The sequence below is a fragment of the Lygodium microphyllum genome, chromosome 1, assembly GCF_053477565.2.
Source record: "Lygodium microphyllum isolate KBCC chromosome 1, Lygodium_microphyllum_v1.1.10, whole genome shotgun sequence".
Classification (NCBI taxonomy): Eukaryota; Viridiplantae; Streptophyta; class Polypodiopsida; order Schizaeales; family Lygodiaceae; genus Lygodium; species Lygodium microphyllum.
Window position 1 is genome coordinate 176955163 of NC_141135.1, and position 72089 is coordinate 177027251.

At 41.3% G+C, this 72089-nt stretch overlaps 2 protein-coding genes across 3 annotated transcripts; one reads left to right on the plus strand and one right to left on the minus strand.

Annotated features, from left to right (window-relative positions):
* The first annotated feature begins 27050 nt into the window (after positions 1 to 27050).
* Positions 27051 to 29234, plus strand: LOC148042009 (uncharacterized). 2 transcript variants are annotated; one of them, XR_015692564.1, is made up of 2 exons: positions 27051 to 28145; positions 28403 to 29234. XR_015692564.1 is itself a non-coding variant. In XM_087689000.1 (2 exons), the coding sequence occupies exons 1-2, from the start codon at positions 27227 to 27229 to the stop codon at positions 28679 to 28681; spliced, it is 453 nt and encodes a 150-aa protein (XP_087545126.1). In that variant the 5' UTR covers positions 27053 to 27226; the 3' UTR covers positions 28682 to 29234. The 2 variants fall into 2 exon arrangements, 1 of the variants encoding a protein (XP_087545126.1); XM_087689000.1 differs by having other exon boundaries at positions 27053 to 27400.
* A 4043-nt stretch (positions 29235 to 33277) lies between these two features.
* LOC148042010 (ABC transporter I family member 21-like) lies at positions 33278 to 54026 on the minus strand. The gene is made up of 6 exons (XM_087684967.1): positions 53697 to 54026; positions 39209 to 39369; positions 34737 to 34788; positions 34501 to 34637; positions 34304 to 34390; positions 33278 to 34060 (listed from the first exon to the last, which is right to left on the minus strand). Exons 1-6 carry the CDS (start codon positions 53854 to 53856, stop codon positions 33773 to 33775), a joined length of 885 nt encoding a protein of 294 aa, XP_087541093.1. The 5' UTR covers positions 53857 to 54026; the 3' UTR covers positions 33278 to 33772.
* Positions 54027 to 72089: the final 18063 nt, after the last annotated feature.

Below are 72089 nucleotides of genomic sequence, written 5' to 3' on the forward strand. Positions count from 1 at the left end.
TTTGCGGAAGAATCATACAGAGGACATTTGCTCCCTGAAGGAGATGCATGATAGGAGAAGAAAGGAAGAAGACGCAAGATTTAACTTGCTGGAATCCAAAATGACAACACAAGATATTGGACCCAAGCCTAGAGAGTTTGGTCCTAATTTCGGACCCAGAAGATTTCCTTCTCAAAGTTACAGAGGAAGACAGTCTGGCGGTGGTCAGAGATCAGAAGTGGAGTGTTACAGATGCGGAGAAAATGGACACATTTCACCAAATTGTCCAAATCCTCGAAGGTCAGTGGATTACAAGCCCTTATGCAGTCGATGCAAAGGAGAAGGCCACACTGCAAAAGACTGTCCAAGCCCAGCCCCAGTGAAAAACAGTGCTACTGATAGTCCGTCCAAGGCCCAAGAGCCTACCTCCAATTTGGTAGAATTGGAAGTTGCTGCCATCACGCGTGCAAAGCAGAAGGACCCACCTATCCAGAAAGAGAATAACCCCCCTGCCAGAACAGTGAAGTTCAATCTTCCACCAGAAGAACAGAACAGAACAGAGCCTAACAGTGCCGTACAGAGCACTACAGTGCCACAGAGAGTTACAGAGACAGTTACAGAGACAGGACCAGAGGTCCAGGATACAGAAGAGGAGGAAGTGCCACAAGTGGCAGAAGAAGCTCCTGTAATGCCTCTGTTGGAAGAAAGAGGGAAAATGAAAATGGGTGTTGCCCCATTCCCTAATCGGTTAGAGAAGCCAGTGGATCCGATTAAGGAATACGATCTGGTCAGAGATCTAGATACCTTTAAACCAAACCTCACATTCCGACAATTATTGTTGTTGTCTCCCAGTTGCCGGAAAAGGTTCAAAAGTATACTGACAAAAAGACGTGGTTTAAGGATTGCTCCCTCAATAGTGACAAAGTCCAACAAGGCTCCAGAGCCTGTAAAAGAAGTGGATGTGGCTAATGCTTTTTTAGATCCGGGTACCCCAGAGACTGGCGTGTGGATAGAAGGCTGCTTCATTGCAAATGCACTAATTGATGGTGGTTCATCAGTGAACATTATGATGGATGTGACAATGAAGGATCTAGGCTTACAAGGTGTGCAACCAACCCAATGGCTCATCAGACTGGCGGATCAGAGCAGAATCAAGCCTTTGGGCATTCTCCCATATGTGAAGACTACTGTGGCTGGAAAAGATTATTGGCTGACCTATTTGGTGGTGAAGCCAAACTCTTATGGTACATCCTATCCTCTGTTACTAGGTAGACCATGGCTTTTTGAAGCCCGAGCAAGGACGGATTGGTTCAAAGGAACCTTGACCTTGGGCAGAGGACCCAACAAAGTGGTGCTGAAACTGTATGGTTCTCAAAAAGGACATGGATCCACCTCCTTGGAATTATCTTCTGATTCCCCTAAAGAGGCTACGGATGGAACATCAGCAGACGAAGATGCTGTCAAACAAATCCTTCCTAAGAAAACAGTGGCACATTCCTTAACAGTGGATACAGTAAGCCGACTTCCAAAGGATGCAAAGCCATTATCAATGGGTGAATACTTCCTGCCTGAACCGGGAATGACTTCTGAAGTCACTTCTGATAGTGAGATAGAAGCATGGATGTACTGCTCTCCCTGTTACATGGTCACAGCAGAAGCAGAAGCAGACGCAGAGGCAGAGGCAGGAGAGGAACCAGAGAATCTGTTCTTCTGTTATAGAGCTCCTACAGAGACAGAAGCAGAAGCAGAGACAGAAGCAGAAGCAGAAGCAGCAACAGAGACAGAAGCAGAAGCAGAGACAGAGACAGAAGAGGATGGATATGATATGGACGAAGAAGATTATGAAAGTGAGCCAGAAGAGTCTATCCCACTTGAAGAGGATACAATTGAAGAAGAAGTTCCAGAAGCATCAGAAGCCGACGAGCTCATGCTATGGGACAGTATGGTGATGGTACCATTTGGTCTGGTAAATGGATCTTCTCATATGCAAAACCTTTATAAGAAATGGATTAAGAAGAGCAAGCTGTCTTTTAAGTATGGCTCCTGCCGTCCTAACCTATCCTTGCCAAAGAAAGATGATGATGATGCACCGTGCCAACAAGCACCAGTCCGACAAACCCAACAGAAATTAGAGGGTCCCTGCTATGTGACGTTCCTGGATGTGTCATCATCAGAAGATGAGTCTTCAAGCCAAGAGGTAATTAATTTTGACACCAAACCCGAAACAGCTCTTACCCCATTTCAACATCTCAAGGAGCAACCTAAGTCTCCACCAAAAGAAGAAATTGGTTCTAGTGGGACATCAGAAGAGGACACCACTCCCTTGAAGGAGTCGGATCTGTATCCAGAAGCAGTCCGCGGGACCTTCATCCGTGAAGTAGAAGGTGAAAGGCAGTTAACCTTTGTGGATGCAGAAGGCACTGAACGCCACTTGAAGGTGGGTAGCAGTCTCCCAGAAGAGGAGTTGTCAACCTTGTACAACTTGTTGAAAGAAAATTTGGACGTGTTTGCGTGGTCTTACAAAGACCTAAAGGGGATTGATCCCACAATATGTCAACATCATATTGACTTGGAGCCTGATGCCAAGCCAGTACGGCAACGACAGAGGCGAATGAACCCGAATTATTCCACATTGGTGAAAGCGGAGCTGCTGAAGCTTCTGGAAGCCGAGTTCATTTATCCAGTGGCAAATAGTGAATGGGTTTCACCCATCGTGGTTGTACCCAAGAAGAATGGCAAATTGCGAATATGTGTGGATTTCCGAAAACTTAATTCCAAGACAAAGAAGGATCACTTTCCAATCCCTTTCACAGACCAACTGTTGGACACAATGGCAGGACATGAGCTTTATTCCCTTCTGGATGGATTCAGTGGATACAACCAAGTCCAAATCGCAGAAGAAGACCAGTCCAAAACAACCTTCACCACAGAATGGGGGACCTACGCTTACCGAGTGATGCCATTTGGGCTCTGCAATGCCCCTGCTACTTTCCAACGAGTCATGATGGCCGCATTTCAAAATCATCTGCACGACTTTATTGAAGTATATTTGGATGACTTCTGTGTCTATAGTTTGATCAGTGAACACTGGGGACATTTGGAACAATGCTTTGACCGATGCCGGGATTATGGGATTTCCCTCAACCCCGACAAATGCATCTTTGGGGTCTCTTCTGGAGTCCTGTTGGGCCACATTGTCTCTACACAAGGGATATCAACAGACCCTGCAAAGATCGAAAAGATTGCAGCTCTGACAACACCCACCAACCTCAAACAGTTGAGGGGATTCCTAGGCCATGTGGGTTACTACAGAAGGTTCATAGCCCATTTTGCGACAAAGGCAACTTCCTTGCACAAGCTTCTGAGGAAAGATGCAGAGTTTACTTGGACAGAAGAATGTGACAAAGCCTTCCACACTCTGAAGCAGTGTCTGATAGAGGCACCCATTCTGCAACCTCCTGATTGGACGAAAGAGGTGCTGTCCTCTGCCAAAAGGGCTCCTCGAAGTTGGATCAACCGATCTATTATGCAAGCCGAAAAGTCACTCATAGGGAACGGAACTATACATTGACAGAGCTGGAGTGCTTGGCAATGGTGTTTGCCCTGGAGAAGTTTCGCCATTACCTCCTATCTACCCACTTTAAATTTTATGTGGATCATGAGGCCCTGTCCTTCTTGATGAACAAAGCAGATGTGAAAGGACGATTGATGAGATGGCTCCTTTTATTCCAGGAGTTCGACTTTGAGGTGATTACTAAGCCTGGTCGTTCCCATGTTCTGGCTGATCATCTGTCGCGTATCCCACAAACTGCAGACGAGGAGTAGGATGATCCAGACCTCCCTGATGCTTCCCTATTCTTGGTAGAAACTGTAACTCCGTGGTATGCAGACATTGCTAATCTGCTGGCAACCCAACAGTACGCTCCTGGTATTTCTAGTCGGGAAAGGAAGAAGCTCATGCTAGAATCAGCCCCATACACCCTGCTAGGTGGTGCACTGTACAAGAAGGGCAAAGATGAAGTACTCAGAAGATGTGTTGCAGGAGATGAGATTGGGATCGTTCTGAAGGCTTGCCACGACGAGCCATGTGGAGGTCACTTTGCAGGAGAAGCTACAGCCAGGAAGGCTCTGCTAGCAGGATATTGGTGGCCTACCATTCACAAAGATTCCTATGATTACTGTAAAAGATGTGATGCTTGTCAAAGAATGGGGAAACCCACCAAGACAAGTGCCATGCCACTGCACCCTATCCTTCCTTTAAAGCCGTTTGAGAAGTGGGGCATCGACTTCGTAGGTCCGATCGACCCTCCTACCAGAAGGAAACAGAACAGATACATCCTCGTATGTACGGATTATGTTACAAAGGGGTGTGAAGCTAAAGCCCTAAAGCGGGACGATGGTAACAGCGTGGCCCTGTTCATGTACGAGAATATCATCACCCGTTTTGGCAGTCCCTTAGAGCTGGTAAGTGACAGAGGCACTCATTTCCTCAACAAAGTCATGGAGGAGTTGACAGAATTGTATAAGATCCGCCATCGCAAGTCCACTCCCTATTACCCCAGAGCCAACGGCCAAGTCGAAGTCACGAATCGCATCCTCTGCTCGATTCTGACAAGAACAATTGCCGCACATCGTCGTGATTGGGATGATCGACTTACAGAGGCCCTCTGGGTGTACAGAACCTCCCATAAAGCAGCAACGGGACAGACACCCTTCCAGTTGGTGTATGGAACAGAAACTGTTTTTCCTGTTGAACTGGAACTACCCTCTTTGAGAGTAGCTATCAAAGAGCGTTTGGGGGATGACGATTCACTGCAACGTCGTCTCCTGCACTTGGAATGTTTGGATGAAATTCGTCGGATGGCTCTACAGTGCATGGAAGCCACGCAAGCTCGACGCAAGGCTTACCATGATAGCTTCATCAAGCACAAGGAGTTCAAAGAAGGTGATTTGGTCCTAGCCTATGATTCATGCTTTGGCAAGTTTCCTGGCAAGCTCCAACAGCGGTGGATGGGCCCCTATAAGGTACTTGCAGTCAACCCTAATGGCTCTGTCCTTACCCTCCAAAGGAGAACCTTTTGTGACCACTCGTCAGCTCTTCTCTAATGAAGAGATTCTCAAGCTGTTGCAGAAGCAGACAAGGGAAGTCCTTGATGTTAAGAAAGTGATAAACTCTTCAGGAGTTTCGTTTTCTATGATCACTGATCCCGTCTGGAAAACGATGTGCAAGTTCCTTCAGGACAGGTTCATGCCTGCCAAAACGCCATCCCACTATTTGTCCAAAGAGCTTTTCATAGCTTCCAGGATGGTGCTAAAAGGAGTTGCCATTGATTGGAGCACATACCTCCTTACTAAGATGGATCAGCATTTTGTTAAAGTCACGCGGGGTAATGTTACCAATGTTACCTACGGATCATATTTGTCTGCCTTCTTGACCTATTCAGGTTTACAGAAGACTGTACCTCCACCTCCTCCATCAGATCCAGTACCTCCTCCTCCACCTTCAGAAGAGTCCGCACCTATTGACATTGAGGATGATGATTCTCCGCCTCCCCTGGTGATCCAACGCAAACGCTTGAAGAGGGTAGTGGATAAAGCCCCTGCTGTACTTCCCTCAGTGCCTATCCCTGCTACTTCTGGCAGTGAACTCCCTGGGTATCTCACTTGCAATAATCTGTTCCGAGCACATAGAGAAGGATCCTTGGAGATCTCAGTTCCTTCCCTAAACAGTCTCGTCTCAGGAGATGCCATTCCTTTCCTCTGCAAGGATATTCAAAGTTCCATTGAGTTGTCAGTGACAGCCTGTGTTCAACAGCTGTACGCATCTTTCTATGAGGAGCTCATGCAGTCCAAAGACCAGTTGCATAAGGCAACATCTGAGTTAGCTTCTGCTAAGGATACCCTAGCAGATCTATTTAAGCAAATGGAACAGCAAACCCAACTGGTTGCCATTCAAAGCGATGAGATTTCTTCATTAAAGACCCAGTTATTCGAGGCTCAGTCACAGGTTACTAGCCTTTCAACAGAGAAGGAGAGGATGTCCAGTGAAGCGAAAGAATTCCAAGTTCTTTTAGAAGACAAGCTTTTAGCTTTACAGATGGCTAATGACACAGTGGCCAACCAAGCCTCCCAAATCCAGCAGTTGCAAGATCAGCTTGCAAAGTCCCGCTCTGTTCCTCCAAGCCCTCCTGTTCCATTAATTCCCTCTCTTTCACAGCAGGACTTGGCTGCCCTACAGAGACAAGCTACTTTGTGCCCTCTATTCCAAGACAAAGTGGAAAGATTGCAGTCCAGAATGGACTTGTTATGGTCTACCTTTGAACAGTTTCAGGACTATGTCTTACCAGACCATTCTTTCTTTGTCCACTACCATTTGCAGAAGCTGGTTTTCTATATGAAGCTTTCCACGATGGATTTACCTTTTCCAGAGGATGGCTGGAGTGGGGCTTGGTCTGCTGAGTTGTTGACAGAGGTAGTTAGAATGCTCTTTGAAGATTCTGTCACGCCAGACACCATGCTGATGTCATACATGTATCTCCGAGGAGATTTGTTAATTCCAGATGAGGTGGATATGGCATGGTATGTGGGGGATGTGATCTTACAGGCTGTTCTCTATGTCAATCATTTGGAGTTGCGCATAGCTGATATGTTTCAGAGTTATTCCTCCAAAGTAGCTAATTGTCAGGATAGTTCGTGGCATCCCATGATTGATTCGGTGGTCCTCAATCAAAGACAAAACACAGCTCCTACCTTTGTACAGAGTACTAACCAACTGAGGATGGATCTCTTAACCTATCTTTCCAAACATAATCCATTTGATGCTACTTTCTTTGATGCCTATCAGAGACGATCTCTTTTAGGACCTTCTGTTCCTACTCTCCTTTATTACCAACAATTGGCTCACCGCTAGGCTATATATATTTCCCTTTGTCAAACCAATTCCACAGTATTTTTACCACTTCTTTTCCAACCTTCCAATTTCCCTCAAATTCCTATTTTCACTTACTGTTCCTTTATTGAGGATAGGGTATTTTCCCCTTCTCCACCTTGTCCTTCACCCCTCATTAATGTACCCTCCACATTTCCTATTTATCAATTAACACCTTTCCTTAGTGATTCCTTACAAATTTCTGCCACTCCTTCTTTAACCTTTTCTTCCTTTTATGATTTTTCCTATCCTTCCCTACATCCACTTTCCCTTATTCCATTACCCTCTCCTAACACTTTCATATCTCAACCACCTCAGTTGGTTAGTGACTGTGCCGGTTTTGATACTCAGATTTCCAGAAGAAGGGGATGGAGTTCGGATGATTGCCTTACAGGACCGCAGATTAATTGGCCAGTTATTCCAGGGGAATGGACAGTTTCAAGTCAAGCTTATCAAAACTATGTTCATTTTGCCCAACAATATTCACAGTCTGCAGATCCCTCAGTGAGATTAACTGCTCACTTTGCTTGGTACCTGGCGTATATGCATAGGCACTCTCATACTGATTCAAAGCCTATCCCAAAGTTGTGCATGAATGTCAATGTTAGCATTGATTCCCAACAGCTGGAGATACTGTATTTTCATGCCCTCTGTTTGCCTAGCAGATACCTGGTCCTGTTGGAAAGGATGTGTTGTCTCCAATTTTTTCAAAATCCTCCTAAAAACTTTGTAGATGAATCCTTATCTATGGATCGATTCCGACAACATCAATCTTTTAAGAGGGATCATCTTCATTGATACCTTTCCAATGTATGGTGCAAGCTTTTGAATGCCAAAACTCTCTTTTTGAAGAAGTCATTCAGATGGTTGTGTTGTGTATTAGTGTTTGTGTTGTGAGTTCATTTATGTCAAACGAACGTGGTGGTTTCCTATTGGATTTTGTGTACGAGCTATGTTTTGGAGATTTGTAGAGATGGGGTCGTGGATGGAGTATTGAAGATGAAGATGAAGAAGAAGAAGCAAACTCTTATATCCTTTACAAATTTGTGGTGATTTTTAGTTTGATAAGAGGTGTTAATGTATAAAGAGTTTTCCTTTCTTTGTATTTTTATATCAGAAACAGATTATAAGTTGGGGTCGTGGTGGATGGATTCTTTGTAAGAAGCTATTGAAGATCAAAGTTGAGCTTTTCAATGAACTTGTATTACCTTTTTCCTGGGTCGCGAGGACGCTTCCTTATTAAGTGTGGGGATATCTTGAGTGTTGAAATGACTTGTTTTTTGGCTGATTTTTGTTGTTTTTGAGAGCTGAATGGTTGATTTTATGGGATGATTGATTGATTTGGAAGTGGATTGAGAATGTTTTGGATGATATTGATTGTGTTTTGGAAGATCATGATGTTTGTTGATGGTTTTGTGATGTTCTGATAGGTTCTGAATGGTTCTGTATACCTTCTGTTTTGCTCTGTTTTGGTCTGTTTTTGTTCTGATGGTCTTCTGTAAGGAGGGATGGAGTATTAATTGATGAAGAATGAGATATTGTGAAAGCTTAGTGAATGTTTTGTGAGAGTTTGAAATGGTTTGAGAGTGAGTTATGAGGTTTTGATGACCTTCTGTAACCTTCTGTAGGTCTTCTGTAGAGCTTCTGCTTCTGTTCTGTTTCTGTTCTGCTTCTGTACTGTAGCTGTTCTGGTACTGTTCTGTAGACTGTTCTGTAAGTGTTCTATGGAATGTATGTGTGACTTTGGGGAAAGTTTTCTAGCCTTGGAAAGAGGTGAATACAAGTGTAAAAGAGCTGAAAGAAGTGGAAGAAGTAGCTGCTGAAGACTCAAGAGAAGACTAGAGTGAAGTGATAGTAGTGAGCTGTGAAGAGACACTGTAGTGGCTCTGGTGACCCTTCATATCAGACATACCTCTTGGGAGGGGTATCCACGACCTAAGAGTGATTATTGAGAGTAATTTTTGAGAGATTGTAGTGAGGATATGATGTATTATTGATGGAGTGAGAGAGAGAGAGTCAGAGATAGCCAATTCTACTAAAACAGAGTGATTGTATATGAGAGATTGAGAGAGAAGACTATGAAGATATTGAAGATGAATACTATGTGATGTATTTCCATTCAAAGATGGTGTACTTCTTTGTTTTCTTTGTGATATTGATGGATTTTGTGAAGATGTTGAAGAATATGGTTGATTCTATTAAAAACCGTGGGAGATTTACATGATGCTGCATGAAGATTTGTTGTGCCTGGTGTTCTTTTCTTCATTGTGATCATATGAAACATGATAAACAAGCTTGTTGATGTTACAAGATAGATTTTCTTGCAAGAGAATTCCCTTTTCCTTGGTGTTCCTCTCGGGGCTCCATATCCCTGCTATGATGGCGATGCAAGATGATATAAACCAAATAACTCCTTGTGAGTATGACATCTCTCATGGCTATCGATACACTCCTAGACAACTATTACAACAACATGGCATGCTCTCCTCATATCTATCATGTACAATTGAAGGGGCTAGAATCGAGGAGGATGATGTTTCTCCATGTCATATCATAGAAGTCCCTATATGGGATGGAGGTGAGGGTGTGCGAAAGGACGGATCTAAATCTACATATCCACCGTAGAAACAAAGATTGTAAGCTTACAAATTGTGTTTTAATCAGAAAAATCATTTTTTTCTAGACACAAAGAGATAAAGAGATAGAGTACTGACTAAGAAACCTATTTCATAAGATCAACTTAACTCATTTCAAACATGAGCATTTCAAAAATCTATGAAATACCGATTTCAAATTTTCAAAAAATCCATACCCAAAAAATGTGTTTGAACTTTTGTAATCAAAACTTGGCATAGATTGATTTGATGCTTAGACATGAATATTGACACTTGTCATGGATTCACTTAATAGTTGACATGGATATTGACACTTTTGTAATCAATATTTATCATGGATTCATTTCATGGATATTGGCATTATACACAATAGTTTTTCCTAAGTTGTTGTCTATTTTGCGTTTATGTATTGATGGCATATTCTATAATTAAAGCCAATATATGTTGATAGTATATTGAATCTTTGGTCTTTTATTCACCTTGATCATTGTATATTTTCTATATGAATTAGTAAAAGAGAGCATATGCAATGATTAAGGAGAATAAGATACCACCAGCCCTTTCTAAGGAGTTGTGGAGCCGCTTTCGATGGGAGATATGTTTACATTTGATATTTCCTCAACAAAAGGTATGGTTGAATTTTTTTCATTTAAAGGGTTCCTAACTAGAAAAATCATTTGTTGTTGAAATATGATAGGAGGTAGCACATGCCAAGCTACAAGGAAGCCACATATTCCATCGAGGATGAATGGGCAAAAAGTGGTTTACTACCACTTTTGTGGGCATTGTGACTACACATATTTGAATGTTTAATCTTATGTGTATATAGTTTTCTTAAATTAGTTTCTTATTTGTAACTAGACAAAAGACTATGACCATCTATCCACTTGTGCAGAGAAAGAGTGGCCACATATCAAGGCTATCAAGCTTTATAAGCTATGCTTCCTTCAACACAACCTTTTGTAAGTGCCCAACTATGTTTATATCTAATGTAATTTCTCCATAACTTTATTACTAATAGAAATCTCATATTGTACAAGAGATTCATGAAACATGCAATATGAAGGCCATTATTCAAGAGGAGGTCAAGATGCAACGAGCTGGTGGAGGCCACCCTAGGTGAGGGTGTAGATATGTAGGTGAGTGGGTAGACCTACAATGAGTCGGCCATTCTTCTAAGCATCTTGATCCAAATACAAACGCTAGTAGTAATGACTTAGATGACAATGATACTTGAATCGCACTTTGATGTATTAGCCAACCGCATTGCTTGAGCTATGCTTTGGTTTATTATAATTAACCAGCTGCATAGTCATGTATGTTTAGTTTTTTTGGATTGCTACTCTAATATTTACAAACATATATTAATGTTATCAATACGATATTATTCTATTGCAAAAGGCTTCTTGATTTATTTAAACTTACAAATTGTAGTTAGAAAAATATAACTATTTCATTAACATATCATGCTTATGTTTTTGAAGTAGCCATATGTATGGTGCATCTATCAAGCATACTCATTTGCAGATGAATTTGGATGTGGGGGGGGTGTGGGGGCGTGTTCCAAAATTTCTAAGAGTTCAAGATATCACTTGAAGAATCTATTTAATGGATATTAGAATAGTTGTTGCAATTGCAAGAAGACTGTATCATCTCTACTTACATCTTAGGTGTGGTACAATAGAGGAGGTAAGCATGGATGCATAGGCATATTGTCATATTTTTCATATATCACACGATATAGTGAGTCATAGAACATCTCAAGTATTAATCAACAATGTCAATTTGGATTTCCAAACAATTTAGCTATATCCTTGTAACTAGTATTTTGTATTAACCATGTATTCACCCAATTCATTCAATCAAAATAATCTTTGTTCAGTATAATGAATTTTTTAGGATAGAAGGGGTACAGAGAGAAGGGAGAGAAAGAGAGTCAAGAAATTCTATGAATGAGATTAAAGAAAACTCTAACAAGTTCTCTTAACAAGAATTCCACACAAGACACTACAACTCTTAATAAATTTTCTCTCTATACAATTGAACAAACTCATTCAGGCCAAGAAACTTTGCATCCAAGTCGATGGCCTAGACAAAACTCTTCCTAAGAAAGTAGCTCAAACTCTTATCTCAACCCAAAAGGAGCTTGTATCAGGTAATACAAAGTACTTTATTCAAAAATGATGCATATAGACTCTCAAATACTTTTTTTTTTAAATCTTGAATTCCTTGCTAAATAACATTTCTTTTCACTGTCAAGACTAACCTACAGTAAAAGGCATTCAGGAATAAAAATATGTCCTAAAATTGTATTTGCCTAGGCAATCCCTTTGGGAAGAAAGCACTCATATCAAGCCACAAACACTTGAATTCTTAGCTTATAGCACTTCAACCCTATATTCCCTGTGTATTATAGCAACAAAATAAGTCCTTTATGCAATCCCAAAAGCACTCTAAAAAGGGTTCTTCATATACTCTAAGCATACACTCACTATAGTCAAGGATATGCATCTGGTATATAGACGATATTTGAGGAAGGTGACTATGTGGTGGTTTATAACTCCAAATTGGGTAAACACTATGAGGAAACTATAGTTGTGATATGCATGCCTATGTATAATTTTGCATGTTGTTAAGGGTATGTTTCTAGTAGAAGATTTATGCAAGTGTCCCCTAAAGAACATGGTGAATGGATTTCGTATGAAAAGGTGACTTTTCCATTAGCATAAATGCATGTAGTGGGAGTTCCTTTTCTAGAAAAACTACCCTCCAATTTATTCAAATACTTTGCTAAAAGCTTTCCAATGATTTTTCATGCAGGTCATCTTCTCCGCTAAGAAAGAAGGCTCTTTCTTTATCTACCTTTGATTCAACTTCTACCATTGTGTGCTTGAAATATTTGTGTGACCATGCAACAATCGTGGCCATTGGTACAAGAAGAACTAAGCATAAGTCTTAGCCGGTAAGAGAGGTTACCATGCATAGTGAGCTTTCATATGTTTGCGAGGTTAAGAAGGAGAATGCTACAAAGACATGTCATGTTCATTTGACCACTAAAGATGAAGACTTTCAAAGCCAAGGTGCCCTTCAGTGTCAAGGTGAGGGCTGAGAGGTGAGAGAAAGAAGAGAAAAAGATACAAAAAAGAGGAGAGACAATGAGTGATGAGGAGAGGAAGACTAGAAAGATAGAAAATAAGAGAGAGAAGCCATGAAAGCTAAGTACAAGCAGGTGAGATGAGAGAGTTATTGTATTATGGTAAAAGATGTCAAAAATTACAAATTCATACAGTTTATATCTATGTCAGTGTGATAAGGTATTATTAATAACTCTCGCACTAAAACATGTCTTCCTAGCTTCTTACAAGATCTATCCCTGCCCAAAGGATTTTTCCCACAAAAACAAATTTACAATGGCAAAGAAGGATGGATGAAACAAAGTATTACTTTGATTTCAAAAGATAAGAAGTAAATCAAGTAATGAAGAGTTATTTGCTAAAATGAAGACATAAAGGAAAGCCTCCTCCATATACATAATCCGAATGTCTTGAAAAGAAATTGGAGCCTTCAAATCTTCAAGAAATAGACTCTATAAAGAATAGACAACTTGTTGTAAAAAATAGACCATGCTAAACAAAACTACCATATCTTTTTATAGAAGTACTTTGACTCTATGTAGATGGAATATTTCTAAAAAGTAGGTAGAGTAAAATCTATTCTAAAACAAACTATTGTCTACACCCTATTTGTAGCACAAATGGCTCCCATGTTAACTATGTCTCAACCACTAATGTATCCGGAGATAGGAAAACTCGTTAAAAATAGAATCTGGTCTCCAAGAAGCTTCCTGAAGTGGTAAACCCTTCCACTCGATCAAATATTCAATGATAGAGCGAGAGCGAAGCTTCTTTTCATGTTGACCTATGATCTCCTCATGAATGTACTGAATAAGTCCTTCATCCATAGGAGCCATCTCATCAACTATTTCCACCTAGGTTCTATAAAAGGGTTTGAGCTAACTAATAGGAAATACATTATGAATTTTAGTGGAAGAGGGAAGTTCCAATATATATGCCAAGTCTTCAATACACTTCAAGATCCTGTAGGTTCCGTAGAACCTATGAGCAAGTTTGTTGTTGGATCCATCCTTTAAAGTAGAATAGCGAGGCTTGGATACTTTTAATAAAACTAACTCACCCTCTTGGAACTCCAAGGTTTGCCTCTTCACATCATTGTATACCCTCATTTGATCTTGATCTTTTCTAATATTCATCCTACATTGATGAAGAAGGGTCTACATTCTTTCCAATTCTTCCTTTCCATGAGGGTTAATCTTCTCACTAAAAGTAACTATGGATAAGAGCACCTTGTAGCCATACATAGCCTCAAAGGGTTAAATTCCAATGTAGCATGAGTGGAGTTATTATAGGGAAACTCAGCCAAATGCAACCATGAATTCCATGTGTGCTATACATCATGACAAAAATGAAGAAGATAAGTTTCCAACCATTTATTTACCCTTTTTATCTGACCATTAATCTGTGAATATGAGGCTGTAGAAGCAGCCAATGTAGTATCCATGGAGCTAAATATCACCTGCCAAAAGTTACTCATGAACTTGGTATCCCTATCATGCACAATCACCTACAGTAATCCATGTAATCTAAATATTTACTCTATGAACTGACTAGCCAGCTGTGTAGTGAACTGGGTCTTGGTAGGAATAAAATGGGCCCCCTAGTGAATTTATCCACTACTACATAGATGTTTTTCCAACCCTTTTTGGTAGTAGAAAAGCCAGTAATGAATTTCATGGTAATATGTATCCATTTTCCTTTAGGGATAGACAATGGCTGCAATAAACCACTTGGCTTATGGGTGCTATCCTTGTTCTGCTAACAAGGCATATACTTCATGACATAGTCCTTAACATCTCCCCACAATCCTTTCCAGTGGAAGCTTTTTTTGATCTTATCATAGGTCTTAAACACTCCAAAATGTCCAGCTATAGGCGAATAATGCAACTCCTAAATAATTTTTAGCCTAAAAGAAAAAGTAGAGGGAATGATAATCTTGCCATTAAGCCAAATTGGGCCATTTTTAAGCTAACAATGTGAGTTTTTCTCCATAAAACCTTGCTATAATTTTTTAAATACATGACTGATCTCACCATCCAAAAGATAGGCTTCCTATAACTGCTCAATCCAATCACCATGTAGCTCAATCATTATTGAAACCCGACATGTCCACATTCTAGAAATAGAATCAGTTATCACATTATCTTTGCTCCTTGTATAAGTGATGTCAAAATCATAATTTTGCAAAGTGAAAATACTTTAGGACCTTGTGATCACTTTGAACTCTAAACTGACCGCCATATAAATAATGGTGCTATTTCTTTATCGCATGTAGAATAGCCAACATATCTTGGTAATAGTCATTCAAAGCCATCTCTTTATCTATAAGCTTGCGGATTTCAAAGGCAATAACTCCATGCTTCTGTAGCAAAACAGCCCTTGTGCCACAACACTGCCATCACATTGTATGGCAAACTCTCTAAAGAAATCAAAGCACACTAAAATAGGAGCAAAAGTAAGTAGTTCCTTTAACTTATTGAAGCTACTATCTGTAAGTGCATCCCAAAAGAAAGCTTCGTTCTTCCACCTATCAATAAAAGGAGCTACTACAATTGCATAATAATGCTTAATGAATATGCGATAGAATGATGATAGACCAAGAAACCCTCTAAGTAAAGTAGTGGTGGTAGGTGTTGGCCAATCTCCAACACACTGCACCTTCTTAGGATCGGCCTATATTTCTTCTTCGTTGACAATATGACCCAAGTACTCCACCTTAGTTTGCATGAAAGAGCACTTCTTCTCCTTAGCAAAGAGTCTGTGATACCTCAATACATCAAAAACCTTATGCATATATAATAAATAGTCCTATAGAGTCTTACTGTAAATCAATATATCATCAAAGAAGACAAGGACAAACTAGAAGAGGAAAGGCTATAAAATCTTATTCATCAAACTCTGGAAGATAATTGAAGCATTAGTAAGCCCAAATGGCATCACTTGAAAATGGTATAACCCATGATTGTCATTTGTACTCCTTTTTGAGTTGCTTAATGGTGATAAGCTAAAAATCAGATTTACTAGGGATCCCCTATAGATGGATAAGCTCCCCGTCAATGGCAAACTCCATGTACAATTGCGACAAATCCATAGTAATTTTTTCTAAAGTCGTCAGCCAATCACACTCAAGCATAATATCTATGGGTCCCATTTCCAAGGCAATTAGGTTCACATGTACCTCATAATTTTTAGCTAGTTTTATGGGAACTTGTGGGCACATTTGAGTGATGATTTCCTTTTCACAATTAGCTACTTGTACTCTTATGGGTTGCTGTAAATCAGTGGAAAAATAGTGTAACCCATCCACAATTGACTTATTCACAAAACTATGTGTACTATCACTGTCTATCAAGATAAACACATCCTTTTCATGAATGGTACCCTTCATGCAAAGTGTATTAGGGCTCTTTGAACATGCCCAAGCATCCATGGAAATAGAACAAAGGGTAGTGGCAACAAGAGGTAAATCTATCCCACCAAGATCATAAGGAATATGCCCACCAGGGTCAAATGGAAATCCATCCGCAACCTCATAAGACTGATCAGGATCAAGTTCCTCATCATGCCCTTCAAATTCAGCTTATACACTCACTATTGGTTCTTCAATAACCTCATCATCCACATCCTCAAGTGCTACCATATCGTAATTCTTGGCCTTGGCATTCTTGTAAGTGCACTTGGATACATGATCAACCCTATAGTTTTCACCATATTTGAAACATAGGCCCTTTTCTTTTCTTTCCTTGAAAAGATCCACAGGTATAAACTTGTCATTGTTTACTGAATTATTTAAGGGTTTATTATCACCTTGCTTAGGCTCCACTTTATGGCTAACTTTGAAGCACTTTGATATCTTAAAGCATTGAAAGTAGGGTATGTAGGGACTTTAGGACTGCTAAATGAAGTATTTGATCCTCCATAATTGCCACCAAAGTTGCCCTGGTTAAAATGGCCCTTTGCTATCCAAAAGAAGCATGCAAATGAATATCCTTCCTATACTTACGAGCATACCTCTCTATTAACTCAATGGCTTGGAATAGTGTGGCAAGTTTCTAGATAACATCAATTGACAAATTAGGTTCCAAACCATAGATATACTTATGCAACTTTGCATCATCACTCACACTCTCTAAATACATGGTAAGATTCAAAAACTAATTTGTATACTTTCTAACTAATAGGCTTCTTTGGTCCAACTGATACCATCTTCTAACTAGCTTTTCTTTCTCAATGGGAGAGACGAACACTTGAGACATCTTAGCTTTGAATTACTCCCAACTATCTACTTGCTGATTTTCCCTCTTTATGTACCTCCACCATGCATGAGCAAAGCCCTCAAGGTGAAGTGTAGCAAACCGAATCTTTTGGTCATCTGACCTAGGAAAAATGTTAAAATAGGACTCTAATTTTGAAGTCCACTCCTCCAAATTAGCCAGTGATGATAAATGGCCACTATATTTGGTTAACACAATCTTATCACATAGTTCCCTCTCAACACAGCCTTGATGTCCATTAGTTACTTGGGGCTGCATATCCATGTAACTTCCATTGGGGTTTGAAAAATTAGAAGCATTCCAATGATAATTGGTTTGAAACTTGCCTAGAGGAACAGGTGACTGGCTTCTATTTATTTGAGGAGGATTTGACCCACGAATGCTCAAAATAGTCTCAATAGCCCTAAAAGAAATCTCCCCAATCTCATAAGTGTTATATGGTGTCCCCTTCTTCCCAATGATACCTAGCTGAGGGCTATTATTTGATGGCTGAAAGGATTGTTTATCTCTATTCTCTTTGTTTGCCATTTATACTGCCACAAGCATGAGATTTGAGCACTAAGTTAGTCCAAAGAATCTCTAGTGGAAGAAGTGAACTTCTCCAAGGAATCCTTAGTAGATTGGACCATTTGATCCATGACTTCCTTGGTTTGCATACTAGATTGAACCAACTGTTCAACCACCTGATCCAATTTAGAAACTAATTACATGCATCTGATAGAATGCCTAGTCTCGTGGTTACAAATAGTGGCATTAAGAGTACTATATGCACCATATTCTTGAGAATGTTTATCATCAAGAGGTACCTCAAGTATTGCCTCACATACTTCCTTAATTTGTTGCTAACATCATCATTAGGCTTGTTATTTCCTTTATTTCTAGCCATTTCTGCTCACTAATATAGTGCAATCCTAGTAGATACCCTGTTACAAAAATGGCTATAGCTTTTCCTCCAATATCTAAATCAAGGACTTTTGATGGAAAACAAAAACAATGAGTAGTTCTTCAAGATTATCTATAATACTTAATTATAAAATCAAAACTGAATATCTTGAAAATATACTTTTACTAATGTATAGAACAGTCCTACATCCTATAAAAGCACTGTTTTAGTGTATCCACCTCCCCTAAGTTCAAGATAAGGTCTCCCAACCCTATGGTGCCCTGTATATGACCTGTAGGAGCTGAATACAACCTGCAATACCATGTATAGGGCCTAGAAATTCTCTGAATTACTCTATAACACTTGTAACCAGGTAAAAAGTTTCCCAAAAGTGGTCCTAATTCACTGTTTGAGTGAAATACTCTATGTAAGACTTGTAACCAATCTAGAGTAACCTATAACACCTGTAGATGACTGAAAACTAACCCAAATCAAGATCCAAATGCCCTATTACACATGAACACACGTGTTCCCTACTATAAGAAGTGTAATGGCTGAAATTTTTCCCGTAGTAAACATGTGATAACCTGTGTAATCCTTGTAACTAATCAAGGGAGTCCCAATCAATGCTATCTAGCTGAAATCTTTGAATCTTCAATGACTCCACTCGTGGTACCTACTGTGGTGAGGGATATAATGGTATGACAGGGCCCCTACACATAGGCTCTCCAAATCACCGGGAGCTAGGCAAAGTTACCCCCGGGTTGGTCAAGATCTTTAATGGTGGGGGAGAGTCACCTCACTATTGACCCATTATCTCCCCCCGGCACCCACATTTTTTCTCGGTGGGAATATCAACATGGCAGGAGCATTCTAATTAAGCAAACAAGGATGAAATGCATAACTAAAAATTTATTTCAGCCTTCAATGATATGCAAGATTTGATTGATGAAATTTGAAATCAAGAAATAGAGGTTGGTTGAGGGTCTTACCAATGTAATTCAGAGACTCACTTGCAAGTACTTACCCTTCACAATATTTCTTTCTTGGGTAAAGAGAATCAAATCAAGGTTATGCATCAAGACAATGTAAATGATATTCATGATGAAATAGGACTAAAATGAATGTTGAATTTCAATTGAAAGGCTTTGAACAATGAGAAAATCACTAACATGTGATCTATTGATCAATTTCAAAGAACTAATTGATCAAGAATCTCCCATCAATAAGTGGACAAGCTTTAAACAAGTGGATATTGAGAGATTTCAAAGATTAAGCAAGTAAAATACCTTGATTAGACTTGAAGAAGATGATGGATTCACTTGGAATCAAGCTTTAGTCCAATGGTTGAAGAAATTTCCATAATCCATCATAAAGCTTCAATAATCCATAGAATTCAACCCATACATGCTCAACGAAGATAAAATTTTTGAAGAATCAATGCTTCGAGCCTATTGGAACACTCGAATGTCAAAGATTCAATCTCTTTGAACAAAAGCCCCAAAATATAACTCCATTATGAACTTCAAGAGGCTCAATGTGCTGAAATCTTTGAAATGTCTTCAATATTGAAGCCAATCTTGCTCCCAAATGGTAGTAGAGAAGCCTTGGAGGTTAGGAAGAACCAAATATTGAAGAAATTAAAGCTTTCTGATCTATGGCTATGGCTACTCTATTGTATTTTAGGGTTCCCAATCAAGAGGATGAAGATCAAGACTCAAATCTTGCAAAAGCTTGATGTAGAAGTTCCCTACTAAGTGTGACAAGGTTGCTTGACAAGCCTGTAAGAGATTGGGAGTAGTAGGAGCATGAAATCAAAGCAATAAGGGGCAGCAAAATTTATGCCGAAATTTGCGAGCCTAATCCTGGAGTGATTATTTAGTCATTGCTCACACTGTGGTGCTCTATCTGATGCTTAGATGCTGAAGATTCATTGCCCCAAGGTTAGAGGATGAGAAGAGATCACTAAAGAGCAAGAGATTGAGTTTCTTGGCAGCCACCATGAAAGCTTTAACCAAAAGCTTGAAAGAGAGAGGAAAGAGAAAGCCTACCTTAAAAAGTAACTAGACTTTTAACCAAAACTAACTCTATTCTCACTGTCTTTAATCATTTTACCTCAAAAATGGCATGTTATGGATGCACAACCTTCCATTTTATCCAAGATGCCTCCAACTTTATCTTCAAGTACTCTAGTTAACTCCTCTAACTAGTTATCCTTAGTCTCTTTGATCACCGCACTTGTCCATTTTTCAAACTAATACCCTGTCCTTGAGTAACTAGGAAGTAACTAGCCTATGTAAGAAATCCAAGAAAAGATTGAACCAAATGAATTAAAGACTAATGCTCTAATATCACTTGTTAAGGAGAGGGCTAAGAGGTGAGTGAAAGAAGAGTAAAAGAAAGAGAAGAGGAGAGAGAATGAGTGATGAGGAGAGAAAAAGACTAGAAAGATAGGAAAGAAGAGAGAGAAGCCATGAAAGCTAAGTGCAAGCAAGTAAGATGAGAGACAGTAATTGTATTATGGTAAAAGATGTCAAAAATTACATATCTCACATCTTTTATACATATATCAGTGTGACAAGGTATTATTAATAACTCTCTCACTAAAACATGACTTCCCATCTTCTTACATTCAGCATTTGATAGGGTGGTTTCCAAGACTCCTAAAATTTCCTAGATTTTTATATTTTCAAAATGGCGCAATGGCTAAAAGAGATTAGACTCTGGAAGTATATCAATCTCCCATGTCTTAAGTGGCAATAGAATTTGTATGCACCTCTTTGAATGGAGTGTTAGATATGCTCAATGCCCCACCCTCATAAGGTGCCACCAATGATCCATGGTACTCAAAGTTGTAAGGCGCTATTATAAGGAGAAGCTATGTGTGAGCTAGGTGCTAACTTGTATGTCAAATTAGGTATATGTGACTAGATGCAAAAAGGTGACCTTTGTGGGTCTAGCCTTTGGATTAAATAGAGTAGTTAAGCTAATAGCTGTTAGATATGATCAATGCCCCACCCTCATTAGGTGCTACCAATGATCCATGGTGCTCAAAGTTGTAAGGCCCCCATTATGAGGAGAAGCCAAATGTGAGCCCGGACATTGGTTGAGTCCTGACTTGTATATCAGATGAGGTCTATGTGACCGGATGGCAAAAAGGTGACTGTTGTGGGTCTAATCTTTGGGTTAGACAGAGTGGTTAAGCTGGTAGCAACTCGAGGCACATTGCATTGAGTTGCGTGGTAAGGGAGTTAAAAGGGGCCCCTATTGTGGGGTCCGGGGGCCGCGGAAGCGGCCCCTGGCTGGGGGGTCCCAGGGGGGCCAGCGGCCCCCCTGGCGGGGGTCCGGGGGCAGCGCCCCCGGCCCGATGGTAAAGGGAATATTCCCTGGAATATTCCCTGGAATATTCCCTGGCCGACTAGTGGAGGCTCATATGGTAGGTCGGTCAGCAGGCCGACCTAACGACCTTCGCGGGCTATAAAAGCTAAACCCCTTCGCAGCCATCTCACACTCATCTTTCACCCAGTCAGAGTTGTTGTTCCAGCTAGCCTTAAGCTCTTCACCTATCTTCTGTCTAGATCGCCATCTAAGCTTCACTCAGTGGAAGCGCACGGGTGGACAGAGCCATCTTTGTATCAGTTGTTTGGAGTTAAAGAATTTACTGATTCTCCTCTTATCTGTTGTGTACTCTCTATCTCTTTCTCAGATTCTGTTCGCTGCGCCGTGTAATATTTTACATGGTATCAGAGCCCAGGGGGCTCTAGAGATCGGAGAGAGTGCAAGAGGCAAAGGCTTCAACAGCAAAGAGAAACGATGTCGACTCCGGGAAGCAGTTCTGGTGCATCAGGAAGCGGTGCAGGAGGTGGTGCTGCTGTACCGGCTATTCAAACACTAAGGATTCGTCCACCAACCTTCAGCGAAGGCAAGTTAGATGGTACAAACTACACCTTGTGGAAGTTCAAAATTACAACTATCCTTGATTCTTATGAGCTTCTGGAGACTGTGCTGGGGACTAACGCAGAACCACAGCCTATCCCCGACCCATCAAATCCTAGTGTGATGATTCCTCCGAATGCAGATCTTCTACGAGCTTGGAAACGAAGGAATGCAGATGCATTGTGTGCCTTAGTTACAAGCTGTTCTGACAGTGTTTTGACTCTGATTCAGCATACAACCAAAGCGTCAGAGGCTTGGAATGTACTAAGGAGTCAGTATGAAACACGAAACCAAACAAGGATTCAAAACTTGGAGAATCAACTAGCAGCGGAGAAGTTTGCTGAAGGAGAGACGGTTGAAGCATTCATCACTCGGATTAAGAATCTGCGCGACCAGATGGCTGGCGCTGGGATACAAAAGACTAGCGAAGAGCTAGCTCGGAGGTGTCTTCGGATTTGTCCACAAAAGTTTGATGGACTAGTAACTGCCCTTAATACTCAGGTGAGACCTCAAGCTTTGACTTTTGAGGAGTTTTGTGCATTATTAATGGAGGAGGAGTTGAGGCTGAAAGCCCGAGAAGGAAGCAACAATGGAGATGCTGCATTCTCTGCCAATGCAAAAGGCAAAGGTGTTTCCTCCACCAAAAATGATGGTGACAAAAAGAAAAAGGGCGGCAAGAAGAAGTTTCAAGGAGAGTGCTTCTACTGTAAGAAGAAAGGACATGCAATTGCAGATTGTCGTGTCAAGAAGGCAGATGAAAAGAATGGTACCCTTAAAACTAAAGGGAAAGAGACAGCCAATACGGCTGAAGCAGAGTTGGAATTATTCATGGCGACCATTGAGGAAGTGTGCTCCTCGGCGCAAGAAGAATCTACCACTGACTCTTGGGTGTTGGATAGTGGGGCCTCCCGTCACATGACCAACAAGAAAGGTCTATACAGTTCTATGCAGCCTCTACAAGAATCCATCACTGTGACGGTTGGAAATGATGCTAAATGCCCTGCTGCGGGCACAGGTACTATTTCTTTTGTTGCTGCAAATGGTGAAGTCAAAAAGCTTTCAAATGTGTTGTATGTTCCCGAAATCAGGAGAAATCTCTTATCAATTGCTGCCATAACTGATCTTGGTCATGAAGTGAGGTTCAAGAAGACAGGTGCAGAAATTATTGATAGTGCTGGCACAATTGTTGGCAAAGGAGAAAGAAGGAACAACCTGTATGAGCTAAGTGCTCTTACAGCCACCGCTGGAGTGGGCACAAGTAAGCTTTGGCATGAAAGGTTTGGACACATCGGATTTGCAGTATTGAAGGAGATGCAAAAGCAAGGTATGGTTGCTCACCTACCTACAATAACTGAATTGAAGGAACCATGTGAAGCTTGTATGATGGGCAAGCAACAGAGAAAGGCATTTCCACAAGAAAGCAAGAATAGAGCACATGCTCCTCTAGAGTTGGTGCATGCTGACTTGTGTGGTAAGATGCCTACACAGGCCTTGGGGGGATCTTCTTATTTTATGTTGATTGTCGATGACTACAGTAGGAAGATGTGGGTGTACTTCCTTCGTGATAAGGCTCAAGCTTTTGGTAAGTTTAAAGAATGGCTAATACTTGTTGAGAATGAAACAGGGAAAAGTGTGAAGAAATTTAGAACAGATGGTGGTGGTGAGTTCAACTCAAAGGAGTTTGAAGGCTTTTGCAAGAGCAAAGGGATCAAGCGTCAATTGACGACGCCTCACACACCTCAGCAGAATGGTGTTGTGGAACGCAGGAATCGTACCATTGTGGAGATGGCAAGATGCATGCTAAAGGGCAAGGGATTGCCTAACCATTTTTGGGCTGAAGCTGTTAATACTGCAGTCTACATTCTAAATCGGAGCTACACAAAGGCTCTCAAGGGAAAAACACCTCATGAGGCTTACACTGGTAAGAAACCATCTGTTTCACATTTCAGAATTTTTGGATGTGAATGTTATGCACATGTTCCAGATGAGAAGAGAAACAAGTTACAACCAAAAAGCAGAAAATGTATCTTCTTGGGTTATAGTGATGAGCAGAAGGCTTACAAGTTATATGACCAAGAGGCAAAGAAGATCATCGCGAGCCGTGATGTGGTGTTCAAGGAGGAGCCGCATACAGTGGAGGAGGAGAAGGCAAGGTCTTCCACTTTATCATCAAGCGAAGAAGTAGTCCACTATGAACCTGTCCCGAGAGCTATCCCTATCCTTAAGGAGGAGGAAGCATCATCTTCAGATGATGAGGAAAAAGTTCACCAACCTGACATCACCCCACCGGAAAAGCCATTGCCGCGCTGGGTGAAGCAGCTCTATGACCACAATAATCCTAGGCCTGCATCTGTTGAGGAGAAGGCAGACGGACCAAGGAGGTCTCAGAGAATAGAGGAGCAAAGGAGGGCTTCTGCTCACATAGTCAACATGGCCTTGATGGTTGAGATTATGAGAGAAGTAAAGGAGCCAACTGACTTAGAAGAAGCACTTGCAGATCCATCATGGAAGGCTGCTATGCAGGCGGAGTATGACAGCATAATGAAGAATGACACTTGGGAGCTAGTGGATCGGCGAGCAAAGCGGAAGATTATTGGCACCAAGTGGATCTGGAAGGTAAAGTACAAGGCTGATGGTACCTTAGAAAAGTACAAAGCTAGACTGGTTGCCCAAGGATTTTCACAAGTTGAAGGGTTTGATTTTCAAGAGTCATTTGCCCCAACTGCCAGAATGACCACTATTCGCACGGTACTTGCAGTGGCTGCCCACAAGAAGTGGCCAGTGTACCAAATGGATGTTAAGTCAGCGTTCTTAAATGGTGACCTCAAGGAGGAGGTGTACGTGGCTCAGCCACCAGGGTTTGAGGCCCCCCATTCTGAGAACAAAGTGTGTAAACTGAAGAAGGCATTGTATGGGCTGAAACAAGCCCCCAGAGCATGGTACCAGCGGATAGATAGGTTCTTTTTAAACCTAAACTTCAAAAGATGTGCCTCAGATGCTAACTTGTATGTTTACAGGGATGGTAAAAAGTCTGTAGTGATTGTCCTATATGTGGACGACCTTCTTATTACAGGTGACTATGAAGATATGATCAACCAAACTCGAAAGGCTTTGAGTTTTGAGTTTGAAATGACAGACTTGGGCTTGCTGCACTATTGTTTGGGGATTGAAGTCTGGCAAGAGCCAGGAAAGATCTTCATCTCTCAGAAGAAGTATGCATGGGAGATCTTGAAGGCATTTGGCATGACCGAGTGCAAGGAGATAGCTACACCTATGGAGGTGAATGTAAAGTTATCCGTTGAGGATACATCAGCACTAGCAGACATTGGGAGGTATAGGAGGTTGGTCGGCAGTCTAATCTACTTGTGTAACACCAGACCAGATATCAGTTTTGCTGTTGGTGTTTTGAGCAGGTTCTCAAACAAACCTCATGAGAGTCATTGGAAGGCTGGGATGCGGGTGCTCAGATACTTGAAGAAAACTCTTGACTATGGTATCACATACAGTTTCGGAACTTCTCTTGTGGGGAACTGTGACTCAGATTGGGCAGGAGACATTGATTCCAGGAAGTCAGTTTCTGGTTATTGTTTCTCTTTGGGTTCAGGAATTTTCTCTTGGATTAGTAAGAAGCAACCAACAGTGGCATTGTCTTCTACCGAAGCAGAGTACAAGGCAGCTTGTTTTGCTGCATGTGAGGCCGTATGGTTGAGAAGGATTCTATGGCATATGGGAGTGCAGGATGAAGAACCAACTGTGCTGAGATGTGACAATCAGAGTTGCATCGCCATTGCCAAAAATCCAGTGTTTCATGCACGCACCAAACATATAGAGATCCAGTATCACTATGTGCGTGATTTGATGGAGGATGGGATAGTGGAATTGGTCTACTGTCCAACAGAGGAGAATGGAGCAAATATCTTCACCAAAGCACTTACGAAGGATCTGCTTCAAGTTCATCTTCAGAGACTCGGCATTGGGCCGAGGAGATAGTTCACCTATGGGTGGACATTGAGGGGGGGTGTTAGATATGATCAATGCCCCACCCTCATTAGGTGCTACCAATGATCCATGGTGCTCAAAGTTGTAAGGCCCCCATTATGAGGAGAAGCCAAATGTGAGCCCGGACATTGGTTGAGTCCTGACTTGTATATCAGATGAGGTCTATGTGACCGGATGGCAAAAAGGTGACTGTTGTGGGTCTAATCTTTGGGTTAGACAGAGTGGTTAAGCTGGTAGCAACTCGAGGCACATTGCATTGAGTTGCGTGGTAAGGGAGTTAAAAGGGGCCCCTATTGTGGGGTCCGGGGGCCGCGGAAGCGGCCCCTGGCTGGGGGGTCCCAGGGGGGCCAGCGGCCCCCCTGGCGGGGGTCCGGGGGCAGCGCCCCCGGCCCGATGGTAAAGGGAATATTCCCTGGAATATTCCCTGGCCGACTAGTGGAGGCTCATATGGTAGGTCGGTCAGCAGGCCGACCTAACGACCTTCGCGGGCTATAAAAGCTAAACCCCTTCGCAGCCATCTCACACTCATCTTTCACCCAGTCAGAGTTGTTGTTCCAGCTAGCCTTAAGCTCTTCACCTATCTTCTGTCTAGATCGCCATCTAAGCTTCACTCAGTGGAAGCGCACGGGTGGACAGAGCCATCTTTGTATCAGTTGTTTGGAGTTAAAGAATTTACTGATTCTCCTCTTATCTGTTGTGTACTCTCTATCTCTTTCTCAGATTCTGTTCGCTGCGCCGTGTAATATTTTACAATAGCAACTTCAAAGGCACACTGCAACGAGTTGTGAGATGTGGGAATGATCAAGGATCCGGGGTTTGTGGCTCATGGAAGTGGCCCTTGGATGGGGGGAGCAAGTGGTCCCCCCTAACAAGGCTTTAGTAGCAACACTCATGCCTTGATAGTAAAGGAAATATTCCCTAGCTAACTAGGGAGAGTTTATAATATGGTATGACAAACAAACCAACCTAACCACCCTCTCAAGTTATAAAAGGGAGACCCTTCCAAAGCCATTAGCAATCTATCTTTCACCCAGTTAGAGTTATTCCAATCAGCCTTAAGCTCTTCACCTATTATCTATCTAGATCACTGTCTAAACTTTACAAATCGAAGCTTCATAGTCGAAGTGCATGAGTGGATAGAGCCATCTTTGTGTCAGCTTGTTTGGAATGAAATCAATTTTTGCTTTTCTCTTGTTTGATGTGTACTTTCTATTCCTTGCTCAAATTCTATTTGTTGTACCGTGTAATTTTTACATGGAAACCCTGCACAAGTTAAATGGATTGTTAGGCGGGGCAGGTGAATTGATCCATCTTTGTGACCAAAGCTTTGCATCTATCCTATAGTGAGGAGCAACATCTGTGGAAATGCATGCACATCATGTGAGATGTGAGAGGATTTTGGTGACCCAATGGGCTCTTCACATGTGTACACCCTCAAGGATCTACCACCACAATGGAAGCAACATGTCAGGTGATATATGGAAAGAGTGATGCATCTAGTGAAGAGTTATGCAATGGGGAGAGATGGCTACGGTAACTTGTGTGGCATGCAAAGAATCAGAGGAGGATGGAGATGGTGCTTGCAGCCCTTCATGATTTCACGAAGCGGTACCAACCCAAATCGTCCTTCGACACACCGGTTATCGGGAAGGGTAAGGCTAAGCTGTCGCCAATTTCGGGTGATGCGCCAAATACCTCCAAGCAGGCGGAGAGTCCGAAAGTGGCTGCATCGAATTTGGGTGGTGTTAAAAGCAAGACGTTTTGAGGATTTGTTGGCGGTTGGATATGATGCAAAATTGGTGAAGTAGGCAGTACAATCCATGAAGAAAATGGAATTTTTAGCTTGATTTGCAGACTGTGAGCGGCGGTATCGGTACAATTGGCTTCGAAGAGGGGAGTATTGTAATGGGTGGTATTCCATTTTCGGCAGTTGATCGAGAAGAAGATTAGTCAATTGGGGGTTTTTGAGCATGCAAGATTGTCCCCAAAACCACAGATTTCAGAGATGTCCCATTCAATCAACAAGTTGGAAGAAGTGATTGGTTTTTGTAAGAACTTACCTAGTAAATCAAGTGCTCATGTTGATGTTTTTGAAGAACTCAAGTAGAGGTATGACATTGAAGTCTCTAAGGTTGTGGAGTTGTCACCCTATTTACAGAAGTGTCAGAGAGAGCATGCAAACAAAATGGAGCACATGCCATAAAAAGTGGGGAGGGCTTGCAAGAGCAAATTATTGTAGGGCAAGATGTCAGTGAAGATGTTTACACAGTGGTCAGAAGAGCTAAATGCAAAAATCGAGCGGGTCTATTCATCCCTTGCTCAGAAGTATTTGGGGACACTAGTTGAAGTTCAATTTCTGCAGAAAATATTGTTTCCCATGCAACAAATCGAAAACAGGTTCTCTAGAATCTTGAAGTCAAAGTGGAAGGGTCTGTTATGATCACTGTAAATAGCAAGAAATGAAGGATAGTGTCTTGCATGTGGCTAAACAGGCATGGTTTGCTATTGTGATGCATCTAGGAGTGATTGTCAACATGTCTTATGATGTATTGCATGGACCTTTCATTTCTTAAAATGTGGAGAATTTGTTGAAAATCAAGTAGGATCATGGATTGCATGTTGACAACCTCAAAACTGACGTTACTATTTTTCAGGAAAAGCTACAGCATGCCTTGTGTGAAGTAGAAGATTCGGTTGCAGCATTGATGGTGAAACCACAGAGTATGCAGGTTGATGTGGAATGTATGCAAATGGAGTCATCAGGTAAAGAAACTATTGAGGAAGGACCCGAGCCTAAAAGTGGAGCTTTCAGGGCTCCTAAAATTCAGACAGAGCAGAACGTCTCTGCTATTTTGGATGTTCAGGTTGGGGGTTCAACTGAATTGGGCAATGATGAGTCTATCTTTCTGCTTAAGCACCAAAAATGCTTTTAGGTGTCGAAAGAAGAGTAGGAAACGGTAGTCGAGGCTAAATCCACTACAACGTTTTTAAGGTGCCGTGTAGAAGTAATCTTCAGGAATTCAAGCATAATCAGATCACAGAGATTGTATAGGGACCTTTCCATATGGATTTTGGAGTAGAATGTTGCAAGTCTAATCAAAAAGTTGTGATGTATAAAAGACAGAACTTGGGAAAATAGAAATGAAGAAGTGGCTTCTGTTGCTTGAGGCAAAAGCTTGCCTTTTCTTTTGTCAGTATCTTTCTTTTTTGCATATCATGTAGTTCTTTCCCTTTTTCAAGCAATGTAATGCACTACCTAAACAGCTGCAACAAAGGATTTTGAGTATCCTTAGTACTGCATACAGGCTCTACCCTTGACTGCTCAATGTGGCTCAATTTGGGCTGCATGACTCTAGGTGAGGCTCAGATAGTTGCTCAGCCTTACTCGCATCTTGTGATAAGGGACTTGTGGGTTCAGGCCATGGTTACTAAGTTATTCTTTCCTTTGTACTTGGCGCAATACGGTTACTCTCCCTGAATAATGTAATGCAGATCTAAAGATGAATGGAAATGAATATTCTGTTCTGTGCTGCACATATACATGTGCTCTTTTCCAAAGTGGTTTTGTGGTATAACAGTAGGTCTAGTGTTTATTCTCTGTTAAGTGCAATGTTCAGGTGTAATGTGCTATGTCTGCCTTTCGAGTATCCGCTGTGTGTGGGTAGCAGGGCCAAAAACACTCTCTACCTACCTTTACCTGATTAAAGGCAAAATTAGTGATCAATTTGATTTTTTTTCTATATGTTGCTTGCTGGTACTATAGTCCTTCCATGAAAGAAGTGTTCTATCATGGCAGTTCCCAACAAACTAGTTCTGCGTAGATAAAAGCATTCTCTACACTACCTTCTCATTGAGGATACTATGTAAAACAACTATATGAGCACTCAGGAGCACAACGGCACTTATCAAATATCAACACGAGTGTCCTTTTACCTATAACAATATAGCAATCATAGTTGCAGCTATAAATTAAGCAATGCATCTAAATATATTAAAGAGTCCATGCATAGACCTAGCAGTTGACATAAATATTTATTGATGCATCTAACTCAGCAGCTCAAGAGATGTTACAAGGAATTTTACTTTCACTTTTATTACCCAATTCTTCCTAGGTGTACCTATCCAAAGGAACACTTATTTGGGCATGTGTATATCATTAGGAAGACAAGTATCTTAAGTAAGAATATTGCAATTCATGGCTTGTCCATTCCATCTAATAAGCAAAAAGCGCATCTACAACTCGTAGCTCTATTCACAGCCAAGCACTCAAGCAAAACATCATATTGAACCATCCTAAGGTCAAACCAACCCATCAAAGCAAGAATTGGTTTGTTCAATGCAATCATATCCAAAACTTTATAAAATTTGCTAGGGCAAGTTTTGGCTACTTTTATAATGAAAAAGATTTAGGGAGCATTGTTATCTCTAAGAGTACAACTTGTATGATCAAGAGGTAGGAAAGAGTGACCACTTCAGACAATAGTAGTCAATCCAACCTCCTAAAACTTTCTCAATTGGGTTGTTTCAACTCAATGCATTCCTATTTTACATGATAATATAGTATTTGAGTCCCTATTATAGCAACGGATCCCTTAGCAAATTGCCGTTCAGTCTTTTATTACAACAATCTTGTAAGATTCTTATAAGATTTCATATTTCCAATCGCATTTGATTGCTACTACGTGATTGTGTTTGGTTAGTTAGAGCTAGAGCAATCAAAGTACTATTGATTAGGCATGTCGACCTTCCACCAAATCTAGGTTCTCTACCCCACTCTACTAAGATGGCATTTTGAAGGTTAGAAAATCTCCCAAGGCTTCTATGCCACATAAACTTAGGAGACCACAAAGGATGCATCAGCCAAGAAAAGACAAAACATAGATAAAAGGCAGAAACCCTAAGAGTAAGACCTTTATTGAGGAAAACTGTAAACAAAAAGGAACATAAAATCACCACCAAGAGAAGACAAGCCTTGGAGAGGACTAAGAAAAAACAAGAGAAGAGTAAAAAACACTAAGACGGCAAAGAGTCCAAGGAGCACTCACAAGAAGATGTCTAACGAGGCGGTAGAGGATCATGCATCCCCAACAAGGACAACTAGCAAGGAGACAAGGGGTCAAATATCTATACAAGGACCCCTAAGAAGAAGACACCAAGCAAGGAGGCAAGTGGTTAGACATCACCAAAGACCCCTAGAAAGACCCCAACAAAGGATGTTTGGAAAATTGTATAAACTTTGTAAGCTTGTTTATGAACCACTATATCATACTTTTGTAAAGTGAAAACACTCTCAATTATTATATGCACTCTTTATATCTTGTGAGTACTCTGAGTTTGATTGTCTGATGTATTTGAACTATGCTTTCTGAATCATAAACCAAGTAATTAAAAATGCATTTTTTCCCAGTTACAACAAAATTTAAATCATTTTAAAGCTAAAAATTTAGAAGAATGATAATTTTATTGCTTTGAAACCTCTCAATTGTCTAAATGGGGGATATACAAGTCCAATCTCATATAAGTTGAATGCTTAAGAACTCATAGCTTTTGAGAAACACACTCCAAACGCATGCTTCCATTGAGCTTTGTAATGACCATTATCCTACAACAAGCTAATTCTTTGGAATCAACAAATGCAAGCATTAGGATAAAAACAAGCAAAACAATTTGACTACAAGAGGAATAGTCCAAACCAATTGATAGCCTTCAAACAATTGCAAATGAACCTTCTAAGACTACACAAGTCAAATGGAGATATGACAACCACTATCATGGTCATTTATGCAACATAAGTTGACAATCCCACACTAAGTGTAAGCACATATCACCTTGCAACCTTAACAACCTTCTTGTCAAACATAGTCTAAAGAGAAGAAATAAGAGGAAAGATGGCCAATTCTTGTCCAATAAACTTGCACAATTTCATTAAAGTAGTTATATGGATATCCATGTCAAAAACCCACATGCTCTTGCTCTATTCAATTAGTATAACATTTGCCTGAATAGGTTTGATTCAAAATGGTGCTCCTCTTATGAATGTGTTTATAGACATACCACATGGCTTACCTTCTTAGTTTGACATAGGAGGTGAAGATATTTCCACAAAGTGATGTGATTGGAAATTTGGGTTCAAATGAATTTACGACAATTGTATATTCTTCTCCTCTACATATGCAATCTACTCCGAGTTTTGGAGTCACTAATCACGTTTCCCCCTTTAAGAAGGGAAGCATATATTGGCAATAGATTTGTGGGCTTCTTGGATTCTCTTTCCAATCTTAGTAATCCAAACATACAAAGAAAGAAATTATTGCTAGTATGTGATTCAAAAGATTTATCGACTCTAGTTTTTTGCGATCTTTACATAATCCATAAAAATTATTTAAATTTTAACATTGATTCGAAAACATTTAGCTTTTCTTTGGAAATTTTACCAAAGACGAAACACAATTTCTCAACCTATCTTCATCATTAGGCCTCACTTGCAAGTACATCAAGCAATCAAGACAATGGGCCAAGTAGCGTCTACTTTGCTCCAAGAACCACAAGCATATACAGAAAATATATTATATTAGTGCTTGTTACTATTAGCAATTCTTCCAGAGGAGATTTACTTCACAAATATGATTGCCTTTTTCAAAATTTGAAGGGGCAGTTTTGTGTTCAATCGATATGAAAAACTACACCCAAAACTATTTTGTACATTACTGTGCATTTCATTGTTTAGAATGGACTTTGTGTCAATCTTACATTGTCCTACGAGTCCCTTAAAAAAACGTGTCACATTTAGTTGAAATTAGATTCCTAACAAGTACAAATTGATTTTCAAACGCATGTTTAATATCAAGAGTAGAAATTGAATGACACTTCAAAACTAGAATCAAAAGAGATCTAGTAACTTCTTTCAACATTTCCTAACCTTTTGCATGTATTATGATGGAACTTAGAGAATAGCAATACGATCTACTCTCTTGGATGATAAGATAAACCAACAAAGTTTGTTTGTACGCCATATATGGTAAAGAAGCAAGTAAAGTGACACCTCCTTCCCAGAAGCGAAACCTAACTCATGCCAATTTATTGATAATTTTGCACAAAAGATGCATCATTTTTATCTACTTGAAGCAATCGGTTTCGTTTCATAAGTCGAGTGACTGAACGTTTTTGTGAAACCTTCAATCAATACATCCCTTAGTATCACTATGTTGGCCCCCTCACTATCACTCTTTATGAACACATCATTTGAAGCTATATCTACTTATTAAAGAGATCAAAATGCTTCAAACATGGTGTGTAAGTTTCCAGTATAAAAGAAAAATAATATAATTAACCCAAATTAAAAAGATCCAATGGGGAACCCTTAAATGCACAAAACAGGCCTTTTTACACTAATACAATTCATCGATTCAACATTCAACTAGATGTCTCTTAGTTAGAACACCTATTGACTAACTTTTACAGAGCTGCCTCACTTGATGATATCATAGACTTAAAGACTCATGTGAACATAACAAGCAGATGTTAGCCAAACCACCTTACAAATCACCTCTTTAAGAGTTGAGAAAAGGCTGTATATGCAATGGAAACTCCACGAAGAAAGTTGACATCTTGATGAACCAGCTGTATTTGTTTATCAATAAAATAATTGATGGCAGTGTAAAGATTTGTCTTTGTTTGGAATAAATGAACTATTGCGCAGGACAAAAAGGCTTAGCCTAAGCAAATCTTGCACAGGCACAGTCTTATGTGTGCAGGCGCACATGTGTGCATGTAACAGAGAGACAATCCTCAAGGTAAACTCGATTTGTGAATATTGATGGTGTTCAGCACTATGTCATAGGTTCAATACCTGGCATTCCAGGTTCGGACATGGAGATTGCACGGGATAAAACAGCACCAAGTCATAGGTCATCTCTTGGCATTGCAGGTAAGGACATCAAAACTGGGTAACTAGTCCAGTGGAGTAGAGCCACTGGGCCAACTCTGAGAGAAAGAGAGTTAACCCACGAAGAGTTGGCTGAACATCAGCGGTAGTAGGCCATATGACGACTTGAGGCCCATGGAGAAGCCACGATAGGTTTAGTGGAAGTGTTTTGTTGAGCGCTGTTCTTCTGCAGCCTTGCTTCTCTCTCCAGCCTAAGCCACGCCTCCACAACTTGCAGTAAGTTCTTCGCTTGCAAAGAATTCATTTCCATTATGTCCTCCGTCTTCTGTACACGCCTTAATTTTCCTTCCTCCATGTATGCTAAATGTGTTGCCCATGTCTCTAGACCATCAAATATATGGGTCGCATAGATAATTGTAGCACCTCTCTGCAGAAGAAAATGGTAAAATCAAGCATAGAAATCTTCATTCTGGTTTATGTAAGCCTTGCATAATGTGTTTTCAAGCAGGCATATAAGCATATGCAGTAAGGAGCAAGCACAGAAAGCTTTAGGATGCAAGACTATCTGCAGTCAAATATATCACAAGAGGCTGCGTGTTTATTGAGTAGCTTATCCATCTTGTTTTGAATGTTGAGATCAATATAGGAAGACTTAGTTGCTCAACACTACCTGCTCACATTCTCTGGTGAAAAAACGTAGCAAATCCATTCGAGCTACAACATCAAGATCCACTGTTATTTCATCCAGCAACAACACCTGCCATAGCCCAAAGTTGTCACCAGTCAAGAATAAAAATGGAGAGCTGACCACTTTTTGGAGCCCAAAGATGTTTCAACTCAACCTTTGAGATCTTTGAGCTTCCTTACTTGAAAGGGATGAAGGAGACCCATACAGATCTGTACACGCCGTCTTTGGCCATCTGAGACTTTGTGCATCCTCCAGTCCAAGTCAATATCCAACAGCTCTATCAGCTCCTCCCTGCGAACAGGATCAGCTCCCTCCACTGTACAAACCTTCCTGACATTAGGTTTTTATTGGACTCCTAGGAAAAAGAAAAATATGTTTTATACCAACAAAGTTCCATCCAATCTTCCACACCTACCACCAAAGATCATGTGTTCAGCCGAAAAATCCCCTTGTAAAGGAATTTCACCCTGTCAACAGCAACGAGCATTAAAAACTTCCAGCCAAACAGTAGATCTAATCAGCCAAACAACCCCAATCCAACGATATAGAAGGATTTTGAATTTTAATACCTCATTGGACCCTCAATATTTTTTGTTACCTTGAGCAATGGGGCAGGGAATCAAACGATTCCCTAAGAGATCATATACACGTTTCAACATGCAGCTACTGGTAGGGAAATGACAAGATTCTGAACTGATAGCAGTCCAGTCTCAAGAAGACATCAACAGGATGTTTGCAACCATGTGAGCAGATGATCAACAAACATTCTGAATACAAGCAACCCTGAACACAATCAAGCCCTGATGTCACAGAAGTTTTTACAATTTTTGGGAAAAATAGTGTGTCTAATTATGTTATCCAAAATTAAACAAGTAAAGAGGCTCAACAGCATGACTGAGCACCAAGTAGCTATATCATGTAGATAGAAGGCCGGTCTACAAAAGTGTGCAGACGAGCATAGCACGACCTAGGGTGCCATCCTGTACCATTAAAACTGGACAAAATCCCCTTTTAACTAGATAGGTGTTTCTGAAAAAAGTAAATCCTATGCCATGATATTTGTGCAGCTAGCAGATAATAGTCTTCATCACACTTGTCAATTTTAACAGAGCAAATCAAAGGAAAAGATCAAGTCATTAAGAGAGAAGACACAACAGTAGAGTTGGAAAGGCCCACACCCATATGACAAGAGAATTATCACTGGGTCTCTCAACACAAGATATCCAACATAAACCAATGCAATAGCAATGAAATCAAGATTTCTCCTATGAAGCTTGTGTTACATGTTCCCTTTCACAAGAGCTGTGCTACAAAAAGCGTATATCTGCAATAATTGCCCAAAAACTCATCTTGCAGTAGCTTTTCAAAGTAGATAGAGAAGTAGAAAAGAACACCCACATAAACCCACACATACTAAAACATGAGAGATGTCTCAGCCTGAGAGTAACACAACTTAAATACATCTAACTTCTAAGAGAGGGAGTAGACTGACGTCGCCCAATATCAAAACACGCACAGATCAAATCAGCTTGAATCAGATTTCAAAAGGCCTACAAATACTCCAGAAAAGGGGAAATACTGCTGCCTTGCACTCTCCGACTAGAACTACAGTTGTCTAACCTCCACAAACTGCTACTGAACCTCCTAGACACAAACCTCCATCACTCAGATTGTAGGGTGCTGAAGTAGTTGATGAGACGATGAATTAGCAAGATGTGTTGTACTACTCAAATGGAATCCAAATGGAGCACCCAGCCAGCACTTGGGCATCATACCACATATGGCATCAACATGAGATGAGACAATAGCTATGCAGCAGGAAATGTCAGCAAAGTGCAGATGTCTCTAACTGGAATGCTGATAGCAGCCATCCGGGGCTGCATGTTTGGGCAGCAAAAACTGCATGGCTCTGTGGTGCAGTAGTTGATGCCCATTTGATGAAGTGGCACCCTGCAGGAACTGTGCTTGATGAAGGAACAGTAACATGGACCACCAGGGCAGCATTCGGTGTAGTCTGGAGAGTAATCCAACAGCAGCAAACTCCTTTGTCTTGACACAGGGCAGAAGCATGCAGCAGAAGAGTTGTTTGCTAGGGCAGCAGCATCAATTGCTAGGACAGAAACAGCAATGTTCCACCTTTGACAAGGTCATGGGTGAAGAAGACATGGCATGGCAGCAGGGTGCAGTGAGGAAATACTAGGTTTGCAGAGAAAAGAGTGTGTACAACAGCACATGACAAACAAATGAACTAAGAGAATAGGAAAGAGAGTGAAAAACAGAACTCAATTAACAACCGATGCTACAGAGATCTGGAATACAATTGCAGTGCTCAAGGAGCGAAAGGCTCTCTAACAGCCATTGTCTAAAGAAGAATGTTGTCATCTGGAATGGATCACAAAGGCAGCAAACCGCCTTGATGCCAAATATGAGGTGATGACATCTTCAAGGATGAGGAGTACAGGAAATCAGCAAAACGCAGTGGCGAAATGCTGAAATATTCAGGAGACAACCCAAGTTCCCAATGCAGTCGTCCAACAATATGACATGTAGGACAAATCTGTCTTGGAACAGCAAGTTGCCAAGCTGAAATGAAGGAGAGAAAAGCATGGATCACAAACAGAAAAAGATAGAACAATTTATCCAGTAATATAAATTCGAGTTTAAGGCCAATTCAAAGTGGCTTAGCACCCCCTCTAAGGCCCAAAATGAGATCCTAAGGCAGATGAAAAGTAGGCTTCATGCCCAACCCAAAAGGTCTCACCCCAAAGAGACCGACTCCCGGAGAGCCCTAGACCCACTGTGCTGCATCGCGACAACACCAACTCAATACAACACGGAATGCACTCAACATGACACGGCATGCACAAGAGAACTCAAAGAGAGCACATGAGTTTGTAGAATGGCCCATCTTGAGGGCGAGAGCTCATATTCATAGCCAAAGAGTATGTACAAGGTAAGCTGGAGGCACAACGAGGGGCCATGTTACGGGTGAGGGTGGAGCTATCAACGCGCATCACACATGACTCCACACCGCTGGATGAGGGAGCTAGAGGTACTCCCTCATAGGGTGTTATTAGTCTAGTCAGCTCATGAGTGAGTTTGGGTTATGCTTGACATTACTAGGTATTTTAGGCATTTTATGGTGGTCATCATATTTTGGGCCTATTTATTCAGTGGCTCCTCCTCCTCTCATTCAATTACCATCATTCTTCAGGTGGTCTTCCTATTGGAGAGAGGAACCAATGCCGGTGCCCACACAACCAGCGACTCACTATTGTATGCGTCATTCTCGTGTTTGGTATATGGATTCCATTTCCCGAGCACATCTCTGATTCTCTTCCTTTGGAGTGTTCTTTTGATCTTTTGTTTTCTTCCACTTGTCTTGTGTTCAGCAGTTTATTTCAGCACTTGTCTATGCTTCCATTGATGCACCAATTCTGAAAGGGTGTGACAAATGCACAATGAAGATGGAAGAATAAAGACTAAGAGTGAGCACACTGCTCTCTACTCTAGCTCCAACCCTTTGTCTCATTTTCTCTCTTGACTTTTGACAAAATTAAATCAATTACCCATCATAAAACCAACCTCAGCCCCATTCGGCAGTAGTGGTGCCACTCCATGGAGGTTGAGAGGGGGCCTTCCCAAGGGAGGTAGCATAGATTCTCCACCCCTTGGTACCCAAGTTCATCAATGGTTGGCCAATGGTGCAGTGGATTCTAGATCCCCTCTTAGCTAGTGCCTTATGGCCTATCTAATCCATTTGGTCATTATCGGCCATTAGGCTAGATTCTTGGAATCCCTAGGTTACCCAAATGATCCTTAGGCTAGTCAAGCTACTATCCTTTAGGTTAAGTCAGACAGCCTTTTCTTCAATAGTCTTCCTCCATCTCTAGCTTCTAGGCTACATTAGCTACATAGGTTACCTAGGCCACTTTAGGCTATCATTAGCATCTATATTTGTCTTCTGTTCCATGCTTATTCACTTAATTCTATTGCACCTGCACTAAGATCCATTTTTTACTTAGCACAATACCAAAAGCATCTCACTATGAAATAGATGGTATGCAAGTTCCAGTTTCCCTTCTTGTCCTTACATGTTGGGTTTGGTATTTTAGATTAGGACTAACATTACAAGTATCTACTACTACTAAATAGACTGAAGCATGTTTCTTCGGTCCTTGCCTTGGTGAGTGTTGCCTTCATATCCTTGATGAGCATGGAGACGAAGATAAGAGTCTTCTCTTTCAAGGTTGATTCCCAAGCACCATTCCACTTTTTATAGCAGCTATCTTTTTTCACTTTCAGCTGAGATGTTCTTCTGATTTGACATTCAATTACCACTCCACTAGCTTTTCACATTAGATAGACCGTTACCTTGGTGGTTGTACCTTCACATTCTTGATTGGCACAAGAACTATCTCTCGAGCTCTAGTTTCCAGCATGCCTATAACACTTGGTCAACATTGAAGCCATCTCCCAACATCGTATACAAGAATGTCCCGACTGCCTAGGTAGTTCATTCTCCCTCCCGCAGGCTTCATCCACTGTGTATGGTTTCTCCCCATCCCTTGAATGGCTTATGTATGCCGACATCTCATTTTAATTTACCTCAGGCACAGATCTCTGAGTTCAGTTTTAACAATTCATTGCTCTCCTTTTTGTTTGCTGAGTTTCTAATATTGGGTTTGATTGTTACAAAATCTTTCCACATTTTCCTTTTCAAGCAGAAAATGCATATAGTGTTTTATCTCTATGGCATTTGCCTGTATTCACTTTTCTGAGGGAGACTTGAAACGTGAACTATAAATGCAGACAACAATATAGTCATGTCTATTTAATTTAGCTAGTCTTTAATAAGATGCATTGAATCAAAAGTTAGTAACTTACAGCACACCCCACAGTTTTGCTCCAAGAACCACCCAAGTATGCAAGCTCACCACCACAAACCAAAGAAGTATCATGGAAGGCTGAGCGACCAAGTACTCTGACCACATTAATGCCTCCTACCATATGCTTGCCAGCTACAATTCGAAGCAACGTTGTTTTTCCTGCAGATAACAAGAACTATATTCATCAAAACATTTTCTCAGCCAGCAAACAGCACTAACACAACCTCATTATATGATTTTCATAAATGTGTGTTTTAATATGTGCAATCATACTAGTCGGAAATGCACTTGGCCAGTTTTTGTATATAGCTACAAGTGCACTTTTCCTTGGAGAAACATCGTTTTGCATTAGTTTATAAATGAAACCCCTCAATGCACAGGTATTCACTACACTACAAGTCCATCCCCCTTGATCAGGATTTTGTAATATTCCTTGAGTCCTCTGGACAACTTGCAAGAATTCTGCTAATACAATAGAAAAATCTGGATAGTCCATGCTGATATTCTCTGTAGATGCTGCTCCTACTCATAAATCTTTTACCTCCAAGGCACAGTTCTTGTCAAACAATTGCAGATGTTAGGACAGTGAAACGCACAGTGGAATAATGAAAGATACAATGCACAATGTGAACATGAAAGGCAAGGATGAAAAATCGGGAATAGGAATCCACACTAAGAATTTGCACGTGCAAGTATGATTGTGGCCACGCTCCCTCCTAGAAACTTTACCTCTAATTTTCATTTCCTTATGTGCCAAAACCTGCTCAAGTACTAAAATATCATCATCTCCTCAACCTCAGGCTGAATTTCAGCAAACAAATTCTCAGCAGGCACATCATCATGAAAAGGCTGTAAAAGCTCGCATGAAAAGCATTATGTATCGGTCAATGTGGAGGCAATTTCAGCCTATAAGCCACATCGCTAATCGTTTCCAACATCTAGAAGGGCCTATAATAATGCATATTCAGTTTTGGATAACAATGCTCTTTGCCTTTCATCTTTTTCAACCTAGCCTTTTCAAAAAGGCAGCAATACCAAATCGCCGTCTGCAAACTCTAATGCACATCTATGGCAATCAACTGCTCTTTTACGGTTCTCCTGTAATCTCTAAAGTGCTTGTTTAACCTTCTAATAGGCAACATCCATACTTTCCACATACCTATCAGCCTCAAAAATATTTTTCTTCATATGGAACATCAATGGACCTTTCTTTCCACTCTCAATAACCTCACAAGAATCTTTGCCAACGAAACCATGCACTGTGTTATTGTATGGAAACTCAACCAAGGGCAAAAATTGCTCCCACCATGCCTTATGGTTTAACACCTTGAAAGATCCAAAAACATAGAGTTTGCCTCTTCAATCCAACCATTTGTCTATGGATGGAAGGAGGATGAATGTTTTAGCATGGTACTCGTATTCTCAAACATCCCCTTAAAAAACAAACTGGTCATGTGCAAATCTCGATCACTCATGATTAACTCAAGCATGCCATGGTACTTAAAGATATGCTACATAAACAACCACACCATCTGATCAGCCTTGATCTTCTTCCTTACAAGAATGAAATGGGCTGGCTTACTGAATCTACAAATAATAGTCCAAATCCCTATAGCAATCCTCACAAGATCAAAAATGAAATCCACAGCAATGCTTTGCCCAGGCCTGTCAAGAATCGGAAAAAGATGTAACAAGTTTGTATTCTTTTGTCTATCACACTTGACCTTCTAACACACAATGCATGTGCAAATAAACTGCTCTATATCATGTCTTAAAGCTGGCCAATAGGAGGAGTCCCACTTCATGGACGATGGAAATGCCCCAAATTCAATTTATCGCTAGTCCTCCACTTGAATTTAGCTGAAATTCACCTTCAGCCCTGTTGAATCCAAGCCTTGGAGCTTCCAATTTCTGGCATGCTTCCCGAGGTTGCTGCTAAACCCTAATTTCTGCTGTAAATTAAGATTTACAACAGAGAAATTTACAATTTCTCAGCCTCCAAGAGTCCAAATGCTGAGATCTTTGGAGCAAGGCTACGAAATGGCTAGGAGATGAGAGAAAAGCTACAGAGAGAGAAAATTCAAAGTTTTGTTGCGAAAAATGACTGAAAATCAGTCAAGTCCAGCTGCTGCCCTGCCACAAAAGCATGCAAATGCAAAGAACTGAAGAAAATCAATCATTTACTGCTACTGCCTTGTCTCAACAGCCTGTAGATGTTGTCTCTTGCTGTTGATTCGTCTTCTTTTGCCCCTTGCTGCCTCAGAAGGTCCTCCAATGGCTGCAAATCAAATCAGCAACCTCTCCTCTCTCTCTCTTGCAGGCTGAATTTATAAAAATGCCTCTCTCCAACCTCTAAAGACGTTTTTCAGTATTGCATGGGCACTTATGACAAGTGGCAACCTTCCCAAATGGTTTTTCCAGCATTTTTCATAATTAAGTATTAATTTTCAGTCTTTAAATACTAAAAATTAATCTAATAATTATTTTGGTGCTCTGAAAAATAATATGACTGGCCAATAATTAAATTGGCTAGGCAAGTTCCATTCCCGAGTGTCTCTACGCTATCTTTGACCATCAGATTGGCATTAGATACCATTAAATGCCACCTTCCTAGTGTCAGTAACTGACACTTATGGCCAAATGGATGACCTAGGCCAACAACTGGCACCAGATACCACCAAGTACCTGTGCGGCATAACTTATAGCAACTTTTTACTTTGACATCCCGTGATTTCCTCAAGTCTTGAGCTTGTAAGTTTACTCTAACCCCAGTTACACATCACGTGTGCAATGTTTACTTAACCATGGGATTAAAAATTAATCCACATGTTAAGCGAGGTTTCAAAAATACCTGTCCTCATGACAATGACTCTATCTTCACTTACAGCCTCAATTACTTTGTGACACAACTGCCCATGCATCATGAGAAAGCCATCAAATAATGCTCATGATAATTTATCTACAAAGTGAAATCACTCTAAAAGATGGTGTTTCCATATGAAAAGTGCATGACTTACAACAAGCATAAGAAGAAATTACATCAAGTAATTCATTTTCAAAAACCTACAAATTCTTTTCATTACCATGCAGAACACAACTCTCATAGGCAACAACACAACTATCCTACATTTAGAAAGCCCCAATGTTGTTACCAAATGCATCACGCTACACTATAAAAGACTTTCCGAGATCAGTTAGCATCAACACTAGATTCAAAATCACCTTTTCTTTTGGCTTTTCAAATGTTGGAATTTCCACTACTATCCATTTGAAAGGCACATCTGAAAGGCACTCCCTCCTTTTGTAAAGGATATAATGGATATGCAATTTCAGCAAACCTATGAATGTACCACACGTAATAAGAACAAACACCAAGAACACTATGTACCTTATGTACATTCTGCAAATGTGCTCAAGACTGTATTGCCTCTACCTTTGCAAGATCCATCTGTAATCCATCAGCCACTACAATATGACCCAAAAAGGGGATATCATGCAAAAAGAACTCATTTTTCTTGACATTAATAACCAGCCGATGTTTATGTAGCTCATTGAACTCTCCATCCAAATGTTTCGTATGCTCCTCATTCTTTAAATGCACTATCATGTCATCAAAGAACATACACACAAAAACTCTATATGGTCTAAATATCCTATTGATCATCCGATTAAATGTAATAAGAGTATTCACCAAACAACGTAACAAGAAACTCATAAAGTCCAAAAGATGTCCTAAAAGTTGTCTTTGGCACATCATCTAACCTTTTACTTATTGATGATATCCACTTTTCAAATCAATACAACTGAAAATAGTTGACCCCTGCAATCTGACCATAATATCATCAGTCCTAGAAATCAAAAATCAATTCTTGATCGTGATGTTATTCAATGCAAATACACCATGGGCCATCCTTTTTTTATACCAAAAGTACAAGTGAATAATAAGGAGATGAGCTAGTGTCACAAGGACATGAAATTTTGAGATGCATTAATCTTGCCAATAACATTGGATTAAGTTATTAATCAAATGTGCAAGGTTGTTTAGCATGTGTTGCATATGGATTTAGAAGGCTACCACTTGTGACAAAAATACCCATGCAAACTAAGAAAACGTCTTCTGAGCCTAATTTGAGCCATTCAATGCATTCAGCCTACAAGAGAGAGGAAGAAGATGCTATTGGTCTGATCTATAGCCATTGAAGGACCGTTTGAGGTAACTAGGAGCAAGAGAAGACCAATTAGGAGCAAGCGACAGCAGTTCCAGCTCTCCTAGGTACAGACAATAGCAGCTAGGGGCTGACAACTACATTTATTGTCCTCCTGGCAGCAAGAAAATCGCATTTAATGTAGTTTGGTACAGACAACAATCAGATTTTAGACATTTCATGCGTGAAAATTCAAGGAAACCTCTCTCTCTAGCATTCTCTCATCTATTTCAGTCCATTCTCAAGAGATCTCAGGATTTTCAAGCCATTCTCACAAGATCTCAGCCATGTTTGGTGGATAACATAGGGATTTCTATTGTAAACCCTAAATTTCTACAAAAATTAGGATTTAATAACCACCTTGGTACCCATGCCAACAAGAGAAGGCACTGTACACTGAAATCAACACTTGCAATTTGTTGTATTGAGATAGGGATTTCAAATGCCAAGCTATCCATTGTGAATTGGGGCAACATTTGGCCAATTGGTGGTTCCATTCATGTAGGTCTTGGGTAAAATCAAGGGACAATTGGCCCAAATTACTTGTTGATTGTTTGGACAAGAAGGGGCTTTTGGATCAACAAAGAAGATGATGAAATCTCAACTTTTACTCAATCCATTAGCAATTAAAGTTAAAGAAATACCGAAAGGGGCGCTAATTTTGGGACCAACAAGGTGTCCAATGCCCAAGATTATTAAGGTAAACTGTGTATTGCAATTGATGTTTATTTGTGATTGTTATAATGTGCTTGATTAGGGAATTACCACCCTCTCCAAGAAGGAAATCTGGTTTTACCTGAGCTAAATCAATCTCTTTTCAAACATATCATTAACTTAACTCATTATCTCTTGTGCTGCTACACTCACCCTATACAGTGGCTTATTAGGAGGGCTACTCCTGAGGATCAAATTTATACCATGATCTTTTGGCCTTTCAGGGAATGGCTACCCCACAAGTGACTAAGAAAAGCAATTAGCATACATTCTCAAAAATGAAATGTATTATGTGATATCCAATTTAGACACATTCCCAACATTTTCATTATCATATTTATCCTAAGCAAAGACGAAGTATGCTAAAAGATGATTTTTCATTTCTTTAGAAATGGCAGAAGCTAATACAACATGGACAGACTTCCCTTTCAGTTTTACATCCAATGTATTGACCTTGCCCTTATGGTGGAAAGTTACAACTTTGTCATGGGTATCAACTACTGCATGCACACGATACATAGTAACATGGGATGGGCTTTGGAGATGGGGATGGGAATGGCAACAAGAGCAAGATTTGTCATCCCTTGTTACTATGAGAGGGGGCTTTAACATCCTTCCAATGGTGCTATGAAGAACTATTTGCTATCCATAGAACTCTTAAATGTATGAGTGAAGCTTTCCAATGATAGGAGTGACGGATTCAACATGCCCCTTGCATGCCATCTAAATCCCCCCCATGGGACCCATCTCGTCCTCCCTAATGCCTAGATGGGTAGCCATGTCTATAGAGATAAAATTCGATTGTGCAACATGATCAAAGAATATCAATGCATGCTAATCTCTTATCTTACCCCATGCTTTGCAAAGTTTTGTAGCATTATCATTGGGCTGATCTAGCACTATGTCAAGGACCAAAACAGGTAAAGTTTTGGGCTTTTGCCCCTTGCAATCTCCCTTATTTTCAGCTTTCTCAACTTACTATCTATTGGGACAGTCCCCTGCCATGCGCCCCTCCTATTCACATACAAAGCATTTATTCCCAACCATTACTTATTTGCATTGTACCACCAATTTCCAAGTCCTTGTTGTTTTTGCTTCTTCTCAGGCCTATTTTCAGATCTACCCCTTTTCTCAATCTTAGAAACTTTCTTGGACAACTCATCTTCATTTTTGCAAAGACTTTCCACACAACAAAGCATCAGCTATACAAGCCATCTCAATGAGTTGTAAGATGCTGGTCATGGTGGTCTTTATGCAAAAATCCCTAAATTTCTTGGGCAGCCCACAACAATACTTCTCAATTTGCAACGAAAGGGAGATAGCATGATAAGTAGTGGCTGGCAACAATGCCTTGGCCCTCCCAAATCTTCTTGTTTTATTTCTCTAAATTCCTACATTGTGATGCATCCAACTTATTCCAAACAAACATCATATCCACTTCAAAGGTACTCACCAACCAATTAGAAGTAAATAGTTGCTTAAATTTTACCCACATTAACAGTGCTCTACCTTGCATCAAAGGTATGGACCATCATTGCAATGCATTCCCTTTCAAGAATGTGGATGCCTTTCAATTACCACCCTCATCATAGTCCTTTGCTAGCCCCTTTGGTATCAAATTATCATAAACTGGTGGTTGCAAAAAGGGTGCATGAGGTCACTATTCAATATACTAGTCACTATGAGATGTATGTAGATGAGTGTGGTTGTTATTGTGGCTCTGAGAGACTAAGACTATACTTTTGCATAAACTTTTGCATCAGTTTATGATCAGCATATGATCAGTTTATGCTCAATTATCAATGGTTTTCAGCTGGTTCTATGGACAGCAGCATATTTAGTGAATGCCATTGATAGTTCAGCCATAGTTTAGGCCTAGTTTATGCTTTACTATGGTTCTTCAAACAAAACACTTGAGAAACATGAGTATTAGATGCATCCAATGAGTTTCTCGCAATAGTTCCAAACCATTTTTCAGTTTTATGTTGGCTGGAAATTTTCAGCGAGTCTTCGGTATATGGCATGGTTAAGCAACAATGGTCAATATTGTATTGATTGTGATGCCTTATCAAAATACCAATGTAGCATACTTTTTGCTTTGGCACATTGCAGTGCAATCAAGGACGATTACAAGGATTTCAAGGGGGAGGTCTGTCATCACGAGGGCATGAAATTTATGGATGCTTTGCTTTTTCTAAAGACATTTGATTAATCTCATAATCATGTATGCAATGTTGGGATGCACATGTGATGTGCAAGCAGTTCTTTCATGGTAGTAGGCGAAGGACCTTGAGGAAGCAATGGGTGTCGAAGGCAAAAGTTGTGACAAGTTGTGCAAGGGTTTTGGGTGATGCTTGGTGTCACTTGGCCCTAGGACAATTAATTAGCCAAATAGGTTTCAATGGTGACATTAGGGACTAGGCACTAATTAATTAATCAATGTCTATCCAAGGATCAATTAAGGTTGGGGATCACTTAGGGTTGCAAATGGCCTAGCCAACTAAATTGTGGATAGGCACATCTAATCTTGGGCAAGGTCAAAAGGGCTGAAATTAATTTTCAGAAGTAATTTTGAAAATTAATTAAATGGCCGAAAAATGGGATAAGCCACCTACCACTTGGCAAAAATACCCATGCAAAGGGGGAGAAGGCTGTTTTGGGGCTGTAGAGGTCCATTTAGTTCATGCAAGCTATGCGAGAAAGAGAGAGAAGGTGGTTGTTTAGCTTCTGTAGCAGAAAAGAGCCATTTGGAGCAAGTGACAGCAGCCTGGAGCCATCAAGGAGCAGGTGATAGCAGGTTGGTGTTCTCCTGGGGCTGGCAACAACATGTTTGTGCCTTCAGACAACAGGGTGACAGCATTTATGACTAATCAAAGCATACAACACTCATTTTTAGGGTTTTTCCCTCATGGAAAGTCAAGGATTTCTCTCTCTTCAGCATTCTCTCATCTTCTCTAGCCCATTCTCTGATTATCTGAGCAAATCACAGCCATTTGAAGAAATTCTCAGCAAGATTTGGTGGGCAACAATGGAATTTCTGCAGCAAACCCTAATTTACAGCAAAAACTAGGGTTTAGCAACCAAGTTGGGACGCAGCTAGCAATTGGAGGCATCGAAGACTGAAATCAGCAGCTGGAATTCCACGAATTGCAAGAGATTTTGGATGCCAGCCCATCCCATTTGATTTGGGGCAGCACTTGGTGATTCAAGGGTCCAATTTGTACAAGACCTAGGTGAAGATCAAGGGGAAAAGTGCCCAAAAGGCTTGCTACTGCAAGGGGCAACAGTTTTGGGGCCAACTAGGTATATAATGTCCAAGATTGTATGGTAAAGTGTGCATTTCAGCTTTTGTGAAATTGTTAATTGTTGTAATTAAGTGCTTAATCAGGTTTTCACCACCAACTCCAAGAAGAAAGGTTGGTTTCAACTACACCATTGGTTGGCATTATTTTGCAAGCCTAGTATTGCATTTGTTGAGGCTTGTGGAAGCTATACAGTCATGCATCAACAAGGTCTATGAGGCCATGGACAAAATGATAGAGAGACTAAAGGATTTAGAGCCTAATGCCTAGTCCATGACTTGTGTGTCAACAAATAGAATTTCTATTATTCTCGCATAGTATGATATGGTGCAATATGTTAAAATGCGTTACTAAATGGTACCTTGAGATAATTTTAGATACGATACAATGGAATACATTATCCTCTCCTAAAAGCTACTTAAATCCTCTCTTTTTTAAAGGGTAGAGAAAAAGTTTAAATCTCAAATAACATAATCATACAAGAGAATCGTATTAGCTAGAGGCACCATTATCTACCAACCAAGGTTTCAGCTCTAAAGATGCCAAATCTAACTCCCCCGCTAAACCAAGAAGAGTGACAAACACAAACTTTGTAGCTAGTGCCATAAAGGCAATCCTTTGTAGCTGTGTCAGATGCCTTAGCATCCTTTAGAAGAACGCATATGGGATGCTTCTACCAACATTGATTGTCATAAGGACGTGTATTTTTGAAATCTCACTTAACATGTGGATTAATTTTTAATCGCATGGTTAAGTAAATGTTACGCATGTGAAGTGTAATTGAGGTTAGAATAAATTTATGAGCCCGGGACCCGAGGAAATCACGGGATGTCAAAGACAAAAGTTACTATAAGTTATGGCGCACAAGTTCTTGGTAGTATCTGGTACCACTTACTGGCCTAGGTCAATCATTAGGCCATAAGTATCATTTGATGACACTAGAGAAGTGGCATTTAATAGTATCTAATGTCAATCTAATAGTCGAAGATGGCGAAGAGACACTCAAGAATGGAAGTTGCCTATCCAATTTAATTCTTGGCCAGTCAGATTATTTTTCATGGCACCAAAATAATTATTAGATTAACTTTCAGTATTTAAAGGCTGAAAATTTATTATTTAACTATGGATACTGCTAGAAAAATCATTTGGGAAGGTTGCCACTTGTCAAAAATGCCTATGCAAGACTTGAAAACGTCTTTAGAGACTGGAGAGAGGCATTTTAGTACATTCAACCTGCAAGAGAGAGGAAGGAGATACTACTGGTCTGATTTGCAGCCATTGGAGAATCTTTAGAGGCAGCTAGGGAAAAGAGAAGACCAATCAACAACAAGTGACAGCATCTATAGGCTGTTGAGACAGGGCAACAACAGTAAATGACTGATTTTCTTCAGTTATTTGCATCTGCAAGCTGTTGAGACAAGGTAGTAGCAGTAAATGACCGATTTTCATCAGACTTTGTAGAGCAAGGTTGTAGAAAGTCTGAATTTTTCTCCTCAGCATTCTCTCTCATCTCCTAGCCTTTCTACAACCTTGCTCTGAAGATTACAACATTGAGATCACCAAAGGCTAAGAAATTTTAAATTTCTTTGTTGTAAATCTTAATTTGTAGTGGAAAGTAGGATTTAGCAACTGCTCACAAACCGTGCCAAAAATTAGAAGCTCCAAGACTTGGATTCAACAAGGCCGCAACTGTTTTCAGTCAAATTCAAGTGGAAAAACTAGCAAATCAATGAATTTGGGGCATTTTCCGGCTCCATCAAAGCAGCACTTATTGTTTTGGATAAATTTGGTACTCTTGAAACCCTTTTACTACCATTTGGTGCTTCTTGGTACTCTCTTTGGCTATTCTCATTACTAAAAAGGCTTATTTGTACTGTCCCATTCTCTTTTTGGGATATTTGGTGGCTCTTATACTCTTTGATCTATTTTAAGCTCTCTTGTACTTGAAGAATTTGGTAGAACTTGGTATATTCTTTTTGAACCTTTGGTGAAATTGGTCCCTTTTGGTGGCTTTTAAACCTTTGGTAGTATTTGAACCTTTGGTGCAATTGGTCCCTTTTGGTGGCTTTTAAATCTTTGGTAGTATTTGAACCTTTGGTGCACTTGGTGCTTTTTGGTACTTCATCTTAATCTTTTTGTAGCATTTTGTATTTTTAGATACATTTGTTATTTTTTGTTAATTTTTATTGACTCTATCTCTTTTAGATATAATTTGGTGGTTCTTGTACTTGTGGGTGTACTTAAAGTTGTATGGTATATGAAGCAAGCAGTTGAATTTGGTACATTTGGTACCTTTTGGTTCCTTTGGTACTAAGTATTTTCTTGTACTTTTTGGTACCTTTGGTGTTTATTGGTACTTCCTCGTACTATGTTACCAATTGACTATCTAAATCAAGGGGCAAATCAGATTGAAGACTTGTTGGTCATTTCGCCTAGCAAAGGGAGTTGAAATACCGAAAGGGATTGGGAGAATCCCATTGTACATCAACTTTTTCTTCAATTAAGTTAAAGAAATACCAAAAGGAGCGTCAATTTCCGGGCCAACAAAGTGTCCATTGTCTAATATTGTAAGTTATTTTACATTTCTCAATTTTATAATAAATGTTACTGCTATAACTAAGTTGTACTAAAGGAATTACCACCCATCCACAGAAGGAAGGTTAGTTTCATGGTTCCATTTCCGGGATACCATAAAATCCTTTGAATTGGTGGGCCCCTAGCACTTAATTGCAACTTGGGACTATTGCATTAGTGCTCAAATTGCTCTCAACAATGAATTACAACAAGCATGTCTTCACATGGTGATAAGGGATCAGGTGGAGAGGATACATCACTCCTTGGTCAATCACATGGTGAAGCAAGAAATGCAATGACCAATGTTGGGCATGGTTCTCAACATGGACAACAAGATGAAAATGTGGGAAATGACCCAAATATTGGCACTTCAATGCATAAAGAGGTTGATGACCAACAAGGGGTTGAAGAATTCGATGATAGCTTCAAGGATCAAATGCATACAGCAGCAAATCTTTTTGCTGAATTGGCAAAAGGATTCCCAATTTTCTCAACTCGTGAATGTCCCAAGGAATGACAGCAAAGGCAAAAAAGTGGAGAAGACACCTTCTACAGCTTCGGGACAGCCACAAGAACCAAAGGAAATGCCTAAGCTTTCTTTGAAAGAACCCAAAATGTGTGATGAGCACAAACTGTTGGTACCCATGGGGCAGCAAGTGCAAATGCATGGCTAGCTTGATAGTACCAATCCATGGGAACATGGGCAGCAAGGTAATTATGCACATACAAGCTTGGGACATCAAGGATACTTTGGTAGTGGTACCATTTTTCATGCTATGGTTGGACAAGCACCGCATACGGGAATGTATGGGCTCAAATCCCTATCGTATGTAGCAACCAATGCATAGCTCACAACACCCAATGTATTTGGGTAATGCAAGTGGAATGCCTAATCCCATGTATGGCAACGTAGGCATGATGTCTAGGGCACAAAGCAGGCCATATAGACTACTAGAGCACAAGGATTCGATGCTCGTTATGTAGGAGCATTTGATAGCGCTGGTTATCATGTAAATACAGCAAATGCATCCTTTTTGCAGTAGCCTATTTATGATAACTTGACTCCCATAGGTCCGCCAAAGGACTATGATGAAGGTGGAAAAAGTGTGAAGTTTGAGCCTTTCAATGGTACACAAGATAGGTTGAAAGCACTTGGTTTTATTCAGCAATTTGATGCAACCTACTTTGGAGGCAACTTCACAGAGGCATCGAAGATACGAAAGGCAATCACATTTTTTAAGGGAAATGCATTGCAGTGGTGGTCTACACTTATTCAAGGAAAGTCACCTACCACTTGGGTCCAATTCAAGCAAATGTTTGCTTCAAATTGAGAATTGATAAGTATATTTGAAGTAGGCATTAACTAAACATGGAGCTATCAACAATCTTTCTAGCCAAAAAAAATTTCATAAGTTCCCTTAGAGAGACAGAGACAACTTCTGAATTTTTTTTCACCGAGAAGGGGTTACCGGCAACCTTTGTCTAGCGACAAAAAATTTCATGTCCCCTTAGAGAGATGATGTAGGGGAGTTGTGCTTCGAAACTCTCTCTTTTTTTTTTTCGTAATTTCAAGTCTCTCTCTCTCTCTCTCTCTCTCTCTCTCTCTCTCTCTCTCTCTCTCTCCGAGAAAGGGTTACTAGCCACCACCATCACCACATCTTACTCTCCCTCTCCTCATTAGAGCCACAACCAATTCTCCTTTCTCACTTGGATCAATATAATAAGAAGTTTTGGGATGCATTGCCACCAATTACTTCTTATCGCACAGTACCCCTCCATGAGCAGGTGGAGAAGTATATTTGCAGTTTGCCAAAGGGTATTCAGGATTTTTGAATTAAGTCCATTGTTTCCAGCATGTCTTAGATTATAGAAACTGCTACTACAGCCGACACATTGCTGCGTGGAAAGGATGCGGGATTCCAAGATAGTGATGCCAAGTCACATGTCATTGAGGCCAAGCCTAAGAAAAAGGAAATAAAGCTGAAAATCAGAGAAAATTTTGGTGCACAAAGAGTGGAAGATTAGGGGTAAGGTTTCCAGAAGGTACTTGGTGAAGTTTCACTGGTGTCTTGACTCCACTATAGGATAATTATTTCATCGCACTCTTTTGAAGTGTAAACCACAGTTTAAAGCATAATATTAAGCATAAATGAAGTTTATCTTGTCATGCCTCAGTCGCAGGTTTCACCTAGCTACATGCACTACAATTGCAATTCCGCCTCTAATTGTGCCCTGGCACTCCTGTCTCTTCAGCAATGTTATGCAGCCCAAAGGCCCATAGCTCAGGTATAACTTCTACAAAATGCTAGCATTCCTAATTCCCAAGTTGCATATAAAAACCCTAGATTTCTGTTAACATTCTCATCCTTCAAACTCTCATCCTGGTCAATACATTCAACGCAAATGAATGAAGGCAGGCAAGTTAAGCCAGAGTAAGATCAGAACATTTGTGCAGGCAGCTAGCAATATTCTGCTCTAGTGGTGTGTGCTGTCCCCCTTGTGGGATGCTAACTCAACTTTGACCACTGACCTAGACCGGTTCACTCACTGCCTAACTTGTTTTATATAAGGCTATGTCACTCATAGCTGCACACCATGTGTTCTTGCACATCTCTTCTCTTCAGGTCCTGCCAAATCTGCTCAAAATCCCAAACGCTTTTACATTTAGCAGCTTCTTTCTACACACTCAAGTTGTATGGTTGAAGGAAACTATCTATGGATGTATCATGTGCTGTAGCAGTCTCCAACCAGCTATTTTGTACACTGGGTAGGATACAGTCCTGTAATAACCACATCTTCTAGAAATTAATCTAACATGACATCCTTCTTTCTTGGTAGACATTGATATACTGGACACATTAAAATAGCATCAATCGCAGTAGGTTTGTGAGTTCTTCACAAAAAGGAAAATATCCCACCATGTACATGTGGTACATTTGAGTAACACAGGCACAAAACTAAACTGTGGTTACCCAGCATCAATCGCATCAGGTTTGTGAGTTCTTCACAAAAGGGAAAACATCCCACTGTGTGCATGTGGTACATTTGAGTGAGACAGGCACAAAACGATACTGTAGTTACCCAGCCGTTAGAACCCAAATTTATCTCATGTTTGTCAAATATACTGACATCTTTGTATGAGGCCTAGTCAAGTGATAGTCAGCCATCAGCTAGGTAGGATCCTCAGCTGTAAATGCAATGTTTGTACAACCTCGTGTCCATTGTATGATAGGCTGATATGGTGATCCATACAGAGGTCCGGAATTAAAGAAACGCATAAATGTACCAGTCTTCGTGTGAGTCAATGACAGTAAACCCCTTACATATATGGGAAATGAGGAACATAAACAGAGAATTCATAACCCGCACAAAATAAAGGATTTGGAGAAGTGTGTGAATGTTCATAACCGAATGACCGCAAATCGGTTAGATAGATGTGGAGGGCACAGATCCATATGTTTCACATCGAAGTGGAGTGCAAAACTACACATGGTTCATGTATGCCAAAACAAAGTCATTTATGCGAATGCTGCACGAATACATATGCTTCATGGGTTACACAAGAGGAAGCATTTTTGTGCATACAGATAGATAAGAGTAGAATGCAATACAAAGCATTTGGTGTACACTTATGTAGATCACATCTCTAATTAAGCGATTCTACATCAATGGAAAGGGAAGAGGACCAAACCAGATCCATTGGCCCCGACGAGAAGGCATCTGGAGCCGGGAATCAGCTGCAGGTTGAAGTTCGCTATGAAGGGAGGCTGCCCGGGGTAAGAGAACTGCAAGCCAGAAACCTCCACACTGTACAGGTTTGCTCCGTTTTCCTGTTCTTGTTCATGTTCCATGCCGCCTTCTCCTTTGTTCAGAACCTCATCACCATAGCCAGGATGCCATATTCTCTGCGAGAGGTCCTTTTGGCAACAGTTTGCCTTTCTCGCCACGTGTCGGACGAAGGGCTAGTTTACGTGGACCATTATATTTTGTTACACAACGTCCCTCGCCTCTTTAAGAACACAGCCATGGGTGCTTTTGTTTTGGGCGCACATGGTATTGAAATGATAGCCACATCAGTGCTTCACTTTGAAGATTGGAAGATTCGACTATGCAAGGTCCAGCAACATTCCATCGCAATGCTCGCAAACAAATCTTTGCGCTCAATCACAAACACAAAGAAGATCACAACAAATTTTTCATCACACGAACAAAATGTGGTATTGATAATAGCACATAGCAAGAACCTTCCAAAAGTAAGTGCACAAACCAAGGGGATCATAGCATAGTGATCCGAGTGTGGGTTGAGTTATATTGGTACGTGAGTTCAAACCATGTGTCCTGCATCTCTTGAGCCATAATAAAATATATATTCACACGCAAAAGTTAGTGCAATCAAGCTAGTAATATCAAGGGAGTTGAGCCCTCGATGACCAATCTGCACATGTCAGTTAAAATGGATTGCTCCTCCATCTCAGTTTTTGATTCCCACATGATGAAAGATAGGGCCCAAGCGGAAGCATACAAATAAAAGCAAGAGCTATGGCTAATGGATCAAGTGAATAAGATAGAGAGAGACCATATGTGGGAACTCCAACAGTAATAATGTGTGACCATCCTTCCCTTATTCAATAATCACTAAAAGAATAAAGTAAAAGTGATGGGTACCCACCACCTACAATGTACAAAGTGTACGATCACAATGTAGGGTGGTGTAGGCACAAACACCTTTGCAGCCAACAACCTCCCACTTAAAGCCAAATGTGCCTCCAGTGTGGAGATAACAAGAAAAAAGTGACAAAGTACAAATGTACATAAAGTACAACACGAAGAGGAATAGGCATCGTCTCATCCTATGCCCATCACCTTCCTAAGAAAGATGAAATGTTTTGCTAAGAGACTTTTAGTGCATCAATCGAGATCTTGACAAGCTCAGTAGACTTGTCCTCTACCTCCCTAATGAAGTGATAGCGCACATCAATGTGCTTTGTTTTCGCATGGAAGACCAGATTCTTGGCCACTTGAATAGCACTCATAGAAATCGAATGCAATGTAGGAGTAACAATAATACCAAGGTCATGCCACTAGACGGCCTAGCCATAGGGCCTCCTTGTAAGCCTCAGTGGCTACAACATACTCTGTCACAATAGTAGAGAAGGCCGTGCATTTTTGTACCTTGGACATCCAAGAAATAGCACCTCTAGCAAAAACAAAGACATACCCATAGGTGCTGTCTGTATATCTTGCATAGTCAAAGTCTGTGTAACTCAGAAGTGTAGTATCTTGACCATCATAGCAAATGCTTGTATCTACAATATCTTTTAAGTACCTTACGATACCCTTCACAATATCCCAATGTCACCGGCCAAGTATAGCTACATAGTGTGTCACAACTCCCATTGCAAATACTATGTCAGGGCAAGGGACTATCATAGCATACATCTAAGGAAAATAAAGGATAGTCAATAGGCTTAACATTCTATATATGAAAGCACTCAAAGACCTTCTATATGTACTCCTTTTGTGACAAGTAAATAAGACCCTTAGAGCAATTGCACGTGATCCGCATCCCCAGAATACATGAGGCATGTCCCGTGTCCTTTATCTCAAAGCTCTTCTTGAGCTAAGTTTTCAAAGCATCTAGCTCATCATGAGCTCTCCCATAAATTAACATATCATCCACATAAAGTACCAAGATAATAAGGCTGTCATCACGAGCCTTCTTCGTGTAAAGACACAAATCCATATCACTATAGAAGTTAGATTGCGACCACATAAGTGCATAAAACCTATGATATCATTCCCTAGGTGCCTACTCAAGACCATAAAGGCTTTTTCTCAACTTGCATACTAGGTGTTCCCTATCCTTTTCCTGAAAGCCCTTAGTCTACTTTGGGGTGGGGTACAAGGGCCGGTTAACTGACACTTAATACCTGCTCATCAAAAATTACTCAAATGCTTTGGAGACATATATACCCTCATTATTTGACCTTAGGCATTTCAGCCTATACCCATATTCATTCTCAATAAGAGAAAGCCAACACCAAAAGGTAGCTAATACATCTAATTTCTACTTTATGGAATATGCCCAAACCTTATGCGAATAATCATCAATGAAAGTCACAAAGTACTTTGCGCCACTTAGAGATTAATAGGGCATGGGACCATGTATATCGGAATGAACAAGAGCCAAAGGCTCACCCATGTGCGTAATGCTAGACTTCTTATGAGAATTGCATGTTTGCCTACCATAAAGACAATGACCACTCAAAATATTTGTAGTCAAGGGACAGAAGATACTACAAACGAGAAAGCATTTTCATTTCTTTTAATGACATATGCCCAAGGCGACAATGCCATAAAGATACATGTGGTATGTCAACCATAGCCAAAACATGGTCAATAGACCCAGATACAAATAAGAAATAGAGGCTACCAGCTTTGACATCTCAAGCAAAGATAAGATTCCCACAAGTAATCTTCCATGTAGAATCACCAAAAGATACATGATATCCTACATCATCTGTTAACCCTGACACGAGACAGAAAAAAAGAAAAATCGAAATAGAAAATAATGCAAAAAAAGGCAACTGGTAAATGAATAAGAGAGGAAAGGCCAAAAGCGCAAAAGGTCAAGTCGAAGGTAAAGGCGCATTTTAAAATGCAAAGGTGACACCAAAATTCTGTAAAAGAGTGCCCGGCTTCCTCATCTGCAAATTATAACATCTAGACAAGCACAAGTGAAAGAATAAGGCAACTAGAAGGGAATAGGGAAAGAGGACCTTGGCAAGATGCCCGATCATGTAAAAAAGGGGATGGATGTCCAAGGGATTTAGGGCTTGTATATAAACTCAAAAAGTGAATGAGAAGCTCATTCTTTGGTGTGTAGCAAAAGCGGCTTCTTCTTCCTCTCTCCTTCTCTCCTTCTTGCTTCTGTGTACTTGTGCTTGAGAGAGGGAGTGTGCAAGTGTGAGGGAGTGAGTGTATAAGGGTAAGGAACTGTGGTGGAGAAGCTCTCCGTCTTCTCTTCTCTTCTCTTCTCTTGACCTGCACACGGCTATAGAGGATGGAGCTCGAAGGAGGAGGCTTGAGGTTATTTCAGCTCGCAAAACTAGGATCGTGGAGCTACCGAAGTGCTTGAGGAAGCAGGCCGCTCATTTTGGCATCAAGGTAATCTCACTACACCCATGGGATCAGAGACATGTCATCTAGGTGAGAGATAGCCATTAGAGCTCACTTGAAATGCTTGAACAATAAGCGGTCGGTGGGTCTTGGCAGTTGAGCATGAGCTCCCATTGTATTTTGGTTCCGTTGCTGGGACCAACGGATTCAAGCTTGAGTACTTGTGTGCTTCAAATCAAGCATCGAAGTAGGGTCTCATCCCCAAACTGGTGCTTAATGTAGGTAGGAGATTTTGGAGTTTAATCTTCAATGCAAGGAAGTATTTGGATTTTGATGATTAGGCAAGTATGATAAATCATTTCAATACTTGAGTTGTGATTTTTATTGCATTTAGAGTAGAATAGGATCAAGAGATAGAAGTGAATCACTTTAAGGTTGTTGATATAAACATGCCCAAAATAGGGCAAAAACAAGAGAAAAACAGGGTTGAAATCCAATGACAAGGCATGAGCATTAACGGGGTAATAATTGGGCATTGAAAAGGTTTAAGAAAGAAGAGGAATCTAAATGTGAAGCTAATGTGGAAGGTAAGGGTGGAAAATGTGAAGGTGAATGGGAAGCACCAACCTCATTCTCAAGTGAAATAGAGGATGAATGATTACCTTGTGAAACATCTCTAAACATAGAGTTTTCTTCAAAATCCTATTGATACCAATGTGGGTCTTCATGGTGACTTGCAATCGGTTCTTGTATAATTGAAGGAGCAGTATAGTCAAAATCAAACTCACACAAGAATCGATTGTATGAATTTGCCACTGGGCTTGATTGTGAAGAGTTTGAACTTTTGGTTGTGTCTTGAGTGGATAGTCTTTCCTCAAGTGAAAGGTGATTAGTCTCGTCAATAGAGTGTGCCAATTGACCCAAGGAAAGGGGGGTGACGGCTCATTTTTAGCTTCAGCAGTGAAAGAGGGAGAGAGAGCTTGAGGGAGAAGAGAGATACCTAGGGCCTTTGACGGATCAATCGACTTGTGCGGGAGTTTTTGACCATTCCAAGTACATACGAACCTTGCCCCTTGTCCATTCTTGCATTCTAGAGATGTATGTGACTTTATATGCAATGAATCGACACCATGAATCGAAATCGTGCCATCACGGTTGTTGTGCCGTCGAAATTAGACCAGGACATCAGAGTTTGATCCCTAGAATCAAACTTGGACGTCTAATTTTAGATAATCAGACGGATCGATTTTGACATGCAAACCAAGAATCGGATTCAAATCCCTCATGACGCGTTCGATCGGAAGCATACCCTATTCGATTTGGACTTTTGGCCATTGGACACTCAGACTCATGAAAATCAAACACCCAAAATTGGACAAAATCTAACCACCCATGCTCGGATGTTTGATTTTGGGAATCGAACACTGAGAATTGGGCCCTATCAAATTTGACCAAAGGTTGATGGTAAAAATTGATCAATCTAGTTCATCCCGGGTGAAATAGAGTGCCTTCCGTAGGGAAACCTTTTGGTAGTCTACTAGATGCGTTGGTCGGCTCGTGGAGCTTCCTGACTATGTGCAGTGAGACCTACAAACCTAGAAGCAATGCTAGCTGTACAACCTGCTTAGAGCCACAAATTGATCGGTAGACCCCGATTATGATTTGACCGAGCTGAAAGACGTATGAGAGACCTTAGAGACCCCTGAGAGCAGCTAGGAGGCATACATGGCTGAGAACGTACAAGGGAGTGAGAAACCTGCATCTATCATCCTGCATTCGTACCCCACATTGTTTTTGACATTTGAAGTGCAATTTTAAAAAAATACAAAGCTAGAATTCACACAGTGCACGAAAAGAACACCATGCACACTCGGAGTGTACATACATTGAGGGTTGTTTGTAATAAATAAAGGAACACACCCATATATAATAAACAGAACGAACCCACCAATAGGAGGTGACCCTCAGACTTAGACAGGGTATCAAGAATCCCGATCTGTAGGACCAAGAGAGAGACCGGACATGGAGAGCTAGACGCATAGAAGGATCAACACCATTGGAGGCGCAACACTACCCGACTCAACCAACTATAGCAACAACTTGGTGGAGTAAGAGGCCACATACATGGCAGGAATGAGTGTGACTCACGGAAGTGACAAGCTTGACTTGGGGGATTTCCCATTTGAAATCCAGCAAATTGTGAGTAAATACGATCTCCAAACCCAGATGGACCACCATGGTAGGCCATCAGAGGATATCATCGCAGACCTCGAGGAGGAGAGGAAATTAGCATGCAAGGCACTGCAAAGCATCACAGCCTACAGCCAAGAGTAGCAAGCTAGGAAATTGTGCAAGACATAGAGATACAACAAGTCCAACACATGTTAGCTCTAGCAAATAAGAATTGAACATGACCTAATGTAGAGAGAGAGAGAGAGAGAGAGAGAGAGAGAGAGAGAGAGAGAGCGCTAGAGGTGGACTTAACGTTGAGTGAGCTCCTTACGACAAGTGGCTCATTGACAATACATCAGTAGACCAGAGCATGGCATCCTTAGCAACCTCATTGCTTGTTGTAGGATTAGGAGTCACCCAGGGCTCCAAGAGGCAGTCGAAGATCCTTGCAGTCGCAAAGTAGCTAAACGACCTGTATAGTTTCAAGTAGGTCTGTGAGGCTAACGGTCTCATCGATCTTGATCAATGCTCATAAGCTTTCAACCTATGCCTAGGAGATAAGGGTAGGACATGGTACACATGCTTAGACACCACGGAATGCAACAACTTCAACAACCTCAAGAATCTCTTCATTAAGAGATTCTTTGAGGCTGGATACTCCGACAATCTCATAATTCGACTAATGAATGTCAAGCAAAAGGATAAAGAGGACATTAGGGACTACATTACCCTCGTGTGGAGTCTCTACAAGAGAATTCCAACTAACAAACGATCCATCGAGAGAGAGGTCTCCATAGTCTTTATTAGCGGAATACACAGCGAGGAACTCTACAAAGCCTTGGCAGGAAACTCAAGCTTGCAAAGAGATGCACTAGCTAGGGTCTTTGAAGAGGCCATACCAATGGATGACCAACTCAAGTTCTCATCGAGACGAAGCTAATTCTGGATCCTCAAAAAGGGTCACGACATCTAGCAATCGGTCAGTCCCAAGCATCCAAGACAAAGGGAAAAGTGTTGACTAGAGTCAAGAGCTAACAGAAATGAAGATAGAGCTAGCTAGATTGCAAGAGATGGTAAGGAGACCTACGCATCCACATGTCTAATGTGTGCATTGTGATGGGAACCACCTCCTAGCAGAGTGTCAAGACCCTTGGTCTTGACCTTAGACCAATTTTGGTAGATTCGATCACAATGCCACGCATTGTAGACTTCCAAGGAGACTTACATACACTCACAACCTTACAACCAATGGTACCTAGGTAGTAGACCACCGAACTTCCTTGGGAGGGGAGCCCCATTGGCTCTTCCAATACCTAATGACAAGAAACCGATCATCCCCAAGATGGAATTAACCCCACAAGCATACTTAGGCTACCCAGACCTTTTGTAACCCACCCACCGAGTGATGCTCGGATCCACTGCGTGGAGGAGCCAAATGACAAAGAGGCATATGTGAACCCTTACGTCTTATACGATGAAGAGAGCAATCCGGTCCTTATGGACTGTCAACTAGTGTTGATGATGGCGTTAGGCAGAGGTAGAGGTAGAGGCCTAGGAGGGCAGTCCCAAGAGCTGATTGCTTGTTGGACTTGTGGTCACCCAAGGCACGGAAACGGTCGGAATGCTTCGCTTCGTGGTAGACTCGGGAAGACCTAGATTGCAAACCCCGTGACATTCCATGGGAGTGCCGGGCGGCGCTTTCTGGACTCTCTTTCCGATGGGCTGCTAAAACGTGTCCTACAAGTGGACAGGTGGACACGTTACAAGCTTCATGAGAAATCAAGTCATCTACAAATCTGTCAAATACTACTTTAAGTAAATCTATTGACCACATATTTTGCCACCCATCCTCTGGAGGTTCTAAATCCACATTACTCAAAGAGATTTACAACACAAAGCACTACTGCTGATACTGAATCCAAAAAGATGATGGAGGTGACACCGATTTAGCATAATGGGGAAAATCCTCCCAGATACAATTCATTTCACTACTCAAGGCATTCTACATTTGCAGAAAATCCATCACACAATTTATCTTTTTGTTGCAAATGGTCTAGTTCTTCTTTAGACAACAAAGAAGACATCATGGGAGCTAGAGGAGGAACAAAAAGAGTGGCAACTTTCTGATTAAGTTCTTCAATAGATTTCTTCTGCGATTCTATAGTCTCTTGAGAGTGCTGCAATTGACCCTCACAAGCTTGTGAGTTGATTCAATCATTTCCTCAAGGGCGGCGTCCTTCTCTTTGGTTAAGGACACATTTGCTTCCTCTAAAGTTTCCTTGTGCTGCCTTGAGAGAGAGCAAGTCAACTGAGAAAAGGTTGACCTCAAATGCGTAGAGTGTGGAATCACCCACCTATTTGCTGATTGCCCTAGATGGAAACCATCCTCTAGTTCAAAAATCATGCCATCAGTGCCATTAGGGCTATTCATAGTTGAAACACTCGACAGAGAGGCTCCGCCCATCCTGTTGCATGTTATGACCCAAACACAGATGAGGTGGGCTGGCATGTCAATGACAGCGCAGCCTAGCAACCTAGACACAGCCTCAATAGGAAAGAAGAGCCATTAGCGAAGGAAGAAGAAAAGTGAAGAAAAGGTTGCGCTTAAAACTGAGAGTGCCATGACACTACCCACAGGGAAGAAAGTCACAGACGTAGAGGTAGAAACATTGCTCCAAGGGAGTGCTAAGGTTGGCAAGTACCCCAATCCAAAGTGCCAAATTGAAGCCATAGATAAAGTCAAAGAGTGGGTAAGAGAAGCCCAAGAACACCTAAAGGACGTTGAGCCCATCTTGGAGGATGAAATTGATGATCTCTCTAGTGTGAGCACACCGGTTTCACCTATGCAATCGAAGTTGAGAGATGCCATTGCACCTCAAAATGTGTCAAATGGACAAAGATTAAATACCACGGGTTAGCAAGCTAACCAAGGCCATTGCCTAAGGAGCGTGGAATCAAGAGATAAGCAAGCATCTAGCAATCTTCTCGTGACACTAGTAACCACCCCAATAACTTTGAGCTTAGGAGACTTGCTTAGGTAGCATCCGATGCTGTGACAAGAGTTGAAATAGTGGGTGGAAGGACCACTTCAGCAAAGGGGTAGCTGACTTGCATGACTGTGATGCAGTGATGCAGATACCGAGCTTGATGCTCCACTTAGTGCCTAGGACCTTACATGTCAACAGTTTCTGGGAAGGCATAGAGATGCATGTAGTCTTGCCAGCCCTAGCACTAGGAGACACAACAAGGAAAGGAATTGTAGACACAGGGGTAGGAGTCAGTGTACTTATCCACGTGGTGGTCCAGGCTTGGGGTGACTCGCATATTGAGAATACTAGGTTTAATGTCACACTCGCCAATGGGATGAAGGTCAAACCATTCAGAGTGCTAAAAAATTAGCCATTAAAGATTGTAGGAGTCCAGTTCTCAATAGACTTTATTGTGATGAAGGGAGTCGACTACGATATCCTGCTAGGTTAACCCTACATGTAGAATGCACAAGTCATAGAAGATTGGGGCAACGGTTTGATCTTCTTAGGCAATCGAACGGAAGCAGTGAGGGTAGAAAAGGACACCTGGAAGACTACGCCAAACAGTTGACCTCGACACCATCTCAGCACTACTGAAGGGTGATACTCATGTTAGAATATCTTATGGGCTGCTAACAAAGTATATCCCTTGCCTTGAGGATTGATGACCACAAGGACAAACCCTCAATGCCACTATACATGATGGCTAGAAGCCCTATTGAACAGCCCACCCCTATCGCATTCCATATCCCAAACAACAAACAAGAGCTCCACGAGATCTTAGAGCACTTGGCAGATGAGCTAGTTGGCAACCCAGCCGCTAACCTCTCAAACCCCTCAAGGATCTCTTAGACGAGAACCCAAGTGGAGGTGGACCAAGGTGCACGATCTCAACTTGATGTACAATTGGGCCCTAGTCACCGATAAGAAAGAAACGGAGCATGGAGGCTAGCAGATGACAAGCAATCGGATGAAGACACTTCAGATGATGAGTGTGAAGACTGCTATTCTATGAACAAAGATAGTAAAGAGGAGACCGACACAATAGAATATAGCATGGATTGTTAGGTAATTGAGCAGATCAGAGTAGACTTAAAGCCGCAGAGCGCCAATGCATTTAGAATTGAAAGAGGAGTTCTCAAAACCAAATGTGACCACACTTGGCTAGACCATTTAGGGTGATGGACTATGAGCAAGCAGGGCTAGTTCAGCCACTTGCCATGCCTCTATTAGGAATGGAGCCACCATCAGAGCCATGACCACTAGGAGAGACTTCCTCTTCTAGAGACTACGGAGAGTTTGATTCTGAATCGGAAGCGAGCTCAGATAGTGATCCCAAAATACCTCAGCCTCCTAATACAAAATGCACCAAGGGAGATCTACCAATCCACCTAAGGTGCCGATGGTTGAGGGAGGACAAGAAGAGACAGTCTAGGGAGCTTAGAAGCTAGAGAATAGGAAAAACCACAATACCTACCAAAAAGATTCACAAATTTTAAGAGAGGAGATAGGGTAGTGATCTTGCTAGGAGCCACATGACAAGGGCAAGCGAGTGAGCCTATAGAAGGACCTACCAAAGTGAAACAGGTTAATTTGGCTAAGGAAGGGGAGACGCCTTGACTTGCCTTTATCGCCGTGCGACGACTTGAGCAAGCAGGAAGAAGCAAGTCTCATTACTTTCCTATGAGAGTATATAGACGTCTTTACTTGGTCACTCAACAAGTTAAAAGGAGTGGATTTGAGTATAGTGACTCATAACATCCCCATGACACTTGATGCAACGCCGATCAAGTAGCGACTGTATCCGATGAATCCCAAGCATGCTCACACATCAAGGAGGAGATAGACAAACTCTTAAGAGTAGGATTCATCTATGAAATTGAGCACATGGACTAGGTCACACCCATTGTAATCATCCTCAAAAAGAACTAAAAAATCAGAGTGTGCGTTAATTATAAGAAAGTCAATGTTGCAATGAAGAGAGACAACTATCCACTACCATACATTGAATATATGCTTGAGACAGTGGCTATCAAGGAAGTCTACAGTTTCCTAGATGGTTTCTCAGGTTACATTTAGGTGCAAGTGCATCCTGATGACATGCATAGGACCGCATTTGCTACGGAGTGGGGTATCTTTGCCTACATGGTCATGCCCTTTGGGCTAAAAAATGCACTAGCCACATTCCAATGGCTCGTGTACCATCTTTAAGGACATGCTTCGGCGAACCAACTACAAGGGAGTTCAGTGCTTCCTAGGACATACATGATACTATTGGCAATTTATGTTGAACTATGCATTAATTGCTAGACCACTCTACAAACTACTGATAATATTTGAATGGACCAAGGAATGCCAACATGCATACGAAGAGTTGAAAAAGGCTCTGACAACTGCAGCAATACTATGAGCCCCAAACTAGATCATAACCTTCCACATCTGCACTGACGCCTTGAATTTTGCCGTGGGAGCAGTGTTGTGTGAGCCTGATAAACACAATCTAGACTATCTAGTGAAGTTTCGTTAGCAGACAACTCATGGACACTGAAATGAATTATTCCTTGACTGAGAGAGAAGGTTTGGCCATGGTGTTTGCTATGAAGAAATTTTAGCATTATTTGTTGGCTACGCCTTTTACTTTCTTTGTTGACCATGAAGCCTTGCTCTATCTATAGAGTTGTCATGCTATCAATTGATAGGGTTGCATCTTGAGGATCCTTCTCGATGGGTCTTTCGGGTAGTCCGTGTTCAAGCACTTGGACTATGCCATCTACCCAGTATGGCATCAACTCGGCTCTAAACAAATCTATCTTGCTAGTTAGGTTAAAGAGATGCATGTCTGGCAAGTTATCGGTGATAACCTGTCCAATGACTTCTCTTGTGGGCATGTGGGACATGTGGTCAGTCATGTAATGCTATTTCCCTTTGTGCACAACCATCGAGAAGTTGAATTCTAATAACAAAAGTAACCATTGAGAAATGTGTATTGTAGCACAAGGGTTAGGGTAGGACGGCTTGCTACATAGGTGTGTATGCAAGCATGAAATGCATGACGTACTTGCAGAAGCACACAACCGAATTGTTGGAGGACACTTCAGCATATACACGACAACTTGTAAAGTGCTGCGGTTTCAACTATGGTGACTTACACTTTTCTGAGACGCAATGTGATTTGTAAAGCACTATGATGAATGCCAATGGACCAAGGTACCTATTCTCAAGGAGAAGATGGAGTTAACCCCAATCATTGCAAGGTATTCCTTCGAGGAATGGGGAATTGACTTCATCGAGCCAATTAGTCCCGCAGCACAATATCCATAGGCCAAGTACATCATAGTTACCATAGACTAACTCACAAAGCAGGCAGAAGCACGAACCACTAGAAAGAATGATGTTAGAGCCATAGCTAAGTTCCTTTGGGAGTAGGTGATCTTGCGATTCGGTTGCCCCATTGAACTAGCTAGTGATCAAGGCATGCATTTCATCAATGAAGTGATTGTTCACCTCTCCTATCCACCTTTCTGATCGTATATAAAAAATCATCACCTTACTACCCTCAACCAAACCGCCATGCAAAATCTACAAATAAGATCTTAGTGAATGTCCTGACCAAAGTTGACTTTGCTTCGGGCATTGACTAGGATAACTAGCTGATGGTAGCCTTATGGGCCTATCAAATAGCCTATAAAATGGCTGTAGATAGACTCCCTTTAGGTTGACGTATAGAACTGATATCATTTTACTGGTAGAATTCTTTGTCCCTAGCCTGAGAGTAGCCACTCAAGAGAGATGGGATGAGAGGGAGGCATGGACAGGACACCTAGTTGAGTTAGATCACCTATCAGAGACTCAACTTCTAGCTACCCATGCAATGATTTGCAAAAAGGCACGACACAAGAGATGGTTTGACAAGCATGTCAAGCAACAAGACTTCAATGGGGCGATCTCATGCTATTATACTCAGTGAAAGGCCACAAGCAGAAAATGAAGTTTAGGGGATCAGGGCCTTTTCGAGTTTGCATCATCAGCCGGAACTGAAAATGTGGGGTTCGAGACCCTCAATGGAGAGGACATAAGCTTCTTTAATGGTAGCCGTAAAAAGAAGTACTACCCTCCTACACATCCACTACATGAGTCTCCCATGCTAGAGCCCCCTATGAAAGTTCGAGTCCCCAAAATTAACAAAAATTGAAGACGAGGATGAAGAAGAAGTAGAACTTGCTTACCTCTGCATCATAATCACTGCCCAACGAACACATACCTTCTAGCATTGATCGATGAAGGAGCTGATGTTAATATATTAACTCATGATCATTGGACTCAAATCGACAGACCACAACTACATCCCACGAGTGCCAAACTTAGCCCTTTTGGGGACCAATAATACACACTTTTGGGAAAGTGCAAAGTCTCATCCTCTATCGAGTGTGAGAGCATACCCATAATTTTCTATGTGTTGCCAAACACAAAAGGTGCCGATAAGGAATCGCCTACTAGGACACGCCTTTAAAAAATAGGCCCATTGCAGCATTGACTATGAGTCACAGTGCATTCATCTTGCCATCGGCAATGTACACATCGTGACAACTTTCAGCAAGGGCAACGCGGCTCCATCAAAGCCCGTGAAGCCACCAATAGAGGAATCCACTACCACGTCTATGGAGGGGGGTCGTGACTTGTCACAACTCACCAAGCTTCAACATTAGCAAACCGTGGAGACGAAAGCCAAAGCCCATGAACCCAAGTTCAAATGGGTACCTAAACATCAAGGACCACCACCAAGAAGCAACCAAGTATGACCTTACAAGGCTAGGAATTCACCCTCAAAAACCTAGGAGGCAAAGAAGAAACTATAGGCATCAAGGAACGGTTAAGCTGTGCTGGGTCCCCAAGACTTTATTGCAAGCATAAGGCTATCATGAGGGCAATACTTGGATAGGGGTACCCAAAGCCAAGACTACCAAGCACAATGCTCGAGCTTGCCCACACAAGCTTACATGACAGATTAGAAACTGAAATCCTGAACAACTCAAGTTGTAGAGCCCATTGAGCCCAAAGCCACTATGTTTGCAAAGCCTCAACAAGTCCAGCAACCGAAATTGCAGCTTGATGCCTCCAAACCACCTCAACCTAGCACTACTAGTATCCCCAAGGCCTCACAAGCATCTAGCAGCACAATATCTACATCACAACCCTCGCCTTGTCATGTGCAAGTGACTGCACTACTACCTCAAAAGCAACCAAAATTGCTAACCTCAATTGCAGACCTGTCTAGCCCAGTCAAACCTCAACCGCCCATAGACCTAAAACCCTCTTATGAGCGACGATTAGTTCTTACCTTGGCCTTGGACTTGGCTAAAAATATAGGTGATGATGTGTTTACTTGCTTTCGATGCTTGGATGCTACATTTACTACACTTGCTAAAAGCTATGACCAACTAGACCTAGGCCTTTTAGGAGAGCCTTTGGCCACATAGGTGCATACGTTGCCTTGCTCTTGGGAAGAATCAGAATTCATATTCATTAAGGCTCCCTAGGTAGCTGAGGAGCTGATTGGCACCAAGATTTCCCGTGGTAAGTGCACAAACAATGACTCATCACCTCGTATGGCAAGAGCAAGGCCCCTACCTTAGACTAGAAAATTGAAGAGTTGAAATAGCTTGTTGACAATGACTCCTCTTTCTTGTGAAAATGGTATGCTCTCTAACTTCAATGGGAGATAGAGGGCTGCCAAATCATGATCAATGCTGAGTAGAGACATGCCATCAAAACCTCAGAGTACGACCCAACTTATGTAGCTTTGATCTCCTATAGGGCATTGACCATGATTTGCAATAGACCCCCAGAAGAGCACCTCATGACCCACCCCTATTTAGATCACATGTTGACAGAGGAGGAGTTATAGATTGCTAACAGAATCGAATTCGGTGACTTCCTAATGGATGTCCTCACTTACCTCACCCACGTAAGCATCTGACCTATCGACACAGACCACTATGCTCACATGGAGTACAACTTGAACTTCTACGCATGGTTCATGCAAAAGTAAAACACAAGGTGCTGAATGGCCTTAATCCTTTAACCTCTAATCCTAGGAAGGATTCTTCTCCTTTCCAAGGGAGGAGGGGATAAGGTGTGGAACAAAGATGTGGACCCTAAAACTCAATCAACGTCCAAAAGCTGAAAATAATGGATAAAAATCAACTTATGATTGAGGAAAGTATCATAAATTTTTTGAGGAATGCATGGACTATTTTAAGGAAAATTCCCTTTCTATATTTAAGCATTTTAGTTTCCATAAGCATTTTTTCCATTTCATACGTGTCTTTCCGCAAAAAATTTATCTGAAGAATACTGATAGTGAGTTATGGCTTCATGATAGGTACCTACAATGGCAGGATAGGAGAAAACCAACAAGTTTCCATTCTTAGAGGAAGAGCAAGCAAAGCATGGCCTCTTAGTGGAGATGAGGGCCTACAATCACTTCAAGTTTGGGCACATCCCGAATTTGAAAGATGTAGTCATGGAGGAGCAGGCCATATGTTTTCTAGCCAAAGGTACAATGTGTTGGTGAGTAGGATTAATGTGCTGATGCTGGAAAGCCTTGCAGCCAAATCTTTTAATGAAGTGAACTTGAATAGCTTCGTGTGGAAGAAAAGTGAGACTTCAACAAAGACATTGGCTACATGTGGAAGACTTGTGGGTGGAGAGTCCTCAGCCTCCAAGGCAAGGAAGAAGTCATCATCTAAGGCCTCAACCATTGGATTTGGTGGGGTCTTGACTGCCATCATCATGGAGGCATTGGGGGAAGCACAAGGCGATGAAGGAGTTGATGAGACACTAGACAGGTCCCCTCTCCTCCAATAGCAGGAACAGTCGAGTGAGAGAATCGTGAGAGACAAAAAAGGACAACATGAAACATGGTCTAGCCACGGAGGGGCCAAGAAGTCCAAGAAGAAAACCCCCCAAAGGAGAGCAGAAGAGGAGAGAACGAAGAAAGAAAAGCTGACTACCTCAAGGCCCAAAGGGAATCCAAGGAGGTAGAAGAAGAGAGAAAGAGAAAAGCAGACAAAGAGGCTGAGGAGCTTAGAAGAAGAGAAGAAGAGGACATAGCCATGGCCATTCACCTATAAGTGGAGCAACCATCCAGAGAGGAGGAGCTGGCTGCCATGTGTCTGCATAGAGAAGAAGGCCCGGGGACAAGTTCCCAAGTGCCACAAATTATGCCACCCCCAGTAGAGCAAAAGGCAAGGGCAAGGGTTTGATTGACCCTATCCCACATGTCCTAGTGCCTACCACCACAGTCTCTGCACCCACCCAAGGCACTTCAACTACAATAGATGCTAGTAACCTTATGTCTAGGGTATAGTTTTTTTTGTCAATAAAGAGATAGTTCAAGATGTAGGTGGAGAAACCCCAATGAGATGAGAATAAAGAGATCGGCAGTTGCAGATGTGTAATCATGACAAGATCTTAAGAGATAGAAGGTAGAAGCATCCACAACGACTATTCCTATAGCAGTAACATGTCTACGAATTATGAAGATTATGCCAAAGAACTCCTTTCCTAGCTAGAGAGAGCAAAGGAGGGAAAGAAGATGGCTGTGTGAAGTGGAGAAAGACTCACTAGTGGCCTTCCAGCTCAAGAAAACCCGCCAAGCAGCCGGTTATCAAAGAGAAATAAGTGAGCTAAAGGTAGAGCTCAAGGCTAAAGAGGAGCAAGAGGACAGTTGGCAAAAGAGGCTTGAAGACGAAAATTAGGAGTTGATGGGACTTCACAGGGAGTACAAGCTCTTGATCCTACAATAAGAAGAGCTACAAGGACAGATGAAAAGGGTCCAGCATGCCAATGATGGAGGAGTTTGTAGCTAGAGAAGAAGAGAGAGCCTAATGATATTAGAAAAACATGGACAAGTTGGAGAAGAGGGTGGTTGTGGAACTAGAAGAGCAGAAGAGAATAGAAAGAGAAATCGAGGAACAAGAGAGCAGAGAATAAGGGCCTTAGCTCAAAGGCATAATGAAAGCTTGGAAAAGATGAAAAAAAGAGCAAATGAATGGGTGGATAGGAGTGAAGGATGGGTAAGAGACTTAGCGACCCAACTAGCCCTTGCAAAAGGTGACAAGATGTTAGCAGAAAGCAGGGCAGATGCCACACAAATAAGCTTGAAAGCCCAACAACGCGCCTTTCTCAATACTCTCTTAGATGCCTCACAATCAGAAGAGGAGGAGGCCATTGAATCATTAAGGAGAAAGCTAGAGATCGCCCGTATGGCTTTAAGACACGGGCTGCACATCCAACCACAAGCAGTGGGAACCAGCCAGGGCCCACATGATCAAAGAAGCTATTTACTAAGGGTAGGCTTCATGGTCCAAGAAGTGAACTCTCTAGGGCCCAAGGAAGTAGAGCCACAAGAACATAGGGGAGAGGAGATGCAAAGGCTGGCTAAAGAAGCAAGGTCAAGCTTCGAAAGGGGGTAGCAAGACAAGGAGTTAGTCCCATAGCCTCCCTCTCCATGGCTAGAAGTACAACAGGAGGTAAACACCACTGCAGAAAGAAAATCAGAGATAAAAAAGAGGAGAACGAACATGCTAGACTAGGCATGGAGGAGGCTAAGAGCTCAACCTGTAGTGGCCCCAAAGGTGCCCATCTCTGCAAGAGAAGACTGTTTCCCACTAGATTGGAATGCAGAACTCGTAGTATGGGAGGAGAAGGAGAACAATCATAGGCCATTCAACTTTAACTTTCGATTTCCCACTACATTGAGCAGAGTTCTATCAACCAAGGTGGTGGAAGAGGTGATTAATGCAGGAAGAAGGCTAGGAGATAGGTGCGTTGCCAAAAGAGAGAAGAATCCTACCTTATGGGGAATAGAGACTCCTCACTACTGGGAGAACAAGGTCATGAAAGTGCCTAGAATGATAAAGGGCTATGAGTGCGAACCAAGGTGGAGAAGGCGCATCTGGGATGACAACATGGATGCCTGGATATCATTTTGCAACACCCTACCCTTTGAGAGGAATAACCCCACCTATATGCCATAGCCTAGAAGGGTAGGAGTGGACTTCAATCTAGACATCCATGGCCGATATGACTTCCCAAAAATCTATAATGTCAATGCCACTAAGCCCGAGGAAGCGCTCACCTTTTTTGAGCCTGACTTGTATGCCTCTATTGATCACTTTCTAATGAATTCGGCTCTTGCTCGAACCCTGCTTTCCTCACAACTTATACTAGAAACCTGTACCGGAAAGTTAGATGTGGTGTTTGTCTTGGAATGTTATTTGATAAGGTGATGAGGACATGAGCGACAACTGTTTCACTAGCTACAACCACCCCTTTTTTTCCACAACCCCTCTCAATGTTCGAATGAGCCTAAAAGGATACATGCAGGGGAAAAGATTTCTTAGTAAGTCCCTTAAAAACCCCACTTCTCCCTCTCATGACCACGATGACAAAGATTAGCTCCTTGTCACAATTTATTTTAAAAAAATAGAAAAAAAAGAAAAAAAAGAGAAGAAAGACAACAAAAGAAAGAGAAGAGAGAGAAAGGAAAGGACAATAACGAGAGAATAGAGAAGAAAATCACAAGAGAAAGCAAGAAACTCATGAATGTCACAGTCACTGCACCTAGGGGTCCTCAAGTTAGGAGCATTTGGTGGCTTCGGTCGGCCGGATCCATCCCTAATCCCCTAGCCCATTTTGATCTCCCACCTCATGCTTAGGGCACATGAAGGGCAGGGCATATCTAGGGAGGTCAACCTATG

Excerpts from the sequence above, each read along its gene's own strand:
- LOC148042009 (XM_087689000.1), top strand. The coding sequence starts at position 27,227 with ATGGAAAGAGTGATGCATCTAGTGAAGAGTTATGCAATGGGGAGAGAT. Across the intron at positions 27,401-28,402 it reads CACACCGGTTATCGGGAAGG|GAAAAGCTACAGCATGCCTT; the intron begins GTAAGGCTAAGC and ends ACTATTTTTCAG.
- LOC148042010 (XM_087684967.1), bottom strand. The coding sequence starts at position 53,856 with ATGGAACATGAACAAGAACAGGAAAACGGAGCAAACCTGTACAGTGTG. Across the intron at positions 39,370-53,696 it reads CGTCGGGGCCAATGGATCTG|GAAAAACAACGTTGCTTCGA; the intron begins GTTTGGTCCTCT and ends TGTTATCTGCAG. Across the intron at positions 34,391-34,500 it reads GTCTCCTTCATCCCTTTCAA|GTGTTGTTGCTGGATGAAAT; the intron begins GTAAGGAAGCTC and ends GGGCTATGGCAG.